The 69,944-nt window shown below is 48.6% G+C and overlaps 3 protein-coding genes across 3 annotated transcripts in view; 2 read left to right on the top strand and 1 right to left on the bottom strand.

Moving 5' to 3' along the window:
• Window positions 1-10,217, bottom strand: part of RNFT1 (ring finger protein, transmembrane 1) — a 15,696-nt gene extending 5,479 nt beyond the window's left edge. Inside the window, exons 1-5 of the mRNA XM_044430143.1 lie at window positions 10,070-10,217; window positions 6,775-7,223; window positions 3,885-3,961; window positions 825-925; window positions 49-202 (exon numbers count right to left, since the gene is read on the bottom strand). Coding sequence (XP_044286078.1) covers window positions 49-202; window positions 825-925; window positions 3,885-3,961; window positions 6,775-7,223; window positions 10,070-10,095 — 807 coding nt within the window. The 5' untranslated portion in view covers window positions 10,096-10,217. The remainder of the gene's footprint in view (window positions 1-48; window positions 203-824; window positions 926-3,884; window positions 3,962-6,774; window positions 7,224-10,069) is intronic.
• Window positions 9,792-22,767, top strand: LOC123023552. The gene is made up of 8 exons (XM_044430394.1): window positions 9,792-9,823; window positions 11,542-11,748; window positions 12,948-13,094; window positions 13,726-13,837; window positions 16,763-17,029; window positions 19,317-19,545; window positions 19,713-19,839; window positions 22,618-22,767. Exons 2-8 carry the CDS (start codon window positions 11,614-11,616, stop codon window positions 22,765-22,767), a joined length of 1,167 nt encoding a protein of 388 aa, XP_044286329.1. The 5' UTR covers window positions 9,792-9,823; window positions 11,542-11,613.
• Window positions 22,768-38,646: 15,879 nt separating this feature from the next.
• Window positions 38,647-59,008, top strand: LOC123023551. Its single transcript, XM_044430393.1, has 10 exons — window positions 38,647-38,725; window positions 39,895-40,061; window positions 40,812-40,977; window positions 41,798-41,959; window positions 43,225-43,388; window positions 46,078-46,259; window positions 51,614-51,671; window positions 55,195-55,347; window positions 57,174-57,374; window positions 57,979-59,008. Exons 1-10 carry the CDS (start codon window positions 38,653-38,655, stop codon window positions 58,015-58,017), a joined length of 1,365 nt encoding a protein of 454 aa, XP_044286328.1. The 5' UTR covers window positions 38,647-38,652; the 3' UTR covers window positions 58,018-59,008.
• The last annotated feature ends 10,936 nt before the right edge of the window (window positions 59,009-69,944 follow it).

Raw genomic sequence — 69,944 nt, 5'->3', positions numbered from 1 at the left:
TGTTTTTATTAACTATTATGATATTTTTAAAAATTCTTGTTCTCTTACCTTGGACTTAAAAGACATGATAAAACAAGGCAGCAACAGAATGATGCACTTGAAGCTCATAAAGAGGAACTTCAGAATGAAGTCCGTGATTCCCACGATCCAAAGGACCTCCCAGAAGTTCATAAAATCCAAACTAGGACTTAGAAGGATCAGGCTGAGGGGAAAAATTGAATCAGAATGTTAAGGCAGTATTTTTCCATGTAAAAGGTTAGTATGAGCATCATTCCTTCTAATACTGATTCAATCTTCCCCACACTCACAAATTTTCCTTTGCTTTTTACTCTAATTCTACCCTGTTTAGAACTCTTTAATTTTTTATATTATGCTTTATTATACAACTGTATTTTAGTGTTTTGCAACTTGTTCTGTCCTGTTCTGAAGCCAGAGAACTCTGGCTATCAGGCAGGACAGAAATGCATCTATCTCCCCTTTTGCTCAGACCCTCACTCACTGGTTCTACTTACCCCTCACAGCCAGCCCCTTCCCCACAAATTTGTGAAGCCGCCTTTTAAAGCCAAGCAGGGGCTGTCCCTGGGGAGTAAATGCTAGAAGTGTATCATGCACTCAGAAATATTTCCCCCCTGAATGTCCCGCCTTGCCAATTTCACTGAGTTCTACAACTGAGGAAAAATAATTCCTGTTACCCATTTTCTCTGCTCCCTCCATACTTTATGATCATACCTGCTTTGGTGACTTCTTTTTTAAAACTAAAAAAGCCTCCAACTAGAGAATCAAGTCTGGTGCATACTGGAAATGGGCCTGCACTACAAAATTACCTGTAATGAAGTGATTGAGCGTAGAAGGTATAATAGAGGAGGAGAGATGACCCTGTGAGAAACACCAGTATCCAAGCACACTGCAGTTTGGAACATCGTTCCTGTAAGAGAAAAGCGGTTTAAGATTTCACTTCAGTTTTGCCGGCTTTCCAGTTTTAGAGGCGAGACATTTAAATAGGCTGCCAAGTTCAGAAAGAAGACCCCGGCCTTCTCCATGTGTTTTTAGAGGATTAACGATCCCCCCCCCACACACACACACAGATAATTAGACCACAAGGTTTATTATCGAAGGATTTCATCCTGTGCATGTTTACATAAGTCATCCCCACTGGGCAGGCTGGGAGTTAAAGGCATTTCTTCCCATTTGGCAACCTGAGGTTAGGGAAGGCCAACTGACAAAAGAGCGTGAGGATTATGTTCTTACCAAAAACAAGAACATATTTCCACATTTGTTGGTTTGCTTATTTATTTCATTTTTATACTGCCTGACAGCCCAAGCACTTTGCCTGATTAACAAAGCTTAAAAACAGACAACAAAAATTAACGTAAAATAACAAAACGACAGCAAGTGCAACTGAATCAGCATAGAGGTGTAGCAGAGGCCTGGGACAGAATGCAATATCAAAACTAAATTTTAACAGTTGCCTTGTTAAAATGCTGGGAAAATAGGGAGTTGCACCTGGTGCTGAAAAGAATGCAAAGTATTCTTTGGCACACCTCTCTCAGTGCATTTCATAGCCAAGGTGCCACAACCGAAAAGGTCCTTCCGGTCGCCACCTGCCTCACTTTCTTCGGAGGAGGCTCCATGAAAAGAGAGCAGTGCTTACTGTAACTTTTGTCCTTGGGATTTCAAATGTGATCCGGAAATGTACGACTCTGCGAGTGGCGCCGTGCCTAGGCCAGTGCTTCTGAGCTGCTTACGAGCAGCATGAAGCCCACAGGGCTGCTTGGCCACAGGTATATTATGCCGCTGACTGACCCCCACCTTGCCCAGCCCTGGGATTCTTGGCTCAGCAGGCTCCCTGCAAATCATGCTTTGCTAAGTTACGTGTCATGTTTGTTTGCTTAAAACATTTTTATGCCGCCCCCATCGCAACAAAGCCTCGGGGCGGCTCACAACAAAAACAAAATACATAAATATAACAATTATGCAAGTAAAAATATTAAAACCCGGTGCATCTCAGCTAAAAAGATTTAAAATCCTATAAATACAAATAACAATTAAAATGAGTTTTAAATAAAAAGGTCTTAGCCTGGCGCCAAACAACAAAGAATGACGGCGCCAGGCGGACCTCTCTGGGGAGCGCATTCCATAGATGGGGCGCCACTGCAGAGAAAGCCCTCCTCCGGGTACTCACCCTCCTAATATTCACGGAGGGCTCCCGAAGAAGGGCATCTGTTGCTGATCTCAAGAGGTGGGAGGGCATATATGTTTAAGATGGTCCTTAAAGCAAACCACATCTTCACAGCTGTTCGTATATCCAAAAGTCTCGACTCCCCACCTCAAGTCTCTCTAGTCAGGGAATAAACCCTCAATAATCCTTTCATGGGCTATTTGTCCACTTTTTAGCAAGTTTCAGGGGGCTTGCTATTGTTTCAATAAGCCGTTAAACAGAACAGGAGGAAAATAAACCCACCAATAGGATAAAATTGCAGTAGGGCCAGAGGAAAAGCCTCTGCACTATTAATAACCTCACTGACTCTGTTCTGACGTCACACTAAGCCGGAATTCTAATGGATGCTTGTGCACCTCGTCTGAGTGCCCAGCTGCTTGTTGCTTCTGTCCGCTGGATTTGTTGGCTAAGGAATGCTCCATCTGTGCTTTTTTCAGCCTGATACAGGCTCTACCTTGCTGCTTTGCCATCAAACCAAAGACCAGGCATGGGCTGGGAACAAGCCCTAGCACAGATCTCTGCCTTATTTATTGCTAACAATTAGGTAGGCCGTCTTACTTGCTAAAAGGCCATCCAGGTGATAAGCAACAGTTTAAAACAATAAAGCCTCAACATAACAAAAATCAAAGCCAAAACGTTAAAACATAACTTGGATGGTTAAAATAAAAAGGTGAGTCTTCCTGTGCCTCCAAAATGTCCAGCGCAAAAGGACCAACCATAGTTGCCGGAGAAGCCCAATCCATGGTTTGGGAGCGAAGCTGGGGAAAACCCTTCCATGCGGCCCTCCTGGAGATCTTAATGGGGCATGCTCAGAATTAGAAAAGTGTTCCATAGGTAGCCAGGTGCTAAGCTGCTTAGGGTTTCAAACGTTAAAGCCAACACCCGGCACTCAGCCTAGACTAGAACTGGCAACCAGTGTGAGCCTTGAAAAGCAGGCGTCACAAGGGCGTGATACAGTGCGATGGCTGTTGGGCGAGCAGGCCAGAAATCCTAGTTCTGGTGTCACGCCAAACATTTTCGGGGCACAGGCATTCTGGCCATTTTGCCGCCCGCTCGCTCGCTCTCGGGCAGAGGGGGTGAAGGGAGTGATCACTGGCAGATTCTGGGGAAAATTCTGACTTGCCAGGAGGGCCAAATGTAGCCATTCCCCATGTGAGGGTCCTCATGTTTATTTTATTTATTTATTTATTTATTTATTAAAACATTTCTATGCCGCCCCTTGCCGAGAGGGAGATACGGGGGGGCCTCCATGCTCTGTAGATGGGGAAAACAATATTTAGGGGGGAAACTGGTGGGAGGAACAATTCCCAGAACTCAATGAGACTGAGCCTGCGCAGTGACTACAGATTATTGAGGTTCATGGAAACTACCAATAGTCACTTGGCTAGTGAGCTGATCCCAAATTTGTGGGGCCCTGAAAATCCATTTAAAATAAAAAGGGGTCAGTCTGTGCTTACTTGCAAAATGTTAATCTTAGAAGTCCCACGTCAACATTTAAAGACCTTACGCTTTAAAAATGAGCAGGAAAGCATTTTTAAAAATTCTATGCCATGTCTTCTAGTATAACAAAAAGTAACTGCAGTGCTTCGTCAAGAACATATTGATCTCCTGGGTGAAATTAAGCTTTAAAAATACTTACAACCTCGCTGGAGAGGTCAATACTTACTCTTAGGAAAACCTGATTTACAATGCTTTTGTTTGCATACATAAAAGTTGTTAGCAGCCCAATTCCCAGAGAAATGCCTATTAGGAAAAAAGGGTCAATTATAAAAGCAAAAAAGAAAAAAGAACAAAAATGCATTGAACTAAAGTTTTTAAAGAGTGGCAAAATCAAAAGGGGATTACATGCAATAATACCAACAATGTGTCTTAGAACTGTTTAGACAATGGAACAAAAGTAACCAGCCGCTACATACTCAGGGGCTCCATTATACTGCATAACCATAAAAATATCCTATACAAGTAATTAAATTAGTGAGTCCTAATTAATATTTGCATAATAAAGAGCACATTTCTAGATCTCACTGGTGAAAGAGACATTTCAATATTACAAGGTAAGCTGAGATCTGAGGGTTACGGAGAGTTACCTGCAGTCCTAATATCTCCCCAGTCTTTATTTCTACAAATAGTCCAGCTTATCCACCTGCTCATTTACTACGAAGCAATTAGGGCCAAGTGGCAAAAAGGCAGACGAACCAGTTACTATCTTGGGGAGAGTCTGCATCTAAAATAAATCACCGAGATGTTTATATCAAACAGCACTTTTATCATGGTTTAAAATTTTGTATTGGGGCAGGATTTTCCTGTGAACATATAGTTTGTAGCACAGATTCCAGGCAGGACCAGCCTTATAAGCAATCACTCCTCCAGCAGGTTGCAGAGAGTGAAAATCAGCAGGTGAAAGGCAGGCACAATTCAAGGGAGTCTGTCTAATGTGTGTCTTACGTGGTCCAAAGGTACACAACTGGAAAAGGAGTCTGACTCTATTCAGTGGGGTTTGGTGTAGGTACAGGATGGCGTCTCATTCCACGAATACCTAAGGAACGATTAGCAACTGCTATGCTGCTGCATTTTTTCTAGCCTTGAATTGTGTGGGATCAGTCCTGGAGGAGGAAGGGGTGAACTGAGTTTATATAGATATATATTCACCTTGGAGAGAATGTAAACCCAGGTTTACAACAAAGTTGGTTTTGCAGTAAGCTAAGGGTCCCTGTGTATATGATAACAACAGAACAAATGGAAAAAGCTAAGGTGTATGTTAGCATTTTCTCAATAGAGGAATTTAAGCAGAACACAAGAGAGAAGGGAACTGGAAACCGCAAAAAAAAGGGGATGAAGGCAAAGCTTCAAGGTGATGCTGGGGACAGAAAAACAAACCGCACAAAGATACCTGTAAATATGAGCCACACATATGAAGAGCCAGTGTGGCCTAGTGGTTAGCGAGCTGGACTAGGGGACTGGGAGAACCTGGGTTCAGGTCCCCACTTGGCCATGAAACTCATTGGGTGACTCTGAGCTAGTCACTGACTCTCAGCCTAGCCTACCTCACAGGGTTATTGTGAAGATAAAAATGAAGACGACAACAATCAGTACACCACCTTGGGTTCCTTGGAGAAAAGCAGGGACATAAATACAGCAATTCAATACAAATAAATACATGTAATAAGGGGCTCACAATCTCTGGCTGTCCTTTACAGCCAAGCCAAAATTGTACTTGGTGAGCCCCTCCCCTTGCTTAACATATGGAAGTTTGCTTATGATAATTAAAGCCCATTACACTGGCAAATATATCCGTTGTTAAGACCAAACAGTGGTGTCTTCACTGAGATCTAGCAGTCTTTGCTGTAGCACAAGGTCACCCCAAAAAGCAGTCTATCAGTAGGCCTCTTCGTACGTTTTATCTACTGAATAAGTATTTGGCAATATATATTTTAGGCTTCATATCTGAGATTTATTCTGTATCCTAAGTTCACTTATGTGTGGTGACTGGCCTAATTAATACTTTTGATATGCCATCCACAAATTGATATCTAGATATTTCTTTTAGTATTCAGTATCCCTAAATATAGTCGCCGCCCTCCTCCTCCTCCTCCTCCTCTTTCATCTCCCCTAAAGGCACAATGAAACCTGCTTGGCAACTGTAATTTTCAATTTTTTTTTTCAGTTTCCAGCACCAGCTTGAGGTTCTGCCTCCTTGTCATTTTTTTGGGTTTGGGATTTTCACACACAGAGCGAGAAGGAAATGGAATCTGACATTCTTAAGTGAAGGTTAATGGGACTCAATGGTGGGATGCTTTGGCAGAGAAGGGCAGTTTCATTTCGGGCTGTACTAACCATTTCCGAGATAGAGAAGCAACAGTTTTGATCTGTGCTCAAGTCTGGGTACCACAGTTCAAGAAAGATGTCAGAAGTAGCTGGAAATTATTCAGAGGAGAATGATGAGGACAGGGGGTCTATCAGGGAAAATCTTATGAGGACAAGCTAAAGGAATGTTTTTGTTCACCCAGTAAGAACGATGAGGGATCAACTGCCAATTTTCAATTAAAAACCCATTTCGAAGGAGATGGGAAAGTAATTGGTCATCTGACCGATTGTGGATAGTACAAGAAGCAACAGGTTTACATCAGACCTTTGTTCTCTGAAGGACAGCAACGTACTGCTGAAGTCAACAATCAGCTACATGAATATTTAACTTTTTAGGATAGGTTTTTAGTTCTTACAATTGTAGAAATGTGATGGGAAGCACATGCGGATCGACTGGTGAAATGTCCGAGCCAGAAAAATGGCTCAGTATTTCAAGCAACTGAGGGGGAAGCCTGTACAACCTCGTGGCCCCAGGGAAACCAGAATTCTGTCACCCAAAACACACAATGCAAATCCATTGCACTGTTAAATTTATGCAGGCTATTTACATTAGCTTAGGGATGGCGATTTTTTGGTTCAATATTTTTCAGAGTTCACACCAGTCATGAGGTATGAAGTCGAAACAGATCTGACCTGTTGCTTCTCTTTAATCATAATAAATGCAGTTCTTTTCACCAGGTCTTGTACTCTACCAGTTATATGCTGCATGAGCAGTTTGACGGATAGGATCAAGATGTACGGGAGACTCTTGTGTAGCCACTGGAGGAAGTATCTGAACTCGGAGAGTGAGCTGGTGCTTTGGTCCTCCAAGGCTGCGCCACTGTCCTGGGGCCGCCTCGTGTCGCTGTGGGAGTGGGCATGCGAGCAACTCGCGGACCCTGGCTGGGACAGCTGGTGGTGGTGGTGGTGCTTGGCGCCAGGGCTCTCCTCCGAATCTCCGGGAGCACAGCTCAGCTGGATGCGAACATCCCCTCCGCGCTGGCAAGACCCTTCCCCTGACAGCCGTGCTGCGTAAGCACCCTGAGCGGAGCTGGCACCGTTGCCGCTCCCTGTGGCGCAGTGGCGACCGTTAGCGTTAGACTGCATGGCTTCCGTCTGGAGGCGGCTTGCGCCGAATTCCTGGGCTCTGCTGTGATGATCCCTAAAAAGAAGCAAAGTTTACAACAGCACTCGTTAGCTGAGGAGAAAAAGGTGAGTAAGGGGAGGCATGCTAGAGGTGTACAGATAAGGAGGCATTTTTTCTCAGAATATTAGAACCCAGTGTGGTCCCATCCCTGAAGCTTTGTGGAATTTGGGTCAGATAAAAGGAAGGACTGCCTCGCAAAACACAGCGTTAAATTATAGCATTCCTGTCCACATGATGTATTGTGGACTTTAAAAGGAGAATTAATGTTTAGGTATAAAAGGCAGATGAGAACATGTGAGCCTCCAGGGTTGTTGTTAAAGCCAGCAGATGAGGCTGTATCTTGGGAGGAAGTTCCAAAGGTATGGGGCCATCCCTGAGAAAGTCCTATGCTTAGAACCTGCCTGCCTAACGAGCCAGGCACGAGGGCCTCCAGTGCTAATGTTTGGATATGTACAGGGCAGCCCTTCAGATACCGTGGTCCCAAACTGTTTAACTGGTAGGCATGTCATAAGTGGAGCTGGCTGGAGCTGGGGGTCAGACTAGATGGCCCAGGAGGCCCCTTCTGGCTCGCCCTGTTTCTAATTGCCAGAGCCAATTGCCACAGTAAGAGAAGGGACCCCCACTAAAGCACTTGGGCAAGGGAGAGTCCAGGTCTCATTTGAGACCCCACACAGCCAAAGACTGGCCTGTATATACTCCACCGTGGTTCCTGAACGCAGATGTAGTCACTGAACTCCCATCATGAGAAGTTCAGTCTTCAGTTGTTTAGGAAACAGATGGCGGTTTTGCAAACAGAAGTGGTTAATATACAGCACTTATTTATGTATGGTTGTACAGAGCACCACTGATTAATATTAAAGTTCCCTTGCAAGAGCAGCAACTATGTATTATTAAAAATCACCCCACAACGCCAAAAGGAAGTGGCAGATGGCAAGTCAGTTATCAAGAGAATTTTAGTAATTCTCTCATTCAGGTTCTCTTAAGGGACCAGCCTTTTGCAGTCTCTGAATCTTAACTATTAATTTGTCGGCAAAATTGTGGATACTGGCCCAAGTCTGAAAATCCCAATTAAACCATACTTACTTTCCACCAACTTACCCCAGATTTGACGGGGACCTTCAGTTTTATATAGAAGAGGTTCTGCACTAGCAGAGTGGGTGGAGAGCGGTCAAATTTAGGGCTGCGGTCAAGTTTAGGGCTTACGCCACACTGTGGCTTAAGGCTTGGAGCGCCACATTGCGTACTGGACAGTACTGGCAGGGCCAAATGCCTGCACAGATCGATTGCTTAAGCCCTGCAGGACACACAGGACAAGCTGCTGAATATTCAGAATGGCCATAAACATGCTCCGCACCTTGCCAGTGGGCTGTTTGACTGTGTGAACAAGTCCGCTGGGTTAAATAGCAACAGAGGTCAAGGGGGGGGGGGGGGGGATGACTGCAACTTTCAGCCTCCCAAGCCAAGCCAGCACAGCCAGTGGTCAGTGTGCTAACCATTTCTGTTCCCCATGCCTGTTGTATTTATTATATTTATCTTCACATTTTTTCCTGCAAGAAAGCCGGAGTGGCTTACAGAATCAGCCTGCGCTCCGTTTTATCCTCGCAACAACCCTGTGAGGTTGGCTAGGCTGAGATTCAGCGACGGGCCCAACGTCAGCCCAGTCCCCTGCATGGCCATCCAACACTCTCATGGCTACGCAGCACTGGCTTTCCCATATGCGCCTATCTATGCACACTTCATGGAACTCAACTGTCTTTTTTCTTGTCAATTTCACAAATAGGATCCTAAGGAGCGCTTCTGGAGGGCTCCAGAACTACTTCTTTGACAAGGGAAGTGAAACAAAGAATTGTAACCACAGGCCTCACCACTAGAACACAAATGATCTTGAAAGGGTAGGATCTGCTGTGAATGCAAGCACCTAACTCCCAGGATCTGAGACAAACTCTGAGCACGTACAGAGAGCACAGGGCAAGCAACGGCTGCGACCAGTCTCCCTTCTGCAATATCGGTGAAGAGGCACCTCTTCTTGCAACATTCGGGCTGCAGTCTGATGCCCTCTGACATGGGGTGAAACTGTAGGGGCTGCGTCTGAGGATTTACTACTGCTGTAAGAGGAGTAAACTGCACTGCCTCTCTTTCCATAAAATTCCTGTGAGCAGCCTTAAGTTCCATGGAAGAAGAAAGGGGGGATAGAAAAGGGGGGAAATACAGCAGGCAAAGCAAACAATGCTAGACTCGCCCTCAGGACACAAGCCATGACCAGAGTTCCTCTCTTCTGAATGCCAGGATCTGTGCATGGAGAAGGAGCCCTGCTGGATCGGGCCCAGGCACCCGCGCCGGCTGATCAGCGCCCCATCAGGACAGGCCCATGACAGCGCCCTCCTGCCCATGCTCCGCAGGAGCTGGGGCACATGGACATAGTGTGGCTGGCCCTGGAGGCAGCACGGAGCTACTGTGAAGCGATCATCAGGCCGGCGGTGCCTCTGAGCAGGTGCAGAGTGCTTTTGGACAGGACGGCCACACCGGAACCCGCTCCATCTCGTGGCGCGGCTCCAGCCGCCGGGATCTTTGACCGAGGAGCAGCGCCAGCTCCCCGCCGAGGAAGACAACTTCCCGTAAGTTACGGGCATGGATGCAGGCGAAGGGGCTCGCTCCCGTCCTCCCCCGATCGCCCCCCCCCCCACCCCACCTGGCCGCCAGGGCCGGTGCCTCTGAGCGCGTCCAGAGCGCCGCCGGGAACAGACACGGGGGCCTGCAAGGGCGCCCGAGCCGCTCGGGCGTGTTCCTGCTAGGCCAGAGCGGGGAGAGGCCGACCCAGCGCCCGCCGCCCGCCCCGCTCAGCTCAGCTCAGCTCAGCTCACCTCTCCCGGCGCGGCCGCAGCTTCATGGCCGGCGCCGCGACCTCCGCGCCGGCTCCATCCCCGCCGCCGGGGCCGCGCGCAGGCTGGAGGCGAGCGAGGAGGCGAGCGGCCGGCCTGCTTCCCTGCCTGCCTGCCTGCCTGCCTGCCGGGCGGCCTCCCACTACCGGCCGCGGGAGGAAGAGGAGTGGCGGCCGGGGGCGGCTGCCAGGCCGCGGGTGTCTCGTCGCTATGGCGACGCGCCGGGCCGCGTCCTCCGGAGGCCTGTGAGGAGGAGGAGGAGGAGGAGGGTGAGGAAGCACGGCGGGGGGCTCCAGGCCCAGTGGCGTGAAGCGCTCGGCTCATTCTCGTTCCCGTTCCCACGTTGCGATGCCGCGGCCGGCCTCGAGGGGGAATAACGCCTGCGGCCGAAAGGAGCCGCGCAAATGCGGGCGTTCACTGCCTCGGGCTGGTCCTCCCGTCCCCTTCTCCTCTCCGGCGGGGCTTGCAGGGCGGCTTATCGCAACCCCCGCGCCATTTTTTTCTCTGACAACAGCCCTGCGAAGTAGAGCAGGCCGAGAGTCCGGCACAGGCCCCAAGTTATTGAGAGCCGGTGGGGTGAGGGGGCTGGAGCTGGGCTGGGTCTCGGGCGAGCTGGGCCCGAATCCCTGCTCGGCCACCGAGCAAGCTGGCTGGCTTTGGGCCAGGCCCAGCCTACCTCACAGGGTTGTTGTTGTGGGGATAAGGTGAAGGAGAATGGTGCAAGTCAGCTTGAGTGCTTTAACAGGAAAAGGGATAGAAATCTAATAAATGCCCCAATGAATGTCATGAATGAGCAGGGACTCAGATTTGCATCTTTTCAGTGCTGCTCAGTATCCCAGACTGGCCCTTATTTGGACTAAAAACAGCAGCACAATTCTATATGCATTCATGTATGTATTTATTTCATTTCTATACCACCAGTTTACAGCAATACTTACTGATATATGCTGGTGACTCTTGGTCTAGCTCATGATACACATGAGTTTCCTTATGCTCACAGATCTCCTCGGTTGGATTGGTGCCTCTCTTTTCCACTCATCTTTTAATACCTTTATGAGGCCAACTCAGTTGTTAAAAAGAAGTGAAAGCAGGCTGGTGGTAAAACTTGATGCTCTTTTTAGCACGTGCAAACCATCTCCATCTCGGTATATAATGGCCAACTTGCTGGTAGTCATAGATCTGATCTGGCTCCCCACCAGTCTGCTTGGTAAAAGGCATTAAAAAAGAAAAGCTAACTTGCTTAAGAAGCTTGTATTCTATGTTTACATGCTGGCTGTGGAGCATGGAATAGCACAGCAGCATTAACAACATTTTAGGACTTAAATATAAGGCTGTAATAATTGCAGTCTAAAACTTGCTTTGCAGAGAGTAAAGATGATAATAATAGCCCTAATCCAGCACTTGGGGTTGTGTTTGCAGTAATCTGATTCTCAGTCGTTTCATCTGTGTCACAGTTTAACCGCAATATCGTGCGTTGAAGGCATTCTGACAAGAAACTTAGAAGGGATCCTTTACGTTTTTGGAAAATGCTGCATCAAAAGGAGAAAGAAGCTGAAGAAACGCCCGGAGGAAGATGGTGTAACAATGACCGAGGTTTCAGGGACTCTTGGTTCACTGCCTGTCTACAGGAGACATTATTACCTGGAAAACCATGGCATAAGGTACAGGGCATGGGCGTTAAGTCCTTATCCCAGGGGTAGGCAATGTGGTACCCACAGCTGGAACTGCCTCAGAGCACAGTGAGGGCCTCTAGCCCTCTTTCCTCATGGGTGCCTTTTGTTCAGAAGTTCCCATGAAATGAAGCTGCTACTTTCATCAGTACTTGGTGGTGCCCAGAACAGCTTATCAAACTGCCAGATGTGCCCTGGAGGCTAAAAAGGTTGCCCACCCCATGTTGTTTTCTTGGCTTACTCCCCTTCCTTAACCCACTGTCCCCCTATCCTAATAACAATGCCATTTAGCATTAATATGTTGCTTAGGAGATTCAAAAGGTGTTGCACATTTTCTCAGTTCTTCCCCTAAGAGTGGGACATCCCTTCAACTCCCCAGCCAGCCAGCCAAGCTCACTGACTGATCTTCTGCCCACCACCATCTTGCAGTGCCGGTGGGACCTGAACGCCCCCCCCCCCCAGAGAGGTGGCTGTAGCTGCTTGCCATCTTGGTCTACCAGGCTGACGAAAGAGCTGTGACAGCTGTCAGGCAAGGGTTGAAGCATTGTCACACACTGTTACAAGGTCACACTCTTCCCCCTTTCTGAGTAGAGGCGAGATAAACCAGTCAGAGACTTCCAGCCAGCAGGGGCTGGACAGCAAAGGTAAAGGGTTCCCCTTCTTTGCTGCTTTGCTCTCACTGGCTGCTAGGCAAGATCAGTCTCTGTGGTCTGCAGGACACAGAGCTGGTGTGAAGGCTAGGTTGTTTGGGTACCTGCTGAAAAGACCCACATTGCAGCAGGAGCTGACTGAGAAGAACCCCCAGGAGCACCTCCACCCCTTCGCCGCTGCATCCTGTTTGTTCTGCTGTCCCTTGGGTGGCAAGGCAGAGGAGCAGGAGATGCCACATCCGGCGTGCTTACTGGCTCTCTGCCTGTCAAGCAAGCAGGCGTAGCAACAATGAACAAGAGGACCAGGAGCAGCTAGTGACAGTGGTGATGACGGACGGGACACACTGAGGGATGGAGTTCCTGGCGGTCTCTTGCTCAAGGCTCCTGAGAAATCTGGAGCTGGCACTTAGGCCGCTCCATCCATTGCCGAGGTTGCGAGTGGGAGGGTGGTCCTGCCTCCATGTCACGGGCATCCAGTGACATCCAATGATGCTGGGTGGCGTAGACATGCGATTGTATCACAGCTGATGACTCCTCTAGGTTTTAGAGAGACTGGAAGCTGCTCTTGCTGAAGAAGTAAAGCACCAGATAAGTGACTTGAAAGAAAGAGAAATGGTTTTCCATCTCCTCGGACAGAGCTTTGTGGAACGACATTTGAATGATTGTCCTATTCGGCCAACTTCACTAGTAAGCGTGTTCTAGGAATTCACTTATCTTTGATCTAGAAGGAAAGGTGGTTTTATTGTTTGTTTAAAGCTTTTGCATCCTGCCCTTCACAGTGTCTCAGGGTGGCAATAAAATAAATAAGATACAGCATTAAGAATAATATATAAAATCAATCTTAAAAACAGTACTAGCATTTAAAATAATGGGAAAATAAACAGGTTGTGGCTTGGTGCCAAAATGAAAACAGCATCAGTGCCAGGAAAACCTCTCTGGGGAGCCCGTTCCATGGCTGGGGTGCCGTCACAGAGAAGGCCCTTCCCCAGGTAGCTACTCTCCTGATCTCCTTCAAAGAGGGCTCTTGAAGAAGGACCACTCCAGAGCTTAGAGTCCGGGCAGGTATATATGGAAGGAGGCGGTCCTTCAAATTTCCAGGTCTTAAGCCATTTTCTTACCAAGAATACTCAAACCTTTACTACACCTGTGTGGGCAAATTTCCATTTTGGATTTTTTTTTTCTGGGAAGTAACTTTGAGTAGTTAACAGTTGCTAATACCTTGGGTCTATTCCCTCACCCCTACACTACTGCTTATATATATATCAATCACACACACCCCAGAAATAGAATGATTCCAAAAAATGTGTTCTTCTCATAGTTCCCTGACTTGAACACGTTCCGCAGCATTGGTCTGGAAGACAATGCGCGAGCCTGGCTACGGAATCGGTGCTTCAAAGCAGCAGAGCGCATGAACTGTCAGTTCCATTTTGGTGAGTCCTGCTTGGGGCCGCATGTGAGCAGGGCCGGAGCCGAGGGCAGACATGGCTGGGTGCCGGCCGAGCACCTGCAGCACCGCAAGCCCCCACAGACCGCGCCCCGTGGAGCAGTTCTGCTTCACGGACTCTGTGCATCGCACAGACGGGCTCTGCACTTGCCGGGAAGGTTCAGGAGCTGAGGGCGTTTTGGTGGGAATCTTTCCCCCACCCCAGTGTCCGTATAAAAGGGGGCAGCTCCTGCTGTCTCCCTCAGTTCTCCTTTCCCACTTGGCCATGGAGCCAGTGGGGTGACTCTGGACCAGTCCCACACGCTCAGCCAAGCCGGCCTCACAGGGTTGTTGTGGGCATCAGAGTGAAAGCAGGCGGAAGAGAGTGCTGCGTTCGTAGACAAAAGGGGGATGGATATTGAAGGTCGCTAAAATGCTCCTAGCCAGTGAATCTTCCCAGCCAAGGGCTCCATGCAGGCTCCGAGCGCTGATAAGCTATCGGAGAACAACAGCTACAGGTAAGCAACCTGCCTTTCTTCATTGTTGCTACCTTCTAGCTCACCTGCTGCTTACTCTGGCGCACACGGCGGTGGTGGTGGTGCTAAGATGGAGGAGGAGATGCTGCAGCTTGCTTGCTTCCTGCTTGGCAAACAGTAGCAATGATAAGAGCAGTGGGGAGAATGATAAGGGCCGGGGGGGGGGGGCATTGAGCGTGCTTTGCTGAAGGGCCCCCCACAAAAACCAGTTGCCCGTACTGCACATGAGCACGAATGCAAACTTAGCGGGTGGAGGGGATCCCCAGTAAAGCTCATCCTTTGGAGCATCATCATCTTTACTCCATTGGACTTAGATCCCACCTTCTTTCCTCTAGTGAGGGATCCGAGTCAGCTTCCACAACTCCATGTTTATCCTCGCAGCAACCCTCCTCCTCTAGGGCTCAGATTCCATTATAAATGTGCGGTTTTTTTTTTATGGCTGCGTCTTGCTCAAGACCGTCAAATGAATATCTTCACTGAGCAGGGATTTTGTTTTGTAAGCATTGCTTTTTATCACGTATTTTTTTTTAATAAATGGACAAATGATTTAAAAAAAGAAATGGGTGCAGAGAAATCTATTTGACTAGTAATATTCTTGCTGTGTGAGCTTTGAGGTAATTAAAGTTTGTATCAGGGAAGGTCATGCTGTTTCCAAATTGACTCCGCATTGTGGGAAACCTGAAAAATAGTGTTTCACATCGCTCTCTGCCAGAGAGCAAAAAAATTAGATGATTGCAGCCTGTCGTCTTTTTTTTTTTTTAATTCCCCACCCCACCCCACCCCACCCCAGCAGAATAGTTTGCATGTGAAAAAGACATCTGTTTTCTTTCATGTTAATAATATCACTGTTTCAAAGGAGGTTGGTGAAAAACAGTTTAACAGCAACAACAAAAAGTTAAAAGAGGATCCGTTCTGTATTCCTGCCATGCCAAAAGCTTCCCATTTTCCTTGCTTAGAGTTTGAAGAGGAGTCTTGTAGAGGTGGGGGACTTTGACAAGGCATGGGCACCATTACCAATGTGGTATGTTTGTTCTTGCTGTATTTCTTAGCTTGCTGTGTTGTAGGAAGCTTTAAAGGTCAGCTTCACTGGAAGAAAACCATACCGGAGACTTCTTTGTGGTGTTTCCGTTTTGTCATACATGTTTATTTACAAACTTGTGCATGGACCTGGCTTAACACAGGTGGGCATGGCATTTTGTTTGGCACAGCAAAGACGCCCAGCAAAGTAATGGAGCTGTCGGAGCTGAACGCCTTGTGCCCGCTCCATATGAATTAAGCCGTGCCTTTCAGCCTAATAGTTCCCCCAGCTTCATCGTGTTTTTATTGGAAAGCTGTATGCTGGATCAGTTTGTCTGTCCGTGGTGGCTTAAAGACATGACTGCAGGCGTCAGCTGCAGGGACATATTGAAATTAATGTGTTTAAAACAGAAAAAAGCTGAGGTACATACCTTTAGGGTCCCCTTGGTATGCATGCCAGGTTGCCTTTGTCCAGGTTTCACATGCTATGATGCAAACAGAGGAACAGACAGACAAACACCTATCTATTAGCGGAATGGGGAAAGCTGGCGAATGTCTGGTTGGCTGAAAATGGCAACACGCCAGTACGGAGTTTGTTTCCCTCCTTTATGGAAACATAAAGGTTCGGCGCCAGGCCAAGACCTTTTTATTTAAACAATATTTTAATAATCATTGATTTTATTTATTGGTTTTATGATTTTGAGCCAGGATGTTTCCGGATTTTATATATGTATGTATTTATAAAGTTGGAAGCCGTCCTGAGGCTTATGCGAATGGGAAGGCATACAAAAATTCCAAATTAATAATAATAATAAATAAACACATGATTTACAAGCAAGCAGTTTGCTCTTGGAGCACCCCTCCACCGGCTGCTCATTCTCAACTGCCGGCAAAGCTCAGATATTTGCCCTCATCGCCCGCTGCACACAGAACTGTCCAAACAGTTTCTTTCAGCCAAGCCTTACCCAAACAGACAGAGTGTGTCCCTGCTAGAAATCTCTACAGCTAGTGGCGATGTGGTTTGAATGCTGGACGGGGACTCAGGATATCCAGGTTCCAGTCCTTACTCAGCCATGGAAGCCCACTGGGGTGAGTTTGGGCCAGTCACGGGCTCTCAGCTTCCCCTACCCCACAGGGGTGTTGTAGGGATAAAATAGGGAGGACGAGAACCTCGTGAGTTGTCTTGGGTGCCCTGCAAGTGGAAGAGAGACGGGGTATAAATGGAAAATAGTGGTAGCGGTCATAATGGTTGCCAGAAGCGATTGCAGGTAGTTAGGCAGGTATCTTCTGAGCAAGCGATCAAGCGATGGAGAAGGTGATCGATGCAGTAGGACCCTGTTCCTGACCAATGTACAGGCATGTTCCTTTCTTTGAAGCAGAGGGGGACGCAGCTGAACTGACGCCGGAAATGGCCCGTTTCCTTGACGATGCCTATAACGTCGTGGCAGCAGAGATGGAGTTGCTGCTGGCCGGCAGTGCAGTCAGGCACAAGGTAACTGGCGCTCTCTTCTGTTCTGCTGACCACCTGGCAACGAACACGTGTTACTTACCGCCAGGATCCCGTTGTTGCGACAAGTGGGAAGTGTGTGGAAGGGACGGGCTTTTATATCACGAGAAAAGTAGCAAGTCTCTTGTTCCCTTCGCAGGTGTGCTCTACTTATTTCTTGTATTTAGTCTCATTTTCCAGACAATTCTTGTCTCAAAAAGAAGCCTCTCGCATTACTCTGAAAGGAAGATAGTCTGTGTCATCCAAGGGTGTATTGTCTAGAGAGACCAGACACACACGGGGAGGGGAGCACAGGGAAAAGGAAGCATTGAGAGACCAGCTTTTAAGGCCAGAACACAGCATTTTTTTCAGCCCTGACTAAGACTTTTTAAAAGGATTTTTAAAGGGCAGTAGCGCTTCTGCTTGCCCTGTGGCGTTTGCAGGTTGTTTTGCATGATTTGGCATGATTTGCTATTAGAAACACGAATTTATAACAGCTTCTCTTTTGTAGGAAAGGAGCGTGCAGGAGAGCGAAACCTTCTGCAAAGTACCCCAACTGTCCCTATCAAGGGAGCCAACCCAAACTTCTGCTCTGGTGCAGCGGTCCCGATCCATTGCGAGTGAAGACATTAGCCTAGTCTTATCCCAAAGGCCAACTTCACAAATCGATGGGCGGGAAAAAGGTACTTTGGGATTCTGGCATTTCAGGCATAAACCTGTGAACAAGCTAGATGGGAGTGTATCTAAGGGCCCTGACTTGTAATATATTCATCCTGTTTTGTTTAAAAAGTTAGGAAAGTGCCTTATACAAATTCAGTCCATCTAGTTCAGTATTATCTACCTTAGTTATGTCCAAGTACTGGCAAGGAGCCTTCCTTCTCACCATAATTCTACGCACGTCTGTTCAGAAGTGTCCCACTGTATTCCTTGGACATACGATTGGAAAAGTGCATATCTCAGAGAAGGGCAGCATGTAAGCTTCCAGATGCTTTGGTTTACATCTCTGATCAAGCTTAGCATACCCAGAGATGAGGTCTGATGGGAATTGTAGGCCAAAACCTTTGTGGGGGGGGGCACAAGATATCCGCCCCAGTGCACGGGATAGAGAACTAAAGAATGCTGATTAACCAGCACTACAACTGACGTATTTCTTCGTTATGTTTGCGCATGTGTATGTGTGTTCTGCTTGCTTGGCTTCCTCTGCCAGCCACGAGTGCCAGGCCCTCTTTGAAGAGTTTGTTTCCCTCCTTTATGGAACATAAAAGGCCTCCACTTCAAAGTCATCCACAAGTGTTTGCTTTCCCAGTGCTAAGAGCTGATAGAAGTTGTTTTCCCCACCCTTGCTCCATCTGATGCAGAGTGCCTTCTGTTCAGGCGAAAAGCCGTTCAGCATACAAGACCAGTGAGGTAGCACACCCTCTCCAGTGTATTGTAAGCGAGGTTTAATTTACTGTGGCATATGCATCATTTTCCAGAATAATTCCACTCTGCCAGCTTCTTCTGAGCCTTCTTAGCTGTGTACCTCTAGGGTGTTTTAAACATTATGAATTAGAAACCAAAGACTTCAGTCCTGGAATAAACACCAATTGTGCAAAAGCTGGGGAAGGAGGGAAAGGGGGAAAAAGAGAAGAGGACAGGTAGCAAATAAGCTTTTTGCAAAAGGCAGAAGATGGGGAGAAGATACTCAGATGCTCTTGCATGGCAGCATCTCGATATCCCAGTGAAAGAACCATAAAGCTGCCTGGGGAAGATCTGCTAGATGGTCTCTGCCTAGTGACCCACAAGGCCGGCTGAGTTGCCTCCTTGTATATTTTCGTCTGTCTGTCTGTCTGTCTTCTCTATACTTATCCCTTTTCCCATAAGCGATCTTGACAGGCAGCAAGGACTTCACCCAGATAGAGACCCAGGAAGGTGTTCCCCAAGCTCTTATCTGTATCCCATGTGGCAAAGGACTACCACACCCAGCTCCTCTGCTCCAGACGTGGATGGGCAGCATCCATCACAAGTGGCAGACATGGCAGCCGGCTACGGGGCTCAGTCCTTTCTTCCCCGCCAGGCCTCTCCAAGGGATGCTCATATCCCCGACGGAGGGAAAATCTAATCTGCATCTCTCCACGCACTATCTAAGGAGCGGTGCGTTTGGAACATCTCGCTGGGGTGATAAAATCTCACAGTGCAGTGGCTGAGCTGCCAGGCACTCAGGGATCCCGAGAGGTCTTGAATCCACAGGTATTCCAGGAAGTGGTGCTCCATTTTGGTTGACTGAGGGCGGACCTCCTCTTTCTCCCCTCGCATATGCTCAGGTTTCCCAGTTCTTCGCAAGATTTGTATGCTTAGACCTTTAGCTTTCTTGTTGGGCTGTAGTTTCAGTTTTTGCAAGTTAACATGATAAGTATTTTTATATGTTTGCTTGTGAGTCACTGTTCAATTGTTCTTACCTCTTCCAGACTTCCAGTGGCATATCAGGCCTGAGCTACATCCCCCTGTCCTCAGCTGCCCGGAGAGCAACTTATTAGGGAATATGCTCTGCGATATAATCTCACAAGGTTCTGAGAATATGTCTATCGTGTGCGAAAGACTCAGTGGGAAATTACTGCCGTGGATGCTTCGGCAGTTCCTTTGGAACGATAAGCTCCTGAGGACAGGCTTTGAAAACCACACGACTCAAGGGCAAATGTAAGCCTCTGTGGTGGGGGGGACAAACCCACGGGGTGTGTGGGGGAGGTGGTCAAGGCAGCCTTCCTCCAGGTCCCAACCCGGCTTTCCGAGTCCCTCCAGAATGCCACCCCTCATGCCCCACCCTGTCACCCAAAACCCACAGCTGACTGCATATTTCCCCCCAGATCTGTTGCTGCGAGAGAAGCCAGGGAGAAATTTGAGCAAACTGTAGCGCAGAGGGTGGCTGAGCGGAAGCTTCGAAGTGCCGCTCGGTCACCGCTTTCAGGCCTGATTGAAAATGCGGTGGTGGAGGTAAGTCGAGGGGTCTGGCAGAAGTGGCCGGGGTGAAGGCATTTCTGAAAGGCTGGGGGGGGTGAGGAGTCGGGACCTGGGACCAGGCTGATGTATCGGCATCATGAAGGGCTGGGCGACACTTCCTGTCTGGGGGAGGGCCAGCAACCAGCGGGTGCTCGGGGGGCCAGCCCAGAGGCCTTCACTGGGTAGAAAGATGCTCAGAACAGCAGCTCTGCAAGCCCAGCACACAGGCCGGGCCTCCATCCACTGAGCTGAAGCTTCTGGCTCTGATGCCAACAGCCCCTGTAACGCCCAAATGTTGTTCCATGCCCTTGTCAGTTATGCCTGTATCCTGCCTTTCTGGCTCTTCCTCACACGGTCGTTTTCCTCTTCGCGTCAACTCCTTACCATGCTGCTCTTGTGGTCACATGCCCTTCTTCTCATTCATGTATTCCTTTTCCTTTTTTACATGTGTATCAAGGAACCCTGGGCAATTCACTCAGATCAAAACCCTACAAAGATGTTATCCCCATAACTTCTGCTCTCCTTCTGACAGACATACCGACGTGTTCCCTGCATGCGTCCTTTTGCTTCAAATGAGCAAATGGTTTTAGAGTCCTGCAAGAGCCTAAACATCCTTTACGTTTTCAATGGCGCATATGAACCCTACCTTATCTACTGGCTCTTTCCTCTGCAAGTAGCATTTAAGCCAATAGCACCAAGAGGTAAATAATTTACAGCTAAAAAAGACTCCAGGCTTTCCATTACCCCCTCCCCAAGATTCTGAAAATGCTGGTCTTGTATCTCCCCCCCCCCTGCCCCCGGCCGCCCCCTTTCCTCTGGCAATGGGAGAGATTGTCAGGGACATAACTTCTGAACTGCCGTAAACCACCGAGAGAGTTTCAGCTGCTGGGCAGTTTCGAAATGAAACAAACACATTGTCATCCGTTGTAGAAGCAGCTCTTTGTGTGCGTCATGAGCATGTAAATCAGAGAAGAGCAATTCCACACTTCCAACATTCCTCCTCTCTTGCCTTTGTGCATATTTTTATTTGTCATGCGTAAAGCCCAGCATTCCTCCAAGGAGACTCAGGAAACATGAACAGTCCCCTCCTGTAATGAGGTTTCCCGTGGCTGACATTTCTAGCCGGCATCGCGCTGGTCATAGTGGATGAAATGAGCAACAGGAAAATCCGCACTGTAGGGTTGCGTCAGACTGAGGGGGGATCGTCACTGAACTGTGGGTTGTTGAAACATGGTTTATTCTCTTGTCTGTGGTCAGCAACCAGAGTTCACCGTGAAATGACAAACCCCAAGTTCCCTTCATGGGTGGTTCATGGTCAGCGAGTCACAATCACACGTATGCCAGCAACTCCCCCAGGTCCAACAGTACCCAGACTCTGGATCCAGGACTCTGTGTTTGGACTGTTGAGGGATTAAATTAGATGATTTGAGATAATTTATTAGGTTCCACTCAACTTGGTGATGTAAAAAAAAATAAGTAAACATGCAGAGAAGGTAGCGCTTCCCAGAAATGTTAGCATGATGGTGTAATTTTAATTTTAGCAGAACAGCCGTATCTACTAGCCATGTACCTGCATGCTCTGCATGGGAAACTGTTTCCAACCGGGACAGAGATCTTTGCCATGGCCGAGTCAGTGATGAAGCTTCTGGAGAGAGAAGACCCAGAATTCTTTGCTCACCTTCAGCAGGCTTTCAAAACGAACATCACCATTGACCCTAAAGTACATTTCTGCCGTCTTTGGGGGATTTTTGTGGTGTGGGAGGTGCCCAGACTGATGGGGCCGCAAGGCTTCGGGTTTCGGTGCGCACCCTTAAAAGGTAGGGCAAGCAACCTAATAAATGCATCCATGAATGGATCTGCATGCATCCGTCCCCCACTCTCCTCTTGCTCTCAGACACCTGACTCGCCTGTTGGTCCATGAGCGATTCCACCCTCCGTCTGTACACTCGTGCCCACAGAATACAGGCGGCATGTACGCAACTCTCAGTTGGGCTGGGCCTTTGCACACATCCTGGTCCTCATTTTTCCTGACGCATATTTTTCTATGCATTATTGCTGAAATGCACATTTTTTTTCTTCAAGCGATTTCCACTCAACGCATTTTCTTGCCTACCTCTGTATAATATAAACGTCTTTCCATATAAATGTTCCCGATCCCTTGTTTTGTTTACGCACTTTTTAATGAAATGTGCAGACTGTACAACTTGGCTGCTTTATGGTTCATGGGCAGATTTGGGGAATAGGAATTTGCTAAGCTCGTATTAAGACACCCTCAAGTAATTTCTCGGTCACCCCAACTCTGCATTTGGTGGCTGCAGCCTTGAACTGACTGCTTCCAGGCCAAAAGCTCCTCCTGCTAACAAGTATAACGCATGTTGTAGTTATTCCATCTTTCCTAAGTTTTTTTTTCCTGGTAAGGAAAAAGATGGATGAAGGAGTGAGGGAAAAACAGGAGGGTTAAAACTGAATCTTGATAAAACGTCATTAATGGGGTAGCATGGTTGCACAGTAAAGCCCTCGTCTGGAAGCAGCATTCCCCTCCCTCCCTCCCTCCCTCTCTCTCTCTCTCTCTCTCTCTCTCTCTCAAATGTTCATGCATTCACACGTTCGTTCCACTTTTAACAAGTGTGCATCCTAAATTGTAGCCCAGAATCATCCATCCAATTGATGTGGAAGGTGTTCCATAACTGCATGAAATTTGGCGGGAGGTCAGATTTACCTCCTTCAGCCTGTATATTTCGCCTTAAATGCTGTCCTCCTTATTTACTTTAGGATTTCTTAGCGGAACTGATACTTCAGGAAAAAGGCAGCGCTCCAGGGATTGGTGCGTCCGAAAGCGAGCCTGATCTGAGCATCACACAGTTGCTGCTGACCAGCCCAGTCCTTTTTCTCAGGAAGTGGATGTGGGAGGTAAGCCGGTGAAGACACACACAAGTGTTATAATCTGCTCTGGTTTCAGTGGACACACCCCACACACAGCATGTTCTCAGGGGAGGCGAGTGACCCCCTGTGTCAGCGGGACTCCTCATCCCCAGCGGCTTTCCTTTTCAAGTTCATGGGAGCTGCCCATGTCTCCGTCTGCCATCCTGAAATTATTCTGGCTCCGTGGGCAGAGGAGCTGTTTGGGAAGGCGATTTATCAGCCTGCCATGGATTTGTCCGGGGAACATTGCCAGAATGGTCCCCATCAGTTTTGGAATCATGCTGAGGGCCGGGGAGGATGGAAACTGTTGTCCAACGCATCTGGGAGGTTCCGAAATTCCTCCCCACCTCCCTTACTTGCCCGGAGATGCTCCCCAATCTCTCAGAGTGCATCAGCTGCAGCAGCTTAGAACTACGCTCCCTCAAGCGCTTAGGGGGCACTCCCGCCAACCCACTGCAATATTAGAAGTGAGCTCTGGTTCTGCAACCCCCCCAACCCCCATCGCTCGCTCTCTGTTGACTAGCCTGTCGAGGAGCCCCAGGTTGTTGCAAAGGGTCAGGGACCCTGCTTGTAGGGCACCATCTTCCAAGGTGGGGTGAAAGAGGCTGAAAGAGTGCCTTCAAAAAACAGTCAAGCCTTTTCTCCAGGCATTGGAATCTCACCTGCCTCCGAGGTGCATGCGGACAGAAAGAGGTGCCTCCACCGCCCCCCGAGGCTGCGGAGCGCCCTCTCCCGCACAGGTCATCCCTGCCGTTTTGCACAGGGCTTCGTTGGTGTGTTGAACCTGCCGGCTGTGCTGTTCGTTTGGGATCAGTTATACCTGCGTGACTGGGACCCAGAGGTGATGCGGGATTTCTGCACCGCCATCCTCCTGCTGCTAAAGGGGCCATTCATGGCGGCTGGAGACTGTGGAGCAATTCAAGAGGTGTGTCCCTTGCTCATTATTATAAGTTGCATGAATTGCATCCCAGGGACCCTAGGATGATTTGGGTTCCCCCCTCCTCTCATGCTGCCGCCTTCCTCCTGGGAGGCCGTAAGACTCTCAGAGCATCCCAGGTCTGGAGGCTTCTGAGGTTGCAGCTGCCAGGCTTGCTCCCACAAACAGCTTTCCAAGTTACCTGCAGAGCAAACGCTGAAGTGTAAACCAACATTCGATTCAGCTGCCGTGGCAAAGTAGGTATGCAGTGACGGCCACGTCAGCGCACATTTTAGAGACCCGTTTTTCAAGAACAGAAGCTTTTGTTTCCATACACAATGCAGTTTTGGGGTCCATGAAATTTTACTATCGAATCTGTACCATGCGGAGTATTTCCGTCCTCCTTGCCTTTCTCTCTCCACCCTTCCTTTGCAGGTGTTCCTTTCATGTGCGTCTCATCTCCTCACTGCTGATATTCGGAGGGCCTGGGTCCACTTGCAGCAAGGGGGCTTGCCGGCTGACATTCCAGGGCTCAACAGGCTGAACCAGGGGTAGGGAGCGCTCTTGCTACAGGATGCATGCAAGGCCGGGCAGCCGGAGCTCATGCCAGCCCCTCCCCGAGGGCAGCTCCCACCCTTCGGAGCCAGTGTGGCCAGTGGGCCCTCTGGCCCTGGGGTGCTGGGAGCACCTTTGAAGGCGACGAGATGGGCCTGCCTCAGTCGGGATCCTCCATCATTCTTAGAACCTCGAGGGCATCACAGAAGCACTGTGGTGGATGCATCCATTCTGTCCGTGGTGGCTCATGGGATGCTGTCACAGGGTAACAGAGGCGACAGACGCGACTGGTGCTTCCTGGATTATAGGGCACTGGACATGGGCAACCATACGGTTCTTCCCGGATGCTTCTGAAGGGAGGTCCTCTTACCAGCCGCAGTAAAGCTGGCCCGCAGCGCCTCTTCGCCCACCAGATGGATTGGAGTCACTCTGACTCTCAGCCAAACGAGCAGGAAAACCCCCAAACACAGCTGGGCCGGCTGCGGCCAGTGTTCGAAGAAACAACAGAAGGGATCCTAGAAGAAGAAGGGGTCTCAGAGGTCATCTCTTCCATCCCCTGCCGGGGAAGGTAACTGACATTTCCTTCTGAAGAAATGTCTTTGCCTGTGAGGCTGTTCAGTCCAGAGTCTACCGTTCTGGCTGGAGTTGGTGGCAGGGAATCCGTTTCCGCTCAAGGGCAGCATTCAAGGGATAGGTGAGGATGAAGGCCAGAGGGGCTGATCTAAAAAATGCCAGCATATTGGAGGATAAAGTTGCTGCTGCTGGTGGTGTTTCCAGCTTCTAGAATGGGGAACAATGGGGTAACGCTCCCCAAAAGCTGAAAGCTGCCAAGCCATTGGTAGCTGAGTGAAAGGAGGTGGGACCAGAGGGAACAGGATTATGGCTGTCCGGGGACTGCAGGAGAGTCAATTCTGAGTTCAGGGCTGAGTTTCCCAGTACCTGGTTTAGACCATTGTAGCACGGTGAGAAAATGCCCTGCACAGCCATCTCTCCTTTAACTTATACATGATGGGGAGCAATGCTAAATCCTTCAGCTGTAATGAATATTTTATACTGAAAAATTATGCATGCCTTTTTGTGCTGAGTGCAGAAACAGTTCTGTGGTGTACGTTTATTTTTTATTTTAGTAGAAGTGCCTGACTGTGGTGTTTTGGCTTTTGTTTTTTGGGGTGGGTTTCCTCCCGCCCCCATCTCTTTGCCAGGCTGCAAGATAATTCTAATGAGCAAAAGTAATTAAAATGAGAATTTAGCTCTGATTGTTGCCTCTTGCCCCCTCCCTCCTTGCACTCAGAAAGGAGGAACTAAATTATGAAAACCCACTAATTAGTGCTATTTGCATGTGCAGGCCGCTTGTGGATCCTTCTCCACTGAGACATGGCTCAGCGGAAGGTACGTAACTTAATTTTTTTCTAGGTTGATGCTAATATTGAAAAGCATGAAGAAGAGAGTGTAGAAGGTTAAACATCCCCGAGGAACACAATAACCAGCGTATCTTATGAGAGCTTTCAAATACTATGAGAAGTACAGCTTTTTCTACTAGATCCTGAGGGGTTTTGTAGAAGCCCAAAGATGTATATTAGAAGGTTTCCCACTAATCAGAATTTTGGACTCATGATACGTGGTACCCTAGAAAGGCTTTAGAATGGTACCTTCCTCTTCTCGTCTTGGTATTCCAGAATTGTTGGACCAGACACTGAGAAATATGAAATTGCTTTTAATTAGGTTATTACTGATGGGACCTGTGACGAACTCTTCCCGATGGCTCTGCTCCTGTTTATGGTGCCAGCCAGCCATGCCCTGCTCCAGCAAACCATTCCATTTTCTCCTTGCTTTCGTTCTGCCGTATGCCTGTTCCGCCATATCCTTTCCCCGGATTTTCAGGTTTCAAGATGATGACGATGATAGATGATTGGCTCGCTTTGGCAACCTGGGGAAAGAGAAATCTAGCAGGCGGTGTTCTGTTCACTGGCTGGCAAAGTGAAGTGGCTCCCACCTTCCAGTTTTCAGCCCAAGGAGTGCAAAGGGGCTGGGTCAGCCGAGCCACACAAGGCCCTTCCTGTTCAAGGTGATGGCCAGTTTCTAAACTGTGTGTGGTTAATCCTTGACACAATAGGATTGCCAGAGTCGAAGCTGGAGCTTCACCTGCCTGTCCCCTCTCTGCATGGGTCACCCTTGCATTCCCCGTTTCCTGGTGTCTTACCTGACATGCTAATCTATTAGAGCAGGCCGAGGAATTTATTTATTTATTCTTTCAATTTATAGCCTGCCTTTTTCCTACAAAGGGCTCAAGGCAGCTTACATCATTTCTCCTCCTCCATCTTATCCTGGTGCGAGGAGAGTCAACAGGGCTGATTGTGGAGGGCTCAGGGACCCCGCAGCTGCCTTCCCCTTTTGCCACAAGGGGCGGTTTAGAGGCATTCGGACTGTCTCCGGCTTTGGACAGGACAGCTCTACTTAAATAGTCTCCACGCTAAAGGATAGGGTGGAACTATTGCTAGCCAGAAGTGTTAGTCTTTTCCCTCACAGCTTTCCATATCTTTTTCCTTTTTCTCTTTTCTTTTCTTCAATCTAGTTGCCAGAGGCGCATTATATTGGAGAACAGGTCTGGTAACAAAGCTTCCCGTACATGATGAAGTTCTGTGGCTGAGGCCCATATGGGAAAATGCGCTTTCTCAAATGCTGTGGTTTGCTCCTGCATCCCACTTGCCAAGGGAGGGCCCGAAGCAGACGTGATGTTATCCACAAATAACATTTTATTTAATTAGTTATTACATTTACACCCTGCTTTTGTGTGTGCGCGCGTGCGTGTGTCTTGCAACATCGCTTACATTCTTTTCCCTCGCTCCATTTTATCCTCACAACTACCCTGTGAAATAGGTTAGGCTGCATTCTTTCTTTTGGTATTTGATGAAACCTTCTGTGCAGCTCCCAAAATAATGGCAACAGCTCAGAGATGACAAAATACTGTGCAAGCTTTTGATCCTTTGTGGGGAAGCAAGGCTAAGACGCTCTGCGGTTAACGGGGCGTTTCCCCTCTCTGTCCCTCCTTCGTTTTTGCCTTGTTCACCATCTCGTCTGGCGAAGAGTTCCGGAGAACCCCAAAGCTTCCACAATATTTTGTGGTGGTTGAGTTGCCTTAACAAGCACGTTGTGTGAACGGATATGTTGTGGCTCTACCGCCACGCTCCCAGTTTCTCTTGGCTGCCCAGTCGCTGTCTCCAGGCCCGGGAAGAGGCCTAAGCCCTCCTGCACACAGAACTACTATTTCTATATCGCATGTGCATCTCACCTTTTCTCCTCTTGTGAGGAACTCAAGGCAGCTTGCATGGCTCCACTTTCTCCTCACAGCAACCACTCTGTGGAACAGGTGCAAGTTGCTCGGATCCGAGCCTGTTGGTTTTGCTTCAGAAGGTTTTGGAGGAAGGGTTGTTGCTAGTCACAAGTGACGTTGTCTGAAAGCCACACAGGTGCTGTCTCCGGGTTTCTGAGGGTCGTTGGGCATGACACCCTCATGGGCGCTCGCCCTCCGTGGTTCAGCCTCCTCACCGCCTCGGCTCCCTCCTCATCCTCTTCTCATCTTCGCTTGCCATGTGGCATCTCCTGCTCCTCCTCCACTCAGCCATCTCCGCTTCACCCCCAACTCTGCCCGGGCCAGAGGTGCAGGCGAACGAGCAGCCTGCAGTGAAGAGGAGGAACAGCAGATCCAGGGGGCATGTGTCAGTGGGCCTTGCCCCCAGCCAGGCCCTTGGCAGGTGACCCATCATACCTGCTTTTGGTGCCCACCCCAGTTGCCTTGGCTCACGATCATCTTCGACTATTCCTTTTGGCAGCTGGAAAAATACATTTGGGCTCTAGGGAAATCTTGCCAACTGGAGTGGAGGATATCGTACTGACAATCATTTTACCCAATCCCCAGACTGAGGCACCCCACACTGTAAGTAATATATTAATTATACGGGCATGGTAATAACCTTCAATTTGCAAATGGAAAAGGTTGAGCGATGAGGGGGCTCTGCAGAAATAATCTGCGGCGAACAAAGCTCGACACAGATTAGCATCGCTACCGTTGCTTATTGGTTGCGACCATTATAGTTAACCTTCATATTTTTAGTTCATCTTATTTTAATTTAATGGTGGCATGTCTTGAGGTGATGTTGGGCATCTGTCTGAATAAATATTTGTTACGCGCAGGTTTGTTGTTTAATTCTTTAGCAGATCATTTAATGAACACGTTGAAATTCTCTTGGGGCCTAGTAATGTAGTTCTGCCTTTCAGTCTGGCCATGTTCTAGAGTAAGATCTCCCTTTAGTGCTGTATTTGGCATTCAGGCACGATGAAGGGCAGTCTTGTACCCTTCCAGTCAAACAATTGCAGGTGGATTCTGAAAATATATTTTTATGATAGATTAAATTGATCTGCACTGTGATTTGTTCGCCAAAACCAAGGATAATGTGTTCACTTTTTTTTCCTCTTTCCCCTCTCCTTTCCTGAAGGAACCCTTCTTAGAAAATGTTGACCCTTCTGCTGTGAAGTTAACAGTTTCCGTGTGTTGTGGCTCGCAAAAACTGCGTTCTAAGACAAGTTCTTTCAGCTGCTCGCTTCTGCAGAAAACCCAAGAGAAAACGGTCCCTCAGTGTGGGAGAGAATTTGCTGTTCTTTTCAAAGGTAGGAAATGAACTAGTTTATTCCAACTTCCATTGGTTTAAGATCACAACACACAACTGCTCAGTTCAGACATTGTGCAGAACCGTGTATTGCATCCGCCTTGGGTTTTAACCAGAACCATGGTTTGTGCTTTAAAGTTTGCAATGGAAAAACCCTGGTTTAGAGGTCCTTGTTTGCTTTCATTTTTCAGGTGAATAGCATTCTCCTCCCTAAGTCACTTCTGCCTCTGTGGCGCAGCAATTATCTAAAGATGAGATTACAACCATAACCATGGTTTGTCAGCGCAGATACAATGTCAAGGCATGGTTTACAGACCATCTTCAAACCTTAGTTTCTAAATCTGGTTTACCACCCAATGACCTGCTTTCTTGCTTTGTAAGGAACTGGCCCAAAGTCTGTGCCTTGACGTCCAGTCATGTCCTTACTTGGGTGGGTACAGAATGACTATATATATATATCACAAAGAATATGAGGCCGCATTTGAGTTCCTCCACCCCAAATATCCGGAGGACAAACATCCGGTTTGGGAGCCAGACGTCGACCTCTGCTTCATGTGTGTTTTCTTCCTCATGCAAGATCTTATCTCAGAGCCTCATCCATTTGCCTTCCCTGCAAGAGCTGCCCTCCAGGCTCCCTCATTTCAGTTCCAAAGAGTGCTTCTGTGTTTGGAGTTCAGCTCCCTCTCTGCCTTGTATTTTGGTTCTTGGGCCATCAACTTGTTCTTAGTCTTGTTGGATCTGGAAAATCTGCGCCGTGAGGTTTGCTGGGTGACTTTGGGCCAGTTCCTGACTCTCAGGCTAACCTACCTCACAGGCTTGTTGTGAGGATAAAGTGGAAAGGTGGAGGATCATCTATGCCACTTTGGGCTCCTTGGAGGACAGGCGGTATATAAATAAAATAATTAATATGCTGAAGATATGGGACAGGTTGACCTCAACAGACCAGCCTCCCGTTTTCCACGTTGGCCCTGGATTCTTTCGAATGCATAGCTCTGTCCCAAGTAAATAAATTATTCCCTGAAAAATCCCTCCACTAAATAAATTATGAGCTAATTTCTCTCTGCTTTTATAATATACTGCGCAGAACAATAAGTTGCTGCTGAGATTGACTAATAGCTAGAAACAAATTGAGAGGTTTAATTAAAGCTCAAAAGCTATTTATTGTGAGAATACTGCAAATCAATAGAGGGTACTGCTGTTACACAAGTAGGCAGTACATAAAATATCTTTCTTTTTTTCTCTTTCTTTACCCATCCCCGTCCTACTGAGCAATTGAAAATGTTTCACCGTTTGCAGTTTTCATCAGCGGGATATATTTAGGTTGAGAAACTGACTAAAGGATATTCCGAACTTAATGCCAAAACTCTTTGTCAGGGAAGGGCTGTAATGGGATGTCTGTTTCTGGCATGCGTAGAGATTTGAAGGCCTGGGGGGGAAAGTGGGGTTAAAAGCAGAAATAAATCGGGTGCAAAGCCCATTCTTCCTGCTTCAAATGTCGCCCCCTTCCAAAATGTGTTCTTGCCATGAGCTTGCTCTGTCACTTGACGAGAGGGGACAAGACCTTCTGACATTATACCGAGTACAGTACTCAGCACAGCCGTGGGGTGAGCCCCTTTCTCCACCTTAGCTGAGGAGAGGGGTGGAGCCAGCCCCAATGATTTATTCTTATAGCTACATCCCACCTTTTCTCTCTGCAAGGAACCCGCAGCAGCTTACGTAGTCGTCCTCATCTGCATTTTATTCTCACAGCAAAAATCTGTGAGGTAGGCCAGGCTGAGAGGCGGTGGCGGCTCCAGAGCTGCTCAGCGAGTTTCGGGCCTCCGATGTGCCAGTCCAGCACTCCACGCTGGCGCGCATTATCTTGCCAAGCAGCTCAACAGCAGCAAGTAGCCACGGGGCCATCCTGGAGAGCCTTTACCTTTGGGAGAAGGGCGGGATCTTAACACCTTGCTCTTGTCGGTGATGAACTGGCAGTTGTATGGGTGGTTCCTTCTCTACCAGGACAACTTCATTAATTAAGCTTCACTCCCCAGTGGCAGCTCCTCAGCTGCCCTGGCCCTAGGGATAATCCTGTACTTGGGCAGTTCGGATCCTAAGCTCATTCCCAATGGCCCCCTGGCCCTTCCTAGCTCCACTGTTCTATGATTCTGCGATTCAGACTTTGTTCTCTGAGTGCCCCTGATGAAAGAGGTGAAGCAGATGGCAAAGTGAGGGCAGGGCCCATTTAGTGGTGGCACCCCAGTTGTTGAATGACCTCCCCAGAAAGCCTCGGCGTTGTGCCTCCACTTTAGTCTTTTCTGCGTCTGGTAAAGACCTTTTACTTTCCCAGGCATTTTAGACCTTCCGTTTTTAGAATTGTTTGAGTATGTTTTTACTGCTTTTCACTGCTGGTGGCTTTTATCTTGGTTTCTACTTAGTTCTGCCTTAAACTTTTGGTTTTTCTATTATAATTTGTTACGTTTTGTATTTAAGGTTTTAAATTTGGTTTTGTGTATCCCCAAAGAGTTTTGACTAATGGGGAGCAAGGAAGTACAATAAAGAAAAATAAAAAGTTAACCACAAAACTTCCAGGATTGGAGAAACCATATTTGCTACCGTGGTACAAACTTCGTATTTTATTTTACTTTTTTGAAATTGAAATAACAGAACCATGAATAAATATTGCCCTTTTTTTTGTTCTTGTCGTTGTCAAGAATCCTTTGAGTTTGACTCTCTGGATCCAACAGCATTTGTAGATGTCCCGGATGATAAGCCTTATCTTTTGCTGAAGGTTGTTTACAGCCCTACCGGAAAAGGTACGTTTTGTGCTGGCTCAGACGGTCAGGCATTGGGGGCCTACTCTGGATGGACTCTCTGAAGGGTCCCTTGCCGCCTTGCAGTTCTTGGTGGTAAGGCCAGGATTGTGTCCAGAGAGTGTTCATGAAGCCAGCAGGATTGCTGGAGATCGCCTTGATGAAGGTAGTAAGGTTTGGGAGGGGGCCTTAACTCCCCCCTCCCTGGGTATCTGCCAATTTTGCATGCAGAAGGCAGGAAGAGCAGAGTGCAGGTTTGCAGGATCCCCGTCAAGGGTGTTCTGGCCGGCCGTTCCCTCTCCCACTGGCTCCACTCCTTTTCCTGGATGGATCCTTTTGGGTGCTCCCCAGGTGTTTGCATGCTTGGCCCTGCCCCATCCGAAGGGCCCGCCTGCCTCGCCTGCTGCATGGAAGAGCCTTCAGCTGCAGCTTGCACTATTTCTTGTGCTTTTTTGGCCCTACCCCTTTTGCCTTGGCTCGCACCCACTGTCGGAATGCACTCCTCGCCCACTCCCTAAGCTGCTTCCGCACGGAATTTGGCCCTTGGCTAAAAGAGGACCTGCAGGCCTGCTTCAATATTTCCTTCTGCGAGGAAAAGGACAGGCGCAATGGGAAATCGAGAGAGGGCTAGAAACAGAGGGTGAAAAGCCATGAACGGTGTATGGGTGCCTCATAAAACCCCTATCCGGAAGCACCCAGCATGTGCCCAGGTACTAAGAGCTTGAATGCCCTGCTTTGCAGATCCACTGACCCTGGGGTGGCAAACGGTGGATGCCTTTCGTGCGGAAACGGCAGGTGCCAAACCCATCTGGGCTCCTGAAGAAGTCTCCGTGCTCGTACTGCTAAACCCCGGGGAAGTGCCTGACGTTATTCCAGATAGCCCTTCCAGGTGGCTTCCCAAAGGTAACCAGAGAAAGCCGGTGTGTCAGAGTTGGGTTTCCAGACGTGCACCCTAAACATCCAAGGATGGGACTGGCGGGGGGGGAGCAGCTTACTGTCCATCAGATTCCATTTCCTTCCGGGGCAATGAGCTCACCTTGGTGTCAGGGGTGCAGACAGGTCTGGGGGAATACCAGGCAGCTGAAGTTCCATCTCTGGCCACCGTCAGCTCAGGCAAAAGGGTGGGGTTGTGGAAACGGCTCAAGGAAGGAAGGAGGGCTGCCCCGTGCTGGTTCGATCGGCAGGACCTGCGCATCCCGCCTTGGCATGGAGGCAGTTCTGTTCAGGTGCAGCTTTGCTTCGGATGTCCAGGCTCGATCCTGCCTCCCTTCTGGTGAGATGGATCTGCAGACACCCCCCAGCTCAGCCAAGTCACTTGCCTTGAGGCTCTGTGTCCGCCTCCCGTCATTCTTTATCTTTCCTCCCCGCTCCGTGTGTCATAGCTGCACCTTGAGCCAAGACTCGGTGCTTAATGGGGCAATGCTGGCACAGCTCGCAGGGTTGAAGCTGCGGGACATTTTGAGTGGCGGGGCCGGCCGGCCTCCCCCTCCAGCTTTCCATGTTCCTTCTCAGCTTGGCTGCAGCCATCACGTTCCCAGCAATACTGTACCGATGGAGGTTTCCCCGAGGGTTTCTCAGCGGCTTGGTCTTGCATGGGTAACCAAGGCCCGGTAGCTTTACAGAGCTGAGGCATCATCCTGCTCCCTGTGGAGGCAGACTGGTCTGTTGGCTTGTCTGCAGCAGTGGACTTGGGCTGGAGCTGTGCGTCCTGGATGGATGTAATTAGCATCAGCGCGTCACAGTTTACCCTATGCCAGAGTATCAGGATTGCCGAGCACCCGTGCGGGATGCCTCTGGCGAGGGCCAAGGGGCTCCCTAGGCGGGAGCTCAGGTTTCGGCTGTCATGTACGCCCAGAATCCCTGACAGGCTGTTCCATTGTCCACGTGATCCGGCTTTGGCTCCCTTGCCGGAGAACCAGCGAGAATTCCTCTGAGGCGGCTGCTGACGGGGCCGTCAAAGTGGTCGCCAATTCCTCACTTAGAGGAGAATAGGCTTTTCATGTAATTTCCTTAATTGATCCTTTGCCGCTGTTTGCTCTTTGAGCATCAGCTTGAGTGATACTGTAGCTGAGCCGGGCTTGACCTTCTGATGATAATTCTCCTCTGTGTAAAACACACAGTGCGCGTGTATGTGTTTAACCGTCCGGGAGGGTGCAGATGCACTGCAGTGAATTACATGTGTTTTCAGACTCTGTTGATGGGCATTCGGCCCTCCATTTGACAGTGTTCAGCGTCGCCAAGAGAAAGCTAAGACTGCAAAGCAGCCAAGTTAGGAGAGAAAGGTAAACACCGACATTAGCGTAAATGTTATTTGCATATGAAAATAATACCTGCACGACCTTTTAAGTTCACATTTTATATTTCTGTACATATTTGTTTTCTATTTAAGAAGCAGGCTACTAAATAATAATTCTATATAATAATGCTAATCATAATTGCCATCTCTATGTCTGGAAGGGTTCAGTAATACACAAAGACAGGTTCCGCCACCAAATAGCTTACAGTCTAAAATTTGACAAAGAGTTGGGAGGCGGGAGCAGACCAGGTGCAGGTTTTTAGGAAACAGGCTTACGTATGTGTGTCTGCTCAGAAGTAAGCTCTGTTGAATTTGGCGGGACTTACTCCCAGGTAAACCTTAGAACTTGGCGTTTTCTTTTGCTGCCATTATTTATTTACGACAGGGTGTATTCTGTGGGGTCTCAGAACACTCTCTCCTGTCTGAGCCTGGCCAGCAAGAAGATTTTGTCCAGATGTGTGATCTGAGTCGGGTGGGCCTTTGAGCCCATCTTAACTCACTCATGCGACTGGAGAAACAGGAGTGGAGAGGCCCTCAGGCCTGATGGATCTGAGCCCCCCCCCCCCCCACACACACACACACAACTGGTCTGCCAAAACCATCTCTTTGCTTTCCTCCCGAGGTTCCAATGGCGACCTCAAGCACGGGAGCTGCCATGGAGCTTCCTGCCGCATCTCCAAAGCGCTGCAAAGCTCTCTTGTCTGCCTCAGAGGCCGCCTTCGGCATCCTCTGACACATCACAGGGCCTTAGGATTGCTGTCTCGGCTTGTCTCATGTTTTTTGTCTGAAACTGTTCGTTAAGTTTTTAAGTGGTTGAGTTGGCAGCAGGTAGATACTTTAAAATAAAGTATCTACATCGTGGCCACAGGGGCGGCGGACTGGAGGACTGGAAATGCCCAAAACGCAGCAGGGCCAAGTTACCCTCTTTTGAAGAAATAGACCAGACCATCTAAAAAGCTGCACCCCCCCCATGTTGCCCCCCCCCACCCCCACTCTACAGGACCGCTAAATCCAGAGCCTAAAATTGCCTAACAGAACCACTGAAAATAAATAGATTTTAACTGGGCTTATGAGGTTCCAGAGCGGTGCTATTTCCCCTGGTTTCAATTCTTTTGCCCCATGGAGTTTCTGGTCAAACAGGTCTTACGGGTTTTTGAAAGGATCCCAAAAACATGTTTATTTAGAGGTGGAAACATGGACGAGTATTTTTCTGCACTCCTTCTTTCGAACTACCTTCAGCCGTTTAATATCAAGGAAAGCAACTTCTTTTGGTCTCCAGCTAAGATCCTTGTTCTCTCCATATTGCTGTACCAAAGCCTATCTGTTGCCATGTATTGTTATATTTATGACTCATCTTAGGATTTACAGGGCTTCTCTTGATCTATTTCTCATCTAACTGGCTAAGCAGCCCAGAGCTGACACATGCAGCACTCCTGCGACCAGTTTCTCTTCTGTCATTGACGTGTTTCATTTGGCCAATTTATTTGCAGATTTACAGTCTCCCCTGACTTTCAAAGGTTTGAAAATTAACACTAAAATCAATACCACATATAAAACCTGCGATGACTTTACTGTAAATTATTTTGCATTTACACCGTGTCTGGCTTGCGTCGAAATGTGTGTGTCGCGTATGTAAATGAAAATGCCTAGTGAGTAAAGGCAGGAAAAAGGGCTAGTTTTCTAAAACACAGCCTCTTTGGAAAGGGAAGCCAAGTCGGGCTCTTTTGTAGCATATGGGGGAACCGTGCAGCTTGGGAGATTCAAACGTGGAGTCGGCAGCTGTACAAGGCTTTTTTTCTTCTTGGTGTCAGCCTGGTGTCTGTAAGCAAAACAGACTGGCAGGGGGAAGCGGTCGCTGCAGTGCTGCCTGCTATAAATGGAGAAGTTGGTGAAGTTTGAACAAAGGGGAAATGAGCAGTGTGTCACCTCTTGGGTCCCACACGCTGGGGAAGGAGGGGCTCTGTGGATCTTCCTAGCAGAAGAGGGTTCTTTCGCTCAGCAGGCTCCGAGTTCAGTCCCTGGTTTCACCAAACGCAGCATCTTCAGCAATGTTGACCATTGGAGCCACTCTCCTGCTCACCACCCGAAATGGCTGCCGGGGAGGCAGTGGCAGCGTGCACGATGCTAAGCAGCTCCTTAGAACATGCGATGTCCAGCGCCAGCAGGAACTTTTTCACTCGTTCTCTCCACTGGGCCTGACAACTCATTCTTCCCCGCAGGCGATCTCTTTTCCCCTTTAGCTTTTAAAAGCAAAGCTAGGAAAAGCCTTTTCGAGCTGCTGCCAATCAAACGTCTCCCTCCAGCCTGATAACCTCCAGGTGGTTTGGGCTACTGCTCCCTTCAGACAATCAGTAACCAGTGGTTCTCCAACAACCCACAGTCAAGCCATATTCATCCCCTCGATGCATTTCGTTGTGTTCTCCGAACGAAAAGGGGTTGGAAGTTACAGAAGCAGGCGGGGGCCAGTGGGTCACTTCAAAGGGTTCTTGGCCTAATGAGCTGGTGTCTGGATGAGCCTGTCTCCCGGGATGCAGCTTCCGGGCTCCTCCCTTGCTGCAGTTAATTCAGGAAGCCTTCAATTGCAGTAATTATAGTTTTCTGTTGCATTCCAATTAGGAATCTTGGTGGGCCAGCTTTGGAAGAGGTCAACATCCTAAAACGTGCAACTTATTGTTTTATTAATTCTTCTGCTTGTCTATATTGACCAGGCCTCAAGGACCCCTTTTCCTATATCCTCCATGGGTTCTGCATGATCCGAGCATCACTTTACCAGCTCCGCCCAGGGTAAACCAGCCTTTTGACTTGTACATAGATGCACTTCATTATATACCTGACAATGCGACGATCACAAAGGTGAGCTCTGAGATTCTTCGGTGATTACCCACTTCATTCGGCATAACTGGACCATGTTACTCATGAGTGGAGCCGGCTGGAGCCGGCGGTGAGACTAGATGGCCCAGGAGGCCCCTTCTGACTCACTCTGTTTCTGTATTACTGCTGGGCAGGTCTGAGATTCCTGTAGTGGCCTGGTACTTCCAGGGGCAATGCAAGGTGCTGAAAAGGGCCAGGGCTGATGCCCACAGGCCAGAAGAAAGCTCAAATTAGCCCCTGCGAATTTCTCTAAAGTCCCTTTCCCTGTGTGTCTTTAAAGAAGTCTGTCTTCTGAGCATACCCATATTTTAAAAATGAAAGCATGGGCAAGAAGGTATTGGATTTCGGGAAGAAATCTGAAGCGGAGCGATTCAAATGGGTGGGGCACAGGTGGAGAAGCCGAAAGGTAGCTCCCCCGGGTGCTCGGGCGCAGCAGGGGCTCATCAGTGCTGCTGTCCCTTCATTTCGGCCAGTGCATGTGGACCGCGGGGTGGCGGTGGCGGCTTCCCAGAGGGCTGGGGCTCCAGAGGAAGGAGCACCCGGCCCCGCCTCTGGGGCATAAGGAAACGGTGGCCTTCCCTATGCACTGCCAGCTCTTCTTCCTGGACTTTGGTGCCCCCAGCGCTTAGGGCCAGATGTCTACAAGGCTCCGGGTGGGCTGCCGGTCCCAGCCTCCATTTCCCGGTCCCGCCTGGAAAGGGCCTGCCTGCCAGGCTCCGCATGTGGTCTTTGCTTTGACGCTTGGGGCAAGTAATTGCACAAACGTTTCTGCCAGGCGTGGCTTCTTGGGAAAAGCACGCAGATGAAGAGTTAGAAGATGATCTCCCTAAGTGTCTAAATTGGGGCCGAAGGGAGGCTGGAATACCGGGACTTTTTAATACTGCTGTTTGCCCCAAGAACTCAGAGCAGGGACTGAAGGTTGCACACTTAAAAATGCAGAGGAAGAGATCTCCGAAGGTGTGTTGGCAGGATGACAAGCGCCTTCAAGGTCGCTGTGCTGATGATGTGCAGCTGGTGCAGATGTGCCAGAAAAGGGACTTGGCCACCAGCACGTGTGGCGAAAGACCATGGGAGGGGAGGGGGGGGAGGGCGGGCTCAGGCTGCCCATGACAACAGGTTGCTTGGCAGATTTCAGTACCCGAGTTGGTTCCCCAGAACAGAAATGGCAATGTTCTTCTGTTGTAAGCCATCCGGAGGTGTCAGTGGTGGACAGGTTAGAAAAGCGATGGATGGATGGATGTTTTTAGCTGCTTTTGCCCCAAGAGTAGGTGGGCAATCCATTCTGAATTGCTCTCCCAGCTTCACACAGCCTGCCACCCCCTCTTGGGGATAACCCTCGAACAATCCGTGGGCCGTCAGGGGGATTTGTGCTGAAAAACAAGCCAGCCTGCGAGAAACATCTGGGTTTGGATGATGTGGCAACCCACCATGGCTAGCTACCCATGTTGGGTTGTTGTGCCGTGCAAACCCAGAGTGTGTGTACACATCTGCCTGAGATAATCCAGGGTCGGCCACTTGAAGCCTTCCAAATATTTTGGACTACCAGGCCCATAATTCCTAATCCCATGCCCTGCTGCCAAGAGCTGATGGGGGCTGATGCACAAGCTCTGCAGGACACCAGGGTGTCTAATCTGTACATGAACCTTTTCCCTGTATTAGGTGACAGGTCATTTCAGGAATTCTGGCTCAAGGGATTTGCACCATGTTGTAGCTTTTCCTGTTCTCGAGAGTTCATCCCGAAATCCAGAATTCCAGCACCGAGCCGCAGTAAGTGGAGAGATTTCAGGTAGAATGGATATCAACACCCGGCTTGGGTTTGAAATCCACACAGTGGATGTGGATTCTGGAGACCTCGTTCTGCTAGGTAAGGAGAGCTAAAGGTCCTTGTGTCCCATCTCCCTGCTTGGGCTCCCATGCAGTTTGCAATTCTTGTATGTTTCTCTTTGCATCCCTGGAGTTTCCTCTGCTTGAGGGGTTGGACTGCTATTGCTGAGCCCGTTCCTCTGAGATCGAGTGCTTACTGGGGTGGAGAAGGGCAGGGGGAGGTGAATGCAGCCTAGATCCAGCATAAGCTGCTTTCAGACCAGCAAAGAAGCGGGACCCACGGGCTAGAGAGTCACAGGGGCCTGTCGCTATTAAGAAGCTTTTCTATGGGTCTGGCAGTTCCAGGACACCCATAAAGGGCAATCTCTCACAGAGCACATTACAATAATCCAAATGTAATGGCTACAGCTGAGTGACAGTACACAAGAGGGGCGAGTTCCCCATCACCGCTACTGCCAGCATTGCCTAGAATCTTAGAACAGGAGAGCTGGAAGGGGCCGTGAAGGCCATCAGGTCCAGCCCCCTGCAGTTGCAGGACACCCCGTCACACCATCCCACTCAGAGGCTGTCTGATTTCTTTTTGACTATCTCTAGTGTGGGAGAGCCTATCACCTCTCTAGACAGCTGGTTGCAAACCATCTCTAGTATTTTCCCTGAATCTTCCTCACCTCAAAGGCGGGGAGGGAGAGACTAAACCCAGGACTGGTTTTAGCGATACGCTGGTAGCAAGCACAGCCCAGGCGGTCCTGAACGCTGAAAGGCAGAGAGAGGGAGAGACATCTGAATGTGGGAACGAGTGCAGATCTGCAGTCCTACATTTCACTTTGCTGCTGGATGCTGAACGAGTTGGATCGTTTTAGGCAATTTGGGCTGGCAGATGGCAAATGCAGTTTTTAACTCAGACACATAAACAAGACACCCGGCTAGGGAATATATGATAGAGGGGAAGTCATCATCCAGTTTACTGATCAAGAAGAGAAGCATTTTTCAAGGCCGTGGTGTGCAAAGAAATAATTGAAACCATCACTCTAAGATACAGCAGCAGGTTTGTTTTTTTAAAAGAAATCGCAGTGCACAAAATAGCTGGAACACTCTTCTGCACACCTTTCCACACACGAGTAGACCTATTGATCTGCAGGCGCTGAAAGCCTCTTTGGACTTCGGACAGGGCCCAACAAATAATCCTCTCCCCTTTGTTGACAACCGCAGGGAGCTGCGTGATCCACATCTTTAATGCGGGAGGAGAGCTCAATGTGGGCGGGTTTCAGCTCAAACTGAGAGCCAGCCCGCTGCAGGAGGACTCTTCGCCTCTTACCCCTCCCATGCCAGTGGTTTTTGGCTGTACTCTTCTTATTCGACTCTTACCACCAACAGAGGCAAGTCTGTGTGTTGTCAAGTGGGAGCTGTTAGAAGAAGTTGCGGCGTGGGGCGTTTCTGCCTGTATTCCCAACCACTCCATTCTATCCCCCCTCTTCTTCACTGGTTTCCCATTCCCTCCCCGGCCGTCGAGCCCCAGCTCTTTAAGGTTTAGTGGCAATGTTTCTCCTTGAATGAATTTTCCCGTCATTCATTTGTTCGTTCGTTTCATTTCTCTACCACCCAAATGCAAAGCTCTTGGCACGTCACTCGAGAGGCAACATAGTATGCCTCCGTGTGCTGGAGTCTAGGGTCTACCTTTTCTCTTTTATGGCCGGGTGAGACATTTTATTCATCTCCTCGGCTTGCCTTCCGTGGGGTGTGTTGAGGCTGGCCCTTGCAGCCATTTCACGAATGAGAAAGGTTTCCCCATGGCAGCCATCTTCTGAGTTCACCCTTGATACAATTTCAATATGCCAGATGTGTCCACTGAACCTGAAATGTTGGGGTCCCTGAATGCTTTCTTTCGCTTTGGGGGTGTGGTGGGGAACCATATGTGGAGAGAGCCTAGCTCAGTGGTAGGACGCTCTCTCAGGTGCCAGGTGCAATTCTGGGCTCCTCCACACTCAGGATCAGGTCGCAAGGGCTGAGAAAGGGGGCAGGAAAGCCGCCGGTGCCTGTCTCAGTCTGGCGTTATCTAGGGCGGCCGCACTTCCCCACCCCTGCCCCACTGGTTGACTGAGCGAGGCTCTTCTTTTTCCTTCCTACAGATTCCAGTGCCTCCCCCAAACTACTGGACCGGGTACTATTTCACCGATGGAGCGAAACCCAATAGTTCAGAGCTGCAGATCATTGCCAGCTTTCAAAAGGACAACAGCTTCCCCAAACGTGTGCTGGACATGGGCATGAAGTTAGCCCAGAAGGAGCAAAGCAGAGGTAGGAAGGCAGGCAAGCCGGTTTGTGAAGGCTTCTTGGCCGCTGACACAACTGAACGCCAAACTAGAGACGGGACAGAGCAGCGCCACAAGCACAGATCGGTTGCACACCAGCTGCTGCTTCCTCGGGTCCTGCCGTTTTATGAGGCAGAGCTTGGGATTTCCAGCACGATTCCCACCTCCACTCACCACAATTCCCCGAATTCTCTGGGGGACAGCCAGGCACAAGGTTGGGGGCTGCAGTGAAGTGTATAATTAAGGCTTAGGCAGGATCTTGACGTACGTTAGAGAGAGATTTCGCTTAGTAAATAGGAAGCTGCATGATATGAGATTAGGTACTGTGGTTCGTCTAGCCCAGGTCTTTCTCATCACCTGGAAGTGGCAGGGGTTGAACTCTCAGTCTTTGGCGCACAAAGCAGGTGTTCTTCCCCTGAGCTCCACTAAATTCCTGTGCTGCGTCATGTGCTAAGAGTTGGCAAGAGCTGTTCTTACAGGTAAGTTGTAAATTACCATGGTCGCAGTAATGGGACCACGGTCTGTCTGTCTATGTGAGAGAGAGAGCAAGCAAGCAAGCGAGCGCTATATATTTTTTGTTTCTGCTCCTTCACCGTTGAACAAAATAAATACTTCACCCCCCTCAGCATCTTTTTCCTTTCTTCACTTGGTGAAGCCATTAGAAAAGCCATGAAAAAGTTGTACCACTTTTGGCACGCTGGGCGTTGTAGGACCTTTTTCCATCTGGACGCTTGCAGGGTTCTCCTTAAGCCATTCCTGTTCCACGGGCACTAGTATTTTGTCACACGTTCAAATTCCTCCTTCAGTGCCGCCGGATCAGCTAAAAACCTGGTGCATGGAAAAACTGGGCGAGAGGGGAGGTCTGTCACCAGGCGGACCTCTCAGGTGCATCGACGTGCATCGTGCGGTCCACTATCGGCAGGAAGCTGGCCTCCACGTCCGCATCAAGCAAGCGTTTGGGCTCAAAGGTAGGCACGGAGGTTGAAAGCGCCGTTTTGTGGGCAGTTCTCAACCGACTAAGCAATTTTGTGGCTGGGGGTCGAAGGCACGCGATCAGTAACCACACCAAATCACCATGAGCTCCCGGAGGTTAGCCGTGCCCTCCACTGCTGCTCCCAGCTGGCTCCCCCCAAATATTCCGCCGGGATTTCATGTCCGTTGAATGTTCTCAGTCCTCACTGCACTTCTTTTCTTGTCCCCCGCCCCCCCAAAAAAATCTTTTTGTACTTCTGCAAATTTTGGCATTCTCCCGGTCCGGAAAATAACCCCTCCTGTGCATGGTTAGTGCCACGTGGGCTGTAGGGGAACGTCGGAAGAGCCATGCTAGACCAGACGGAGGGTTCATCTTCTCTGGGATTCAGTTCACACAGTTTCCAACGCAGGGAAAGCCACAGGCCAGACATGATTTCAGCAACAACCTCACGTTCCTCAGCAACCGGTGCATGTGGGCACCTTCTGATCCTGGAGGGCGGCCATCAGGACAAGCAGCCCTCAGTAGCCTGAATCTCTATGAAACTATCCTACCCTCCTTTAAAGCCATCCAGAGTTGCGGCTGTTTTGAAACCAATCCCTTAATTTAACTCTGCACAGAATGAAGAAAGACCACCTTTTGTCCGTCCTGAATCTCCCACCCACCGACTTCATAGGGGGGACATGATGGGGTTCTAGCTCTCAATGTTTCTCTCTGGACACAAGCCATGACAATCACACCTGAAGATCTAGGGAGAACTAGAATGTTCATTAGTCAAGCCTTTCCTTCAGTATTCCCCAGTCCGGTGCTCTTGGAAGTTCGGGCCTTAGCTCCCATCAGCCGCAGCCAGCATGACCAAAGGATTAGGAATGCTGAATTGTAGTCAAAAACAGGGAGCGCCCTGTGTTTCCGGAGGCCTTTGGCTGTGGAGTCCCCTGGGTCACTTCAGACCAGCCATTCCCCCTGAGCCTGACCTGGCTGTTGTGGTGAGGATAAAATGAGCCTATGAAAGCTGCCTTGGTTTCTTCACAAGAGGAAAGGGCAGGATATAATATAAAATAATGTTATATTTATTTTATATTGTTCATTTGTTTCATATTTTGAATGTATTATATTTTAACTTTACGTTGTGAGCTGCCCCGAGGCTTCGGCGAATGGGGTGGCACAGAAATGTTTTAAATAAATAACAACAACAACAATAACAGCAGCATTTTTGGCCACTTGCCTTACTGCCTTGTTTCCCACCCCACCTCCCTCCACCAGCTGACGGATATTATGTGAATGCGCTGGCCAGGATCCTGAAAGGAGCTGCAAGCAAACACTTGCCCGAGCTGCCTCAACGCTGGGGGGGGGAAGAGAAGTTCCTGGCGCAGCAGCTCGACTTTGCAAGCCTGCAGAGATCCCCACGGTGGACTGACCCTTCCGTGGTACGCAGCGGTGGTGACCTCAGGCTGGGGTGCGGTGGCGGGAGCCTGACACTCATCCTGTAAACGGTTAGAGCAGCCTGCAGGAGCCCACAGCAGTGGATTTCAGCGTCCGCGTGAAAGGAAACGGATGTGCCTGCCATTGCTCAAAAATAATTTTTGCCCGTGCCACGACGCTCTTCCAGGGCATGTTGTGATTCATGCCAGCAATTCAGCTGGATTCAGCATCCATCTTGATGCAGCAAGAAGACCTGCAAGCTCATTGCTTGGCCGGCGACATGGGATGCTTATAGATTATCGCTCCTTATAAAACAATCACACGAAAGGGACACCAGGCACGTCCTGGACAAGAAGAGCAGGTGGATTAATAGGACAAGAGGCTTCGCGAATGGTGTGGACCACAGTCTAGACTTGCTGAATTTGGGGTTCTGTGCTGATTCTCTGGGTGCAGGTATCCCTGTCCCTTCTAGCTGCCCTCTGGGTAGTTATTTCTCTGCCGATTGATGTTGTTATTTTTAAAAACCACCTGCAGAGGTTCAGCAGGCATCTGTCCTCCAATAGAAGTTCTCACAGGCAAGGGCAGGAGCTGTGGGATTTCTCACCAGGTCCACCGCTGTGTCGGTTTCTGCCGCCCGGGGGGTGATGAAGATGCGTGTGTGTCTGTGTTGGCGACGGAATCGCAGGCTGAAGCCGGCATGTGAAGCGGAGGGGTGCAGTCATGCTCTCACCTGCCCTGAGCCGGGGGTTGGACTCAATGGGCTTAGAGGTCCCTTCCCGCTCGACTGCGCTATGGTCCTGTGATTCTGTGGGTGGGGGCTGGGTGCGGGAGGATCACTGCGGCCCTGCCAAGGTGTGTGTGGCACAGGTAACTCAGTGGGTTCTTCAAAGCTACCGTTTCACCTCCTTGAATGAGACCTTTTGAGAACCCTGGTCAAGCTAAACCGTTCTGTTTGCTTCCAGGCTTGTTCTCTGATTTGTTCTACCTGCGTTGTCCTTTCCTTTCTCCTCTGCACCCCACAGAACATGCGCAGCTCCCCCTTTTCATCAGCCCAGCCTGTTGGGCTGCCCTAGATCTCTGCCCACTTCAGAGGCCTACTCTTTTACCTAAACACGTGGCAAAGAAGCTTGTTCTAGTGCCTCCAGAAATTTTCCCACAGGATCCAAAAAAAACACAATACCCTTGTTGGCAAAAATGAGCAGTTGACTGAGATCAGCTTTCTGAAATGTACGGCACGTTTCCTGCTCTTTAAAGTACTCCTGAAACGTCTGCTGTGCGCAGACGTCTTAACTGCCGAGAACTGTTCCCTGTAATAGAGGGAGGATCAGTTTGTCCATTAGAGTGTCCACACAAGATTTAAGCGCAGGAGTGATGATTTCGGAGTGCTGGTCTGAAGCTGTTTCTTCTGCATTCAGTTAGGTTTGTAGCCTTTTCTCGCCCGAGGGCTGATTTCAGTTGTGGGGAAGCTCTCTAGGGCTGCATTCCGGGGAGGACCGGGCCAAGAGCAAAAGGCAGGGCCAAAATATCCAGACCACAAACCTATTTTAGCTCAGCACTCTTATTTCCAGAAAGAGTGAAAATCAAGAGCGGCGTTTCAACTGGCCAAAATGGGATAAAATATTTTAAAAGCTGGTGAGCCTTAAGTTGTTGGGGGACCAGTAGAAGGGATTGTAGGCTCCCGGGGCAGGGGGAGTTCAACATGGATTAGTTCAACAGCCCTGATTCTGGAGTACCTGTTTTTGAGTAAAATCTCCCACTTCTGTCTTTTCTCCTTAAAAATAGTTACCATCACAATCACTCCATAACTTGGCCATAATTTCCAATAGTTATGCTTGTGGTAAAAGGATGACTACATCCTTTGATGACTAAGGAAAAAGGATGACTGTTTTACAATTTAGCCATGACTAAGAAAAAGGTTTGTACTTTCAAAAAATGGTTACTCTTCCTTGTTGTCCTAGAATTTATTTTCTCTGCACGGAGCGTTCCTTACCGGTGAAAGACGGTGCGCAGAATAAAGATGGAGGCAGGCACGACAGTCTTAGGGCAACAGGGCTGGGCTGAAAGTGCTTTTACCTTGTTCAGTTCGAAAGAGCAGGGTTCCCTACTGAGGTCAGTTCTGGAAAAAAGCAGTTTCGCCACTTGGGAAGCCAGCGGTGGAGGGCCTGGGCTGGCCACTGCCAGCTCTGGGGCTGCTGGCTTGTTTCTACCAACTGTAAGGTTTTCGGACTGAGCAGTGCTTGTGATAATGTCTTGCGTGCAGACTCGTATACCCCGAACGTTCCCGGTGTACAACTATTTTTCAGATAAATGCACAGTATGATGGGGGTGGGGATGGTGGTGAAGATGATGATGCAAGGGGCTTGAAAATCCAGGAAGGATTTGTAGACTGATAAACGCACTCCTGTCAGTTAAAACTTATTTAAAGGATGCTGCAGCGTGAAGTGGGGGGGGGGTGAACTTGGCTTAACCATTTCTGTCTTTCGCACCCTTTGAAGCACTTCCCTCAGATTATTTCCCCCCAGACTTTTGCAGGAGTGGAAAAAATTAGTAATGCTCAACACGTTGCATTTCTGAAGCACTTCTCATCTTCCCTCATTCCCACCTTGTTGTGCTGCACCTTTCAGAGCATTCCGTAAGTTTCATACACCTGTCCTTTGCTCTGTGCATGTCTGAGCGCTTTGTGCCTTACCGCAGGTTCTGCATCCGTACCTCGACGACCGCACTGTTCTGCTCGTCCAAATATATGGATTGGATGTTGTGTATACCCCGGACCCAAGTGGACAGAGGCCGGGAGAAATAGCGCCACGTTCTGGTCGGACCCTTGAACTTAATGCGCAGTCACAGCTGGGCTGGGCAGCTCTTCAGCTCTTTGACAGGTGAGGTCAAGAACATAAACATCACCGGGTTTGTTTTTTGGGCTCACGGTGCAATCCTATCCGTGTTTACCAAGAATGGTATCCCAGCAAACGAAGGGTCACCGTTGCAAATATATGGATGGGTTATTGCTGTACCTGCCTTTGAACATTAAGCTTGCTAGGAAGAAAGGGAGATCCACTTAATTGTTCAGCATGCCTGCTTTCCGAGCACAGAATGGGTTAGGGTGCTTTTGTTTCTAGAGTAGATCCCTCAGCTGTCCTCTCAGGGATAGAATGAGCTCCCGGATGAAACGGGTGTTGAAGAGACAATTGCCGGTGCCGTAGCTGGCCTTCTGCAGTTTATTTATTTATTTAGGAAACTTCTATGCCGCCCCATTCGCCGAAGCCTCGGGGCGGCTCACAAACGTAAATAAACTTCCTTAAAATAATATAAATTAACAGTATAAATTAAGTCGCCCCAGCCAAAGAATAAAATGAATAAATACTATTAACAATTAAAATGACATTTGAATAAAAAGGTCTTCGCCAGTTTAGGCAATCTGATGCTACTTCTTACTCCTTAAGAAAGCATGTGAGCAGAATGCCTGTGATTGTTCTCACCGTACCACAACCGTGAGACGACGTATATAAGAGCCATCCTCAGTGACTTTGGATGACAGACGCTCAGCCCAGCCTACCTCACAGGGTTGTTGTTGTGGGGATAAGATGGAGAGCAGCAGGAGGAGACTGTTGCTTTGAATTTGCAAGAGCAGAGCAGGATATAAATCCAATTAATAAACAAACAAAAGCATTGTAACTGGAGTATATTCATCGGAATCGATGGGGAAAATTAGCCATGACCTCTGATAGCCTCAAGTTCCTCTTTTTTCAGACAGGCTGCTTTACGCATGATTCAGTGCAATGAAAGATTATTGGATATCTTGAGAAACTGGAACCCCTAAGCTATGGACTCTGGACTCATGGCGGATCCCCCCCACATATACACACAGAGTCAGTGGTTGCAGAGGCCACAGAAAATTAAAAGAACCCAAACAGCAATTGTCAATCCGGACTTGCTGCTCTTGGGAGAACAGAACTACTTATTTTTAAGTGTGGGTAATTCGTGTCAGAGTTTCCTTTCTAGCTCTTTTCTCCCTGTCCCTTTTCCCTGGTGTGTCCAGTTTTTAGATGCTAAGTCTGTGAGCAGGAACGGCCTTATTAATTCCACATAAGCCACTCCAGGAGCTTTTTGGTTGGGAACATAATAAAAAGCCCATATTCTCTTCTTTTATTATGAATGAATGGCTTTTAACTTCTAGAAGCTGTTTCACCTAAAAAGAGATGCCCTCATCTTGCATTCATTTCTCAGCGGAAATTCAAACATAGTGACACAGCTCATTTTTCTTGTCTAATCATAGGTTGCACAATCTTGGAAGTAGGTGTGGGCTGAGGCTTTGAGGTGTGTCACCGGCTATTACAAAGGGACTCCCCACTTCTAAATTTGCCACTCACCAGGTAGCCATGCTCTAGCTCACAGATAATTATTTTCAGAGCTTCCCAGAGCCAACAAGGATTTCAGGCTAGGTTGGCTATAGATTGAAGAGCTTAAGTTTTTATAGCTGGAGACCTCCATACAACCCTTCAAAGAAAAATGTTAGCATGCATGGAAATGTCTTGGAGTACAATCCCATGGGAATCTAGACAGGAAAAATGCTCCTGGAGCATTGACTGGGAAATGCACAGAATGATAGAACCATTATTCTCTCTGAACATGCATAGGAATATGCCTTAAATATGGGAGCATTAGGCTACATATCCTACAAGGAAGAGCTCTCATCTATTCAACTACTTTTGTATTACTTAAGCATCTGCCATAAGACATAAATTGAACAATCAGATAAAACCTTTAAAATAATCGGACTATCATTCCTTTCTTTCCTGTTTCTCAGATATTTCTGCAGCTTTTTTAAAAAAATAAAGTTTTTGCCTTTTTAAAGGATCTTTTCAAGTATTCAGGAGAAAAAAAATCGTACAAAGAGTAGTAAATTCATATGCATGAAACTGACTGCAAAGAGCAATTAGTCCTTCATTAATATGCAAATTTGATCCAATGCAAATTCATCTATGTATGCGGTTTAAATATGCAAGCTGGTCTTGCTGTGCTAGAAAACCCAGATGCTTTTATTAACTTTGAAATTGAGGGATTTGGTTAATGATATTGTTGACAAGAAAAACTTGAATAAATTTGACGACTGCCGTCTTCCATATTAGCAGAGGCCTGTAGAAAAATAACCAAGCAAAGTGCCAATTTTATTTGTTAATTTTCCTATTACCAAACTAGGAATAAATGTCAGATATGAAGTAATATTGTTAGATCTCCTAATGTACTTATCTTTAGACCTGAAGACATTCCCCAAAGATACAGCCATTTTTTCTTAAAAGTTTGTTTTTATCCTAAGGGCAAAGCCATCTGCATAAACTCTATGAATAGCTTTCTGCCTGGAGATTTAATATTGGGAAGTTAGATCATTTTCATCTGAAGCAAATACATGCGCCGCAGAATTTTAAAAGATGCCAGAACTTTTACAGTTTGTTCTTATCAACTGTTCTTGCTATCTCGTTGCCATCATCTTGCTCACCATTTGGCAGAGCATCAATATGATGTCGCCGGCGACTTTCTGCCACCTGACGGTTTTTGGTGGTGGTCTTTGGTGTTTTTCCAGTACCATCCTGTCCACTGGGACATGGGAAGCGCCCTCCAAAGCCTTCCACCTCAGCTGGGCCTCAGTTTGGCCCTAGCCGACTCTTTTCCCACACTTTTACCAGAAACATATCTCTGGCTTAGTTTACTCTATGGATGCTCACGCTTCTCTGCTTCAGGGACCTGGATGTGTTTGCCCAAGGCAAGAGGCAAATTCTTACTGCAGGCCTTTGCATTTTGAGAAATGGAGAGCAGCCATTGCTGCTGCTTCCCAAAATGCACTGCGAGACCCTCCACTGGCTACTTTCCCTCCATTTTGAGACTGGAGCTCTTCTCCCTGTAGGCCTCGGGGCCATGACACCCAGTCAGTTTTGGGGGACTTCCTTTCCTGCCTGTCCGTCGGCTTTGTTGCTTAACGAAATGTTCTTGGGAACGCTACGGCTTACACAGTGTTGTTGCCTTACTGTAGATTCGGGCTTTTTAAAAATATACCTTGGTTCAGTTCCATTTGCTTTTCTGTTATTCCAGATCAGACTCTTCATGCCTCTTAGCTCAATATCGTTTCCTCTGCCAGAGACCGTGATTCCTCAGGGTCTTGGGCAGAAAGTATCTCTTTCCCTTGGCTACCTGAGCCCTGCAGACATCCGTGACTTTGAGAATGTGGGCCCCTGGGCCCCACCACAAAATGGCTAACACTGGAGTTGTGGGTAGTCACAAAGGACCAAGCAACTGGCCCCAAAGCTTGAGCACCAGGCAGAGGTGGGGTCTGAGCCCCAATATACAAAACTCCTTTGAACACAGTGCCAACAGAAACCAATTTCACAGCGTGTAAACTCTTTTTTCGCCCTTCCACATCCTGTCCATTCTCCCCATTTCCCTTTTTCTCTCTCATAGTGAACCAGCCCCGAAATACGAGCACTAAGGCAATTTGGTAAGCACTAGGAAAGGCATCTGGGGCCCGGCAGTTATCCATGGACATCTCATAGCCGATCCCTGCTTTAGAGCTGGCCTGGCAAATGCTTCTCTTGTTAGAGCAACAAAGAGGAAGGTCCCAGGGATGAAGCAAGACTTTTGAAACAAATCTGAGATTTGGACACGGTGCTTCCATGCCCGGGATTGCTCTAGGCCGAGAAATCTTGTGGAGTGCCGTCGTTTGCAGAGCTGCTGAAATCTAAAACTACTCGAGAAGTGAATAGATTATGGTGCTCCCTGAACGGCTGTTAATTCCCGGGACTCCTTTGCACAGCTGCTTGGGAAATAAATCCTGACCGTCAGAAATAGTTAAGTTCCTAAATCCTCCACATGCTACACTCGGCAAAGAACCTTTGGAGCAGTTCAGATGGCCCGGGTGGCAGAGTGGTGGGGGGGGGGTGGAGAATGCCGTGGGGATCACTACCTCACCGCTATGGTATTCCGAGTTGCAGGCGCAAGCAGGGCTTTTGGGCCAAGGCTGTGCGTGCTCCACTCTCGGAAAAACAAAAGACCTGCACGGAGGGAACGCAGATTCCGTGCCCCGGCAGGATCAGCCCGAGATGCTTTGCAGCCCGAGGTGGGGAATATCGGTGACAGTGCGTGCAGTCCCTGCCAGCGCAGAAATGAATAAACGAACATGGCGGAGTCCAGAGCATTTCTGTGCAGCTGCGGTGGGTTGCGGTGAGCCTGCTCCGACCCCCCAGCCTGATTCTGAGCGGCTGCACGGATCGGCTGCCGTGCAGCTCGCGGCAGTTGGCATCCCCCTTGCAAAGGCCCGGAAGGGCCTCTTCGGTCCGGTCCCTCTGCTTCTGCCAGAACCGAGCTAGCGGGAGCGACGTTGGCACCTGATCTGTGGGAGGGCCAGCCCAGAGAAGGCTTCCCTGGGGATAGGAGATCTTCATACTCTTTCTTTTTTTTTTTGTAATAAGTTTTATTTGAAATTATAATCCTAAAAACAAAGAAAAACTAAAAACAGCAATCATCAAAAACATCGGGCCTGCTGGGTCAGCCCCCACATTTTTTTTCCATTTATGCTAACTTAAAAACATATTTAAATCTATACGAAGTCCCGTTTCTCTAGCCGATAATAAAAAGAGTCCCAAGTTTGATAGAAGTGAGATCTTCATACTCTTTACTTTTGTTTTGACTTCCAAAGCTTTTGCGTCGTGTTTTATGGAGCATGTGCATTTTAAAGAATAACATGTGTTGAAAAAGGTGTGAACCTTACTGAGCTTACCTTGAGTCACAGGAGTCGAAGGAAACTTCCTGGGAGGATCGCCCAGTTCTTCTGCGGGACTTCCGAGCTCCGCACACATTTCTTCTAGGCTCCACTCCCTGCGTGCTTTCCGTTTGGCAGGCCTGAGGAAAAATATAACACTAATAACTTCCAGGGTCTCTTTTTGCTAACTTGATAACATATATCTATATATCTGTGTGTGTGTGTGTGTGTTCGGGAGATTAATAACCACTCCTACTGGTTGAGAGTTTATTAGCTCAAGGAGTATTTATTACTTCATAAGCACAAAAGCCCCTCTGGTTACCATCTAATTAAACTCCAATTCAGCTTATGCATTATTATAGGATGGGGTTGTGGGGAGCTGGATGAATAGTCAAACTTAAGAAGAAAACACCAAGGAACTGAGGTTACACACCAGGAGGAGCGGCCTCACCCTTATGCCATCTTCCTTTCTCGTCCTTGCAGAAGCTGCGTGAGAAACGGGGTACACAGTGCGCCTTTGTTCCAGGGGGCGCCAAATGCCGTAAGTATGGAATTGAACGAGGAGAGATGTTTGCACAGTGATGGGGGACAGAGGGTGCGGAGCCCCCCCCGATTTGCAACATGGCTTTGGAACAGTCTCTCGGTATGGACGGACACTTTCTCTTGGTCCGGTTCGAAAGCCCAAGCCTTGTTCACAAAGGTCAGGATATAAATAAAGAAAGCAACGATTGAGCCAAGCAAGCAGGGCTTCGGCCTCCGTGAAGCGTTTTGAGCAACCGGGGCCAACGTCCTTCATCGATTTGCCTGTCCGGAGTGTAGTCAATTTCCCCTCCAGGTGTTGTGGCCTCCAGCTCCCATCATTGCTAGCCAGGGAGGGCTCGGAGGACCAGGTAGTCCCGCCCAGGTAGTCCGGAGCAGCACGAGGAGCCACAGAGCCGGTCAAACCCTGCCGTCACGAGATCCCCTGAGCATGAGTCCCGTCCCCGTGCAGCATTTGGCCGTTTCTGGCAGACATGCAGACTTGGGGGTCCTGTTGCCCTGGCTTGGCTGTAGGCCAGGTCCCTGCCCGCCCCTGCAGCGGGATCCAGCCATGGCCACGGGTGCCTACGATTCTCTCTGCCTCTCTTGGCGCCAGGCCCTCCCAGAGCTGGCAGCACTAATTTTATTCTCTTTTGTCCTCTCCTTGGTGATGTAATCCTGCAGTTGGCATTTGCAGGATCCATATGTCAAGTTGTGGAATGCCTCGTTTCCATGATGTGGGTTGTTTGTCTCACTCGCCTCCCGTGCACGACCTCCTGGCTGCCGAGGGCACGAGTGGGTTATTGTGACTGGAGAGCTGCAGCGTTCACTCGTTTTTTTAAATGCCCCTGGATTCCTGTTAGCCTTTTTATTATTTCTACAGAGAAAGAGAGGGGGAGAATATTTTATTCTCCCAGAATGCCCATCATCGCGACCGATGGATTCTGTACAGGGTGAGAGGCTGTGCATTTCAGCGGGGGGGTTTTTTGGTAGGTGTCTGTGAAATGGACACACTACCCCCTTCACAGGGACTCTGCCAGTGAAGTGCTGTGCTACCTAATGGTTTGTTTGTTTGTTTGTTTAGACAACTTATATGCTGCCCCCTTCGCATAAGCCCCTAAGCTTCCGGGTGGCTTCTAAAGCCTCAGGGCGGCTTCCAAAAAACCTTATCTTTTTCCCCAGCAGGGGCTGATATTTATTTATTTATTTAAAACATTTCTATGCTGCCCCCATCGCAACAAAGACTCGGGGCGGCTCACAAAAAATACAAAAAAAACCACATAAACAATAACAATATAACAATTTAAAAGAAAAAAAAAATTAAAACCCCCGGTTCATTCTCGGCTAATTTTAAAATCCTAATAAATGCAATAATTTAGCAATTAAAATAAGTTTTAAATAAAAAGGTCTTAGCCTGGCTGATAATAGGCTGATGGCAGGCATGCACAGGAAGTCGATCAAGATCTTCTTGTCTTCTCAGCATGATTTGCAGTCAGTCGGCAAAAGTTTCCGACTCTCGGCAATCCTCCTCACTTAGCAGCACCTAAAAGGCAGCTTATCACAGGAGTAGCCAGGAGCAGGTTTCCGTGAGAAAGGACTGTGAGCGCAGTGCAATTCTGGCCTCCAAGTTTCCAGGCTCGGGGTCAGCTTGACTGGGCACCTGCCGTGGGCCCACACCCTGGCAGGGGCCACTGACAGGAGCCCCCTGCAGGCGGACCTCCTTTCCATCGCCTCACGCCTCTGGGCCAGGCAGGAGTGGCCGCGAGGAGGGGCAGGAGATGCTCCATGTCCTGTCGGCGGAGCGACGATGCCAAAGGGACCGGGCTGGTGGCCCGTCGTGGCCGAGAGCAGCTGCCATCCAGAGCCCCTTCCCTGCTGTATATCAGTGGCAGAGAGCGGCCTAGTGTGCACTTGCAAAACGACGCAATATCACAGCTCCTCTTCCTGCCGTGTATTTCATTAGTAATGAAATTACACAGCAACACAGGAGATGTGGGTGTGTTTAACTACGCAGTGTCAGGGAACTTGGCTTCTTTAGATCAGGCTTCCGCGAGTACTTTCCAGGGACACTGGAATGCCAAGGCCCACAACTGGCCATGCTGACTAAAGATTTGGGGAGTTGCAGGTTAACACATCTGGGGAGTGCTGGGTTTGGAGGGGCTGCTTTAGATATTCCTGGCTCGTTCTGGAAGTCCGTAGCACGGGAGAGTATCCACGGGAGAGTATCAGTTGCAATGCCATTCTTTCCCCCGGACTGAGTGACAAACATCTGCAGACCGCCATTACATTTATTGGATATAAATGTAACCAGCTGTAACAAGCTTTTTTTTTTTTTAATGCTGCCCTGGGTTCATTATTGTGCTGTCAAATCGAATCGGACAGCCTCAGAAATGTGAAGAGTGTTATGGATCACGCTGTGGGAGCAGCCAGAGGACCTTTTCTGGTGGTATTTATAGGTTGTCTTGCTTTCTACCACAAAGAGCCGCCTTGCAACGTAACTCAGACACACAAATACAGGCATCTGTACTTATGACGAAAACAACCAAAATCAATATTAGCCCTGTTAGCACAGCTTTGCTAGCGACCGGTTTGCTTCTGGGTAGAATTCAAGGTGTGGGTGATGACCTAGAAAGCTCCTCTGGCTTGGGTCCAGGAGACCTGAAGGACGGGTTTCTCCCATGCCAGCCTGTGTCGGTCTTGAGTCCCGGTTCTGAGATCTTTTGGTGGTGATGCAGGAGCGGATCCTCTCCATGGCCCCTCCCAGGCTGCAGGACGCCCTGCAGGGGGAGGCGAGGACGGCTCCCGTTCGTCTCTCCTTCCATCGACAGGCAAAATTTTTTTTGAGCAGACATTTGGTGTGTAAACAGGACTGCTGAGCAGCATGCTGTTTTTATTCTGCTGTTGCTGCATCTTCAATTAAGTTTTAATGCACTCCTTTTATTATTGTTTTAATCAAGTTTTATTTATGATGGCGAGCCTTTTCGAGCGCCAATTTTCTTGATCGGCAGGGTACAAATAAAGTAAATAAATAAAATAATCAGTAAATGGAAATGAACATCGTAAAAACATCATCTGAAAATGGTGCACTCCATGGGAAATATTCATCCATAACACACACACGGTTCTCCTTGCCCTTCTCCAGCCCGGAAGAAACACCTCAAAAGCAGCCCACAATGATGGGAAATAAGCATGCCTCTGCCTGGCGCCGGAGAATGTCAGTTAAAATGAGCCATGGGCCATTTTTCAGACCTCCATCCCCTGAGCCTCTCTTCAGGGAGGGGCCTCTGAAGCTGACCTCAGGGACCAGCTTTGTTTGGGGGGACACGGCCCTTGAAACGTAGGTTTCTCATATCTCTGATGGAGCAGGGGAGAGGTTAAGCGGCAACCACATTCAGCCCTGATGTATCCGGCTCTCGGTAGAAAGACCTGTCCATCAAAACCGTGGCTCTAGGCTCAGAATGCAGATTGCACTGGCCTATATTCTTTGAAGCTTAGTGCTCTGGACTTCCATCTGAAAGGGGTCGTGTGTTCAATATGTTTGCAAGGGATTTCTCCAGAAGATAAGCTCTCAGCCCGTGAAAGAGGTAATGGCTGAAGGTTTGCAGAAGAAGAGGCTAAAATTCCTCGCCACTCATGGTAGTGTTGCTGCGGAGCTGTGGGACGGCCATTACCTTGTCCATGAGCGTCACGAGTTGCCTGTGAGTCTAACATTTTGTGTAGTATTAATCCATGTCATTATGATGAATGATCTGTAGAGCTCCTTGCGCGAAAGACTTCTATTTCTGGTTATTTCTTTAGTTGTTCAAGCACTGTGGCTCTCAGGCTAGCTTGGCCCTTTATCTCTAGAAGTGTTGATCTGAAACTCCCCTTAAGGGAATGCGGGTTTCCCTCAGCAGTCACTGCGACCTGGTTCAGACACGTGACAATCCAAACGGAGGGGTTGTGTGTGGGTTGCCATTGAACCATAGGCCACTGTTGACGTGTGACTTGTCATGTTGCCCGAACCCCACTGAGATGCTGAAGCTTGGTGAACGACCTGTAGGTCGCACGGTTCCCTTCAGGGACTATCCATCGTCAGCGAGCCAGAACTTGTTGGACACAGGAGAAACTGGCTTATCCTGGGCCTGTTCAGCCTGGCACGGCTGGTGTGGACCAGCGATAGCTCTCCAGACAGGAGACGCTGAGAATTCAAGCTGGGCCCTTCTACCTGCACTACACCTGCTCTTCCACTGAGCCACAGCCCCTCCGCTCAGCGCAGTGGCTGAAGCCAAGCCGTAGATCTCAAAGTGACCAGCTGGAACGGAGGCAGCGCAGGGAGAGGACTGGAGTGGATGGCCATGTCCTTGTCTGTGCCTAAAATGAGCGGCTTCCTTTAGCTACACCGACAACGAACCCTTAGACATCAATATTCACCTTTTGCCAATCCACAGAGGTTCGAGGTTGGCTGGTGTAGGATCTTTCTATTTGTCTTTCCCCCCTTTCAGATTAAACCTGAATTATTTTGAGGAAACTGTATTGGTTTCTATTCAGCAAAGTGTGTGTTGGTGTTCAGTAGTTAACCTAGTTGGTCTGTAGAAAGACTTCCCTTGCAGGATTGGCATAAAAAATTGGGACAGTATGAGCACGGACAAAATAGTGCATCTAATGTCAGTCTGATTAGACTAGACTCATTGAAATGAATGGTACTTAAATTAATCCTGGCTAACCAAAGTGCCATTCATTTCAAAGATTCTACATAGGACGAACGTTGGATAATGGAATGAAGCTGAATTTGAAAAACAAACCTATTTAATGGCATCAGATCTTTTCATCATATAATGACGTTAAAGCTCTAATGTTCAGTTTATTGTCTGTAATGTTATGTGTCTTATCAAATCTTAGTAGTACCACGGGCCAGAAGCCAATCTTACTATTTCTTGCTGCAGATCATCTTTTTTTGCTTTTTACTGAATCATACTGAATCGTCAAATCTTAAATGTTTAATTAAATAGTACAGCCAGATTCTGGAGAATCTTCATTTATCATGATCAATAAACTCCTGCTTGGTTCCTTTTACTAGAGTGAGCAGTTAAATCAATAAAAAAAGTATTTGTTTAGTGTGTTGTGCAAACAAGGGATCCTGCCTTCTTACTTTTCGGCAAGCCAGGATTCATAAACCTTGGTTTGCTGCTCTGGCTTGGAAAGAGAATAAGAAGCCAAGGACACCAGTTTGGACAGGCAAAACAGTTTGAGCGGTTTTTCCTGGCATATTTGCCCACTCATATTAGTGGGATGGAGCCAAGCAGAGCCAAACAGGTTTGTGGCAGTTCTTCCAGCTGACTTAGCATTCCGTGTAAATGCAGCCTGTGAATCATGCAGAGTAGGTGGGCGATTTGGTCTCAGATAAACGTTCAATTTAATGGTGTGCCCTAGCTACAGTTTGGGAATCGTATTCAATTTTCTTTCAGGTCCCTGTGTCAGTGTGCATATTCACTGGACTATAACTGCAATAATTTCCTACAGTTTCCTTTCTGAAATAATATAGGTTCAAAATGACCTCCTAGACATTGGCAACAGAAGGAAGTTTCTGGCAACCCAAGCCAGCAAGAGGGGCAAGGCCGTGTCACAGCTTGTTCTGAAAACACTGGATAAAAAAATACGGAAGCTGGGCTGCAGCAGCCTAGAATACCAGCAGCAAGAGCAATTTTACAAGCAAGTTGTGGGAAATGCCTTTTACAATGTTGTGGTAAGTGCAGAAACGGTGGAGGCACGTAACATTCCACTGATCTTTCCATATTTATTTGTTATATAAGAGACCAATTGCACTGCTCTGACGACTGTAGGGTTACACTGCACAAGGTGTCCAGTGCACCTGTGTACCTTCGGCACAGGTTTAAAAAAAACGCGACTGGCCTCAGCTGGGGGAAGGGAGGCTGATAAATGGCAGGATCAAAGCAGGTATGGGAGATTAACTCTCTGCTCTTCTCTGATGCACGAGGCAGAGCTGAGTTTTGAACTCCAGCAGACAAAGCCACTCTTCAATCTGAATAAGGGCAGGGCTTGTGGGAGGCACTCCCCCTTTTGAAAAGCACCATTTTAAACATCTAAGAAATAAAAATAAAGATCAGGCAAAGCAGCGGTAGATTTTCTTTATGGACAAGAGTATATGTGCTTGGAGGTTTTCCTTATGGTTCTCCACGCTTACAAATTGTATGCAGCCTCTTTTCCATCATCTGAGGAAAGGCTTTGCTGTGGTATACATGATTTTTACCGTATAACCAGTTCTGATCCCCGGGACTAAATTCTTTAATTCCTCTGGCTAAACGCATGGAATGTCCGTTACATTTCAGGAAACAGCGCTCTTGAATGCAGGATCTGGCCCATTATGAATTATCATCTTGAAGTCACTCCACAAGGAGGGAGGAGGCTACTGAATTGCAGACACATTTTGATAACAGTGCTGCAAACCCAGGGATATTAGAAGGAAGACAGAACTTCTGAATCTGGAGACTCAAGTCCTCAACAAACTATTGGTTTAATCTGGGAGACAATAGTTCCTATCCACTTTTTTTTAAGGTTCTTATCAAAACTCAAAGCATCTCTTAACATAGGCCTTAAAATTAATTAATTCTAAGAGTACAGTCCTGTGTGTGCTGATCAGAAATAACTCCCAGGTGAGTGATTATGGGATAGTGCCCTATGTGTATTCTTAAAACGGTTACTGTGATTCACAGCATTCATTGGAAGCCCAAACCGATCTGGTCCTCACATAATGCTAACCCATGGTTTATTTAACTCCTGGGTGCCCAGGGTTTGCCTGGCAGATGATTGAACAAACCATAGTTTTCTCAGTCCTTGGGTTGTTCCTCTCCTCCTTCAACAGCTTCCTCACTGCATATCAAATGCCACTGTGCACCGTGGTTAAGGCCTTTTTCCTGCTCTTACCTGCCACCTCTATAGGCTGGTGAAACATTCCACAAACCACCCATGATTCTGAGTTTGCATGCAACTACAACCCATGGTTTAAAGAACCTAGATTTCACAATCCCCAAATGAACCATGGGTTCTCTTTCTCCGTTTTGTGTGTGTGTGTTGTTAGCTGTGTGAGCACCACCACATTCATCACAACAAGCCAGAATTCAAGAACCTATTCTGTAGGTTTAGCATGATGTGTCAACCAGATATTAAATTTGTTGCACTTTGACATTCACTCACTTTCATTATGTATATATGAGATTTAAAAAAAAAATCCTACAGGAACAAAACCTAACTCAGGCCTGTTCCGAAGTGATTCCCTTTGAGTTGCGTGTGACTTACTTCCAGAAAACTTATATAGGATGCAGCCTTAATAGCAACCCGATAAACCAATAGCCTCCCCCTCTGCCCCTTCTTGTTTTCACATTTAAAAATAAATGTGCTTTGTTTCCTAATCGTTCAAATTTTCCCTTTGTTATATTTCTGACGATGTTTGGGGAGGGCCCTGGTTTCAGTGGTGGGGACACTATCTCGCTTAATCAGTGGAAGTTAATTTTATAGCTGTTTGCTTTCATCCTCTGGGAACTCTTAAAGGGAGTGGGGTGGGGGAAGTGAGTGGCTAGGGAACGTAGGTTACCAAGGCAGGAAGGGCTTCCGTGACGTTTCCACTTCTGCACCTCCTGAAAAGATCACAGGAAAGCGAAATCGAGATGGTGCGATGGAAAGAGCAGGCGCCCATCGTCCACCTTTCTCCGAGTCTTCCTCCTGCAGGGGAGGTGGGGAAGGAAGGTTCTTCCCATGACATCTCTCATGGGTGGCTGTCAGAGGCCAGGCTAAGAATCAGCCCTCTCAGGACAGAGCCGTGACTCTTTTATTTGGAGTCTGGAACCTCTGGGAGGCTATCTGCCCCCCAACTCCGGTCCAGGGGTACCTGTAGAAATAGAAGTCCAGGGCCCCCAATGTTTGTTTATTCATTTAGGACATTTATAGGGTGTCCATCGCTTGTGTCTCTGGACAGCTTACAATATAATCTAAACCCTAAACAAAATAAATTAACTATCCCACGACTGAATACATAAAATAGAATAGTTAAAATAGGTTAAATAAATAAATATACAATTAAAATCAATTAACATTAAAATATTGGTTAAATAAAAAGGTCTTGACCTGGTGCCAAAAAGCATATCATGCCAGCACCAGGTGGACCTCTCTAGGGAGCGCATTCCACAGTCAGGGCGCCGCCGCAGAGAAGGCCCTCCCCACCGGGCTCGATCCACCTGGGTGAGCTGCTCTTTGGCCACATGTGCTTCACCTCCAGCCGCCTTCGAATCTTTTTCCCTGAGGCTTGTTTCTGAAATCAGATCCTCCCCCACCCACTCGCCCTAGCCATGCATCCCTTCTTCTGCCAAGCCCTTACATCAGGACGCTAAAATAAGTGTCTATAGTGCTCTCTCTCTATGCTCCTGTTCCCCAGAAATAGGTCTGAAAATCGCTCCCCCACCCCCGAGTCTAGTTCCTCTCGCTCATATGCACAGTTCTTTCAGAAAGCCTGTTTTATCATTTATATCAACGACAGGTCAGCCTGTCCACTTCTCCTTCGGGGTCTTGGGGAACAAGGCCTTCCTCAGCTTCTGGGCCTTTCACCTGGCGATCCTGGAGACCTGGACACGCCGGCCTCCCCTCACCCCGTTTTAGAGCGATTATCCAGAGCCTGCCATTGTTCTTTAGAGCCAAGATTGAGAGGCGCGAGAGAATAGAAGAGCATCATTTGTCTTTATATAGCTGATCAGAGATGCCAATGCTGACTTTATTTTTTCTCCTGCTTACCAGAACATTTGACTTGCTAGAGACATCCCAGGCTCGTGAAATCAAATGTATTGTCTGCCAGTCTGCGTTTTCTTCCTACGGGGCCATCTGCTCACCTCAAATATTAAATGTTTTTCATTTGGTTTTTTTTTTTAATACATTCTGTATTACAGCAAATAAATCAGCATTGTTGTCTGACACAGAGTAGAAAGCACCATGCTGATTTATGGGCTGAACAAGAATTTTTCTACTATCCGGAAGAAAATGTTCTCCGGCCCCCGTGTTTATTACTACATTAATGAACTGTTCTCGAGGCGGGGCTTGGCCATCCCCCCGGCACACACACAGAAATAGGCCTTCCCCCAAAGTGGTACGCACAATCATTTGTGCATTTCTGAACTGTGCCTTGTTCATCCCTGTGCAGTACTTTAAACTTCATGAGCAGCATTCTACCTTTCAGCACCGATCCAGGTGGGGTGTGTGTGTGTGTGTGCGTGTGTCTGGGCTGGCATTTGCTGACCCCTGAAGGGCTCTCCTCAGGCCGGACAAAAAGGTGGCCTGTCACCTAACTCAAATGCAGGTTTCTGAGTTACACAGATGTCTTTTCTATCTGCAGCAGAGCACATGTGAAACTTGCAAGCTTGCATATCCTTATGCAAATAGGGGAGAGACCTATAAAGAATCTTATCAGTTCTGAATAAGGCACTTATCTGCATGGAGTTTGTGCTGTTGCAGCTACACCTGCTAGGATGTCTGTAACTTGATCTGTGTCCACAGGAACACTCGGTAAGCAAATACTTCCCCGTACCTTGCCCTCTCGTGCTCAAGCACCCCCCATTCTGAGGTAACACATTTTGCAAATGTCCCAGTTAGAGCAACCACATACCCACGTGCGGGTAACCCTGGTTTAGTGTCTCCAGAGAGAAGTTGGAGGGTTAGACGCATACGCGGTGTCAGGGGCAGCTGCTTTGGAGTCTGCCAAATACCCGCATCCCAGTGGGAGCTCCCACTGACCTGTTGCTTTTCATCGCTGAACTTTCACCAGCCGTTTGCTTTAGCTTCTGCCTGTGGTGGACCAGGACAAGCAATACCCTGCTCCTGGCTCCTTGTCTGCTTGCCCACCGGCTGTCAAGCACATCAGGGAAAGAGGAGGAAGAGCCAAGAGCGGCTCGTGAAAATGGTGGCGAGAAGGTAGCATCCCACCGAGGGTGCCCTGTTCAAGGGCCCTCTAAAACCTGGAGCCGACATGGCTTGGTGCAGAGGAACCGACAAGAGATGAGACCGGTTTGCCTTATTACGCTGAAAGGCAAGATCACCCACTGAACCTGATTAGCGGCAGATTCTCGGGACGTGAAAGACACAGTGCTCATTTACAAAACTGTAATTAACCTATGGGATTTACTGCCATGGGGATGCGGCAGCCGCTGGCCTAGAGGGCACTCAAGGGTGATTGGACAGGCTGGTGGAGGATGCCCCTCATTTTCATGCACACTGAGCTAGAGATGCCTCCTAGACAGTTACAGATGCATTTATCTCCTGCCCTTTGGCCAAAAAGAAAAAAAGAAATTACAGCAAACAACTAAGGAAGCCATCCTGGGACAATTGGATTGTGTAGGGCGGGGTAAAAATATTCTAAAGAAATAGATAAAAAATGAGAAGAACAGGCAAATCCACAACAAAATCTTAATTAAAGCATAACACAAAAGCCAATAAATTAGAAACAGAACCCTAGAAGAAAGAAATGTCACCAAGTGGTTAAACCTTGAGTGACAAGGCAGCTCCCACGTCCAAGGCCTGACCAAATCACAGCATCTTGGCTTGCTGCTGGAAGGACAGCAAACGGGGCCCCTCTCAGCAGGAGGTGCCGGAGCTTGGAGGGGCTGCTGGGAAGGGCCCCCCCCCCCCGAATGTGGTCCTGGCCGTGGCGGAACGAAGACAAAGGCCCTCCCGCAGGCAACTTCAACCTTGGGCAAGCTGTCAAGGCTTCCACGGGTCACAACCAGACATTAGCTGCACATCACCATGTATTTCCCGCCTGGCGTTTCCGTGATATGCTTGGAGGTGGCTTTACTAACGGAGGTGATGAGCCCGCACTTGGGATCGCGTCCAGAAGGAGATGGGGGTCCGGCAACACGGTGGTGACAAGAGCGTCACATACTCTTCATGGCAGGTCCCAGGCGGCGGTCTTTCTGCAGCGTTCCGGAACAGCAGCCGCCCTGGGTCATGGAGGCAGCGAATACCACTAAAGGAGGTCAATTCCCAGTTTCTCTGGATCCCCTTCAGCGCAAAATAAGTCCGGCGGAGATGCCTGCATATCCTCTCTCTCTCGGTAGGACTGAACTCGGTCAAAACTTTGCAAGGAGGGGTCACAAAAGGTCCTGTAGGGGGACACTTTACCAGACCTGTGGGGATTTTAAAGACGGTATTTTCATGCATGCTGCTGCTGTTTGTAAAACAAAGAGAGGTGGGGCAGAGAACATTTAGGGGCATGTAGAGCCCCCAGCTCACTCCTGCCAATGGGAGCTTCTGGTGCCAGCTGCAAGCCGCTGGCTGGTGCTGAGCCACTTTCCCCATACGGCTTGATGGAAGGGCTCGCACATGGGGCCCATTTCTGTAACTACCAGCTAGGGCAACACGGGCATTTGGACGTTTGAGTAATACCTCATCCGTAAACAAGCTGGCACAAAATGGGACAGGGAAAGAGAGAGGGAAAGCAAACACGTGAAGCCCCGTGGCCATCTTTCCGCAGGAAGCAACAGCCGGCCTTGCCCCTCTCTGCGATGCTCCATTTCCACCGCAGCAAGTCAGGGGTGTGCCCAGGTCCCCTCATCAGGCTGGGCTGGGGTCCCAGTCCTGACTTCGCAGATCCAGATACAGGGCAAGGAGAGCGAGGGCCTTCCAGGGGGGTGGGAGTGGAGAGGCTGGGATCTCACAACCTTCCTGAGCCCCACACTTGCCCCCCATGGTGTGACTCATCAGGCCATTTAGCAAAAATAGAACCCGAAATGAGGAAGATGGAGAGGCAGTCAGATTTGCCGTGCTCCTTCCCAGAGAAAACATTGCACCCTTCTTGGGTTCACCTCTAGACAATTTGGCAACCGCACGGCAAACCCATTTGCGGAAGCAAAGCATAACATGATCAATGTATATCACATTTTCATACCTCTTTTTCCATCATCTCCCACCAGGCCCTGCCTGACTATATTATCGCAATATAACCAGAATGATCTGCACCAGAGTTTCCCTGGTCCCCCCCTTCCTTCCATCCCTGCCTGTACTTGCATGTGTGTTTGGTTTTTTTTTTTTAATTTTTGCAGCCTCCCTTTCACACCATACCCCGTTTTGTTTTTGTCTTTCCCCCCTTTTTTTTCTCATTGCGTTGCTCCTAGATCTGTTTGTGATTAAATTGCAGAAAGTGGTCTATTGCAAAAGTATTTGCTGGATTACATAACGTTTGTAACATTATCAATACAGGACAAATAGTTCCACAGTTTGATTTTTTTTTTTTTTAAGAATAAGGATTTACCTTTTTGGCATGCATCTTCTCAGCCTTTTCTAGCAATAGTCATGCCATGGAGCACCATGGAACAATAATGCGCTCATGCAAATCATCAGCTTTCAATATTGAAGTGACTTGTGAGCCGAAATAGATTTTAGCAGGTGGGTGTTGTTTATCTTTTATTGATCTGGCTTCATGCTTTATGATTTTGTATTTTAGCTGTATTATGTTCTTGTGAGCCACCTTGAGAGCGAAGGCAGCACTTGGCTCCAGGTGGTCCGCCATGGTCTCCCCCCATCCTGTTTTGTCCTGCGGGATAGGCTAGGGCAGGGGTTGGCAACCCGCGGCTCCAGAGCCGCACGTGGCTCTTGAACCCCTCTGCTGCGGCACCGTCGCTCAAAACGCGCGCCGGCTCAGCTGCTGATCTGGTCCAAGCTCCACTCAGGAAGGCAGCACTAGCTAGTTAGGTAAACGCTACATTCCTCTGCTAAACAAGCTTCCTGCAGGCTCTCATGTTACACGAAATGCTGCTGAAAGGATTCTCTTTGTCCCAGTGTAACCTCCTTCATCTGAATGTTAAAAGCTGCGCTTGGGACCTGTCACAATTCACAGCACTTGACTGTTTATCTGCTAATCAGTCACTAAACACACCTATATCTGGGACTGATTTACTGACCCCCCCCCCACACCTCCAACCATGGATAAATCTGAAGAAAAGTTTCTGAAGAAAACCGAACGTTTAATGGTACGTGGGTAGATTCATTTGCTTTTACTGCTGACGAACATATGGGGTTTGCTGTTTAATGTATGGAGCCCTTTAGCACTTTGACTCTTCAGGAAGTTGTTCTCCTGTTCAAAATATATGAAAGGAGTCCTACTACTTTATAATGTAAGATTAAAAATAACAGTTTTTAGTGACTGAACAAGAGCTGCGGCTAAATCATAATGAAGATATACCTAGCATTAAGGTAAAAAATGATATATGCAGTGTTCTCTTCATTTTAGATGTCAAAAGGGTTTTGCGGCTCCCGGTGTTTTCTTTTGTGTGGGAAACGGGTCCAAATGGCTCTTTGAGTGTTAAAGGTTGCCGACCCCTGGGCTAGGCAGAAGGAAGGGACGAGTGTGAATGTGTGTCTCTGCACACTTGGTGCGAAGTTGTAGTGTGTTGGTGTTGATGGGATTCCAGTCCAAAACCAGTGGAGGGAGTGAGCTTGCTCTACCTGGTATGAATGCATCAGCTTCTGCTGTCAAAGAACCGATTTTGAACAATTCAGTGACTAAAACAACACTTGCATTTGCTTGTAGGATAAATTTTGTGGTGTTGTATATTCTCTCATTCTCTCTCTCTCTCTCCTGCAAGTCAGGTATCTAAGTATCAGAAAAAAATACTTGTGTGTGAGTGTCCTAATTAGAAATTAATTTGGGTCATACTATTTTCTACCTGAAAGATGCTTTCCTTTGTCGCTCGTCTACAGAAACTTCAGGCCAACGCAAGGCACTGGGGAGAGTAGAGAAGGCCCTTTGGAACGTAAGAACCTTTCCAAGAAATTCTAAGCAGATGGTTTTCTCCATGGTGACCAAATTGAGGCCACACTGCTAGCGGGAGATGCTCAGCAGCACTCCTTCGCTGAAATGATGGCACGCACACACTCACAAACAGCATCCCAAAGTTTCAATGCGGCACGTTGGTCGTTAAGAGTAATTATCTCTCTACACAGAGATAAAGACTTGTTTGCAGTGTTATTAAGTCCCATGTCCCCAAGGAGAAATCCAACACTTTGCAAGGAAATCTCCGAAAGCAGATTTCAGTGGCAATGCGGACGTGGCTCCGACATTTGCCTAGAAAATCAACAGTGGGAAAGTGTGGGTTTTGAGTGGTACTTTCTGACTGGGTTCAGGCAGCACAGTAATAGTCAGCTCAGGAGCGACTGGGTTGCTGTTGAAGCCTGGGTTCTTGGATTGTCTGAACAAGCCATTTCTTCACTTCAAACAACCCATGAAGAGAACCCATGTTGGTTTTGGACTGTGGGTTATTCACCAGGGTTTGTTATCTTGGCTGGGTTCAGACAACAGGATAATTCACATTCAAGAACCTTCATTGTGGTGACAACCCCCATTCAACCCATACTCAGCCCCTTTTAGGTTATCCTGTCTGAACCTAATCTGTTTTTTATGGATTCAGTGAAGAAATCATACACGTAATGGTTTTTATCGTATCTCCTTTGTATGGTTTTGATCATGGGTGCTGTCTCGGGAGGGTCCCACCCTGAAAGTGGTCTACAAGTAATCACAAAGAAGTACACAGCCTGTTTGTTTACTGCAAAGAGAAGCCAAAACCAGTGTCCAAAGCCCAGAGTGGCACAAATTCTTTGACATAAAAGTCTCAGTCGCGTCCAGGCCGGCTGCAACATTTTAATGCCTAAGGCAGAAGAGCCAAATAACATTCTTCCACTCATGTGGTTAATGAAGCTGGGACGGGATCCGTAGAAAGCTCCTGCAGAATTTGAAATTACTGAGAGCTACAATGGGGGCACTGTCCATTTCTCTTCGACTTTTACAAAAAACGACCCCCCCCCCGGGGCATCCTGAGCCGACCAGCCGGCTCCCAGGCGTCTGAAACACATGCAAAGTGCTATTAACAGAAATAGTAACGATAGTCGTGGTGGTGGTGAGACCGCGGCGCAAGGTACGGAAAAGATGCAGGCGCGGGCGCGGGCGCACGTTTGCCTATGCAAATGGCCATAAGTGCGAGGATCTTACAGGGAACCTGTTGCAAAATTCGCAGTTGTAAAGCGGGAGAAGAGGACAGCGGATCCGATTTAAAAACCTCAGGCGGAAAGATGCAAGCGGGAATAGAAGCAGAGAAGCACGGGGGGGTAACGCCCGCTCCTCCCGGGGGATCCCACCCCCTCGGGGCCCCCCAATGTGCGCCTCAGCAAGTGCCCGTGAGCCGCAGGGCGGAGGGGCAGCGGGCCCCGCGGAGATTCGGCGCTCCAGCCACGGCGGGCCAACCCTGAGCACCGCCTCTCGTGATGATAAAACGACGAGGAGAGAGAAGCAGCAACACCCGTGAAATAAAATGGCAATGCCAAGCAGAGGAGCGGGGATGCCGCTGATAAAAACAACAGGAAAAATGAGGATATAAACAATAATACGCCGCTTCTCAAGCTGCTACTCCCCCTGCATGTCCCCCACCAGGCCACTAGATGTCGCCCTCTCAACAGGCACCTCCCCCCTGAGCGTGTTGGTTCGTTCCTTTTCCCGTCCTCCCCCCTCCGCCCCTATGGGCTCTCCGGCGCCTCCAGCGGCCGGGACGCCGCGCTCGCCGAAGCCCGGCCAGCTCCGCCCCCTCCCGCTGGCGAGCCAGTGGCCGCGGCGGCCCGTCACGTGGCCCGCTCGCGGCCAATCGCCGGCCGCGAGCCGAGGAGGAGGGGGCAAGGCAGGGAAAGAGGGCGGCCTTTCCGCCTCTGCCGCGGCCGCCATTAGAGACGAGCGAGCGAAATAAAACCTGAGGCGCCGAGGCGAGGGGGGTGGCGGAGGAGGCGGCGCCGCCGGCGGCGGAGACAGGCCCGCAGGTCGGACGGGGGCGACGGAGCCCTCCCGCGGGGCTCGCCGGACATCGAAGCGGCCGAGGGCACCCGGCGCTCAGGATGCCTCGGCTGGGCAGCCGCCGTCAGAGGCACCGCTGAGGGGAGGCGCCGGCGCCCGAAGACGGAGACGCAACCGGGGGCGGCCGTCGTCGCGGGGCGGCCCTGCCCGCCCGCCCGGCGCCTCGAGCCTCCACCTGTCACGGCTCCTGAGGGAGGAGGGCGAGTCCCGATACGGACGCCCCCTCCGCCGAACAGGGAAGGGGCCGCTGGCCCGCCAGCCGCCTGATTCGGGGGGCACGGTATAGACCCGGGGAGAGGCGGGGAAGGCTTTGTTCCAAAGTTGCTTTCCCGCCCCCCCGCCCCCCCCCGCACTTCCAGACACTTGTCATACTGGAGAGGAAATCCTGCTTTTTGGCTGGGCTTGTTTTCTTCCCCCTCACCCACATCCCACTCCTCCAGTGTCAGAAGAGCCTCATCTTGCCAGGAGGACCGAGGAGAACTCCATATATATATAGATTTGTTGCTCTTTCTCAGTTCAGACATTTCTGCTGTATCCTCTCCAGCATCAGAACGAGGAAAAAGGAGAAGCTGCTTATTCCGGCCTGAAGGAAAAGACGGGGGGAGAAAGAACCTATTTTTCTTCCTCTTCAAGTCCATTGATGCCTTTTTGATTATTTATTTTCTCGAGTTTTTTTTCCTGACTCAACCCAGCCCCTTCTCTTCCAGTGTTTCAAGAAGAAATAGTGAAGGGAAGGTCTGTGTATCTATCTGAAGTAGAGAAAACTCGCTACTGTCCTTGCTTCGCAGCGGAAGAACAAAATCCATCCTCTACAAATATCCCCGACACAGAATCTTGACTTGAGGAATTAATCTTTGTTTTTGGACGGGGAGGTACTAAGTTTTTCTCTTCCCAACACCAGGCTTCCAAACACATTTGTTTCTACTGGGGGAGGGGAGAACCCACTATCTTTTACTCTCTACTGTCTGAAAAAGGAGAAGGAAAGGAAAACCACACTTGTTAACTTGCTCTCTTGCTCTTTTTAACCCTCCCCCATCTCTGCAAGTATTCCTGGCATGAAAGATTGATCCAAGGAATAAGTTTTGGGTTTTCAAGGATTTTTTGGCGTGTACGGAAGAGGAAACAAGGAGTTTATCCACTTTTTTGCTGTATCCAGAAGCAAAAAGACCCTTCGATGGACTGAAGACAGGAGTGAAAGAGCTTGGATGAGGTTTTTATTTCAAGAAGTAGCTTGGAAGGAGTTTTTCCCATTCACCTACTCTCTCTCCTTTTCAACAAGGCCTATTTGGAGAAACCTCAACCACACTTCAAGAATATAGAGTGCTTGGAACTGGAGTTTTGTGTGTTGGAGTCTTGAAAACAAGCTTTCCCCCCCACTTTCTATAAAATATAAAGGTGTCTCGGTCTCTTTAATTTTGTGAAAGATCACCATCCACCTGGAGGAAGTTAGTTTTTTTTTTCACCTTTAGTCATTACCTGCCTCTTACAAATATCAAATTGACTCAAGATCCAGCAAGAGGCAACACACACCCAGCTGGATTTCATTTCACCTTGAGATTGAGGATTTTAAGGGAGAAACTTGGAGCTTTTGAGGAAACTTGGAAGGCTCCCATTTCTCAATTTAAAGGAACAACTCCTCTCCCTCTCTCTCACCCTTCTTGCAGAAAGACAAGAAGGAAAACTATTTTGGAAAGGGAAGACTGGCCAGTTAAAAACACACTTTCTAGACAAAAACCCCGATCTAGAGACCAGAATTTTATGCTCTTTCCTAAATGGCTTAACATTTTAAATTTTTGTTCCTGGGAAGCAAACAGAAGCAAAAGCAACCTTCCACATTTTCCTTTTAAGACTTTGAGAAGAAAAGAGTAAAGCCTTCGCTGGGTCCCTTTTCTTTCCCTCTCCAGTCTTTATTTTGGGACCATTTTCAGTCCTCTAAACCTGAAATCCAGTGTGACAGGAAGAAAAACGACCCCCCCCCCGAGAGAGAGAGAGAGAAAGATTCCTGGATTATTTCCCACCCACCTTCCAATTTCTGGATTATTTGTGTGTCTCTTCCTTGCGCTCCCTTCCTTTGCAGATCGAAGACCGTAAATCTTTTTTTTTTTTTTTTGCAGCCCCCTTCGGATTAAGTACCCCAATCTTCTCCCACCCCCTTCCCCCACCCTCCTCCCCTCCCTCCCTCCTTCCGTCCTTCCCTCCTTCCGTCCTCCCTCCCCCAGGATTCATTTTGGCTGTGAAATTGATCTCTCTCGACGAAGATTTGATATCCCCCCCCCGCCATTTTCGCAAGCCCTCTTCCTCCCGCGGAGCCTCGCCGGCTTATTTATTCCCCCGCCTCGCCTCCCTCGCCTCCCCTGCCTCGCCTCGCCTCCCCTGCGCGCCGTGCGCCCCCTCCCCAGCCCCAGCGCCCCTTTAATACCGCCCCCT

This window comes from Varanus komodoensis, unplaced genomic scaffold (assembly GCF_004798865.1).
Source record: "Varanus komodoensis strain SLA01 unplaced genomic scaffold, ASM479886v1 scaffold20_1, whole genome shotgun sequence".
Taxonomy (NCBI): domain Eukaryota; kingdom Metazoa; phylum Chordata; class Lepidosauria; order Squamata; family Varanidae; genus Varanus; species Varanus komodoensis.
Note: the sequence above shows the minus strand (reverse complement) of the source record. Positions and strands in the feature narration are given on the sequence as shown.

Bases quoted from the DNA above. Each gene is read 5' to 3' on its own strand.
- LOC123023552 (XM_044430394.1), top strand. From the start codon at position 11,614: ATGCTGCATCAAAAGGAGAAAGAAGCTGAAGAAACGCCCGGAGGAAGA. The intron at 13,838-16,762 runs GTGAGTCCTGCT...TCTTTGAAGCAG, and splicing joins GAACTGTCAGTTCCATTTTG to AGGGGGACGCAGCTGAACTG. The intron at 19,840-22,617 runs GTAAGTCGAGGG...TATTTACTTTAG, and splicing joins TTGAAAATGCGGTGGTGGAG to GATTTCTTAGCGGAACTGAT.
- LOC123023551 (XM_044430393.1), top strand. From the start codon at position 38,653: ATGGATATCAACACCCGGCTTGGGTTTGAAATCCACACAGTGGATGTG. The intron at 40,978-41,797 runs GTAGGAAGGCAG...TTCCTCCTTCAG, and splicing joins CCAGAAGGAGCAAAGCAGAG to TGCCGCCGGATCAGCTAAAA. The intron at 51,672-55,194 runs GTAAGTATGGAA...TATGTTTGCAAG, and splicing joins TCCAGGGGGCGCCAAATGCC to GGATTTCTCCAGAAGATAAG.